The following is a 64,810-nucleotide window of genomic DNA, read 5'->3' as shown; positions in this document are numbered from 1 at the left end:
TGTTTTACCTACAACTTAACCATGAAGACAGGATGTTGAGAAAAAAGATTTGACTACTGTTTGAATGTTTGTCTTTTTTATTTATTTATATATTTTTTTGGTCCCTCTATTTTCCCTCTTCATCGAAATAAAATGTAGAGAATTACTGATCATTCCACGTTAGATGGGCCACTCCATGCATGGTTAGATGCCCTGAGGAGTGTATCTGTACATTATGTGCGTTCTGTCTGCTCTGCCGCATTTACTCTTCCAAGTGAGACTCAGGATGTAAGATATCGGAGCCCTGTCTCCCTGCTTAGCTTTATATATACAGCAGAATCCCCCTCACTCCCTACCCAAGTCAAACTGAGGATTAATATTTAATATTGCTGCTTCAGGGGTGAATACAATAGAAATTAAAAAAGGACTCGATTCTATGAAATATATTTCTATGCTTGAATGTGTGTGTGTGTAGCTGCATACATACAAGCTAAATTATTGACTAATTACCTTTTGTTCAAAACCAGCCTTGTTCTAATACTTTAATCCTCAATTGGAGGAAATACCGAGAATCCAGCATCATGAACACTGATGCAAGGTTCATCTGAATCTGTGTAAGCCATTGTTTGGCAGAAGTGAGGTTGGGTTACCCATAGGTGATCTCTGAACAGACAGCGCCCCTACTGGTCCAGTGCCTTTTTTCTGCCAAGTGGTTACATAGTTACATAGTTACATAGTTAAATTGGGTTGAAAAAAGACAAAGTCCATCAAGTTCAACCCCTCCAAATGAAAACCCAGCATCCATACACACACCCCTCCCTACTTTTAATTAAAATTCTATATACCCATACCTATATTAACTATAGAGTTTAGTATCACAATAGCCTTTAATATTATGTCTGTCCAAAAAATCATCCAAGCCATTCTTAAAGGCATTAACTAAATCAGCCATCACAATATTAAATTCCAAATGCTTTGCAACAAGGATACACACACCTCTTGAAACCGCTTCTTTGGGTTTTGAGGTGTACCCAGGCCATCTGTTAATCTTCCTTTTATTTAGTCCTTTCCTCCATTCAGTGCGGATGGATTACCCCTCAGGAATCTTTTCACTTACCTCCAATGTACAAAGACCACTCATGTGTAATTTTTATTTTACCTGTATATTTGATTTAGAGCATTGCATTGCACTGTAGCTATGGGGGGGAATTTTTTAAGGTTTTTTTTTCTTTTAAAAAATTAAATGTTAGGCTCTTTAAAATTGTTGCTGGAAGTATCTGAAACTGTTGCTAATCTGAATAAATGAAGGACTGTGTTTTTTTTCTGCAAACATTTAAAGGAGAAGGAAAGGCTTGGTGCACTTGGGGTTGCCAAATGTTAGGCATCCCCAACTGATTGTATTGGCTTACCTGAAACCCCTGGTGAGTGCTCCTATCAGCAGAAAACTGCACCGGCCCAGGGTTATACCAGTGAGCACCACAGATCGATCTTCTTCCATCTTCCTCTTTCTTCGTACGGCTGCACATGCGCAGTAGAACGAAAAGCCGGAAAAAAAAGTTGCCTATTTCGTTCAACTGCGCATGTGTTTGCCCCGGAAAATTTTAAGAAAGAAGAAGACGGAAGAAGATTGCTACGTGGTGCTCACTGGTATAACCCCGGCGTCATATATGTTCATATGCATATTTTTTTTTTTTTGCATTATTTTTCTCAAATGGAGAAAAAAGGCCAACTTTATTTTTGATAAATCAGCCCCTATATGGTTACAGTGAGATTGTAAAATTCAAATGACAACACGTAAATCCTCAACATGTGCAGGATCCAAAAGTAATTGAAAACACTAACGAAAAAAAATGCACTTCCCCGGGCACGTTTTAGTTGTCCCTGCAATGCAGTATGACTGCAATAGGGACATAATCATTTATTATTTTGACATTATAATAGTTAGATCAGACTGTAAACTGCAATCCTCTTTTGTATAAGTTTGTTTCAGATGTTTTATAAGTCTTTCTTGTATATGTATGTACAGTGCTGAAGCTATATGATTAGTATCTTACCTTATTCTGCACCATATGTATGGTTCTCTGTCCATAGCTCCAACTGAACTTGCATCTTATGGAACAGAGGATACTGTAAAAGCTGCTGCATTCTCCTGGCACTGTTCAAGAATGAGACTTGTATTGCAATGTCACATCAGCTGGCCAAGTAATGAGTGTCCTTGGGACCCCAGAAAGACTTTCTATAAATGTCACTGCTACTCACAGCTTGAATTATAACAGTTTAATGCTGCACAAAGCAATTGAAAGGTTACTTTAAACCTGCAATGGTGTTCTAAATATTTTTATGTTTTAAATCTGGGACAGGATCGTGCAACTTTTTACATAAAGCGCAATTATTATTTGTTATTCTACATGTTAAGGGGCCACTTTATAATAAAATCCTGATTTTATACAAAGGGCCCTTCAGCCGTCTGTTGGTCATAAAAATACATTCAGTTGCCACATCTGGTCTCTAGGTCTCTGGTTGGACAGCCCTGCTCTATTTACATTGAGTTAAAATTCTTCTTTTTAGCTTTAAGCATTGAAACATGTTTCATATTTTTTCACAGCTGTTTCAATATTATTTTACAAATTTTACTATTCACTCATTTTTGAGATTGAGGGGAAAAAAAGGACTCTAGAATAATAAAAAGTGACAAGACTTAAGCAACTTTTTTTTCCTTGAATGTTAGCTTATTTAACAAAAAATTCTGTTGAACCTTACCAGCTTTTAATTGCCGGGTTTTGTCTTTAATAAATACTGACTATTTCAGGTTCTGAGGAATATTCTTGAGTATCTTGACTAAGTATCAGAAATCTGTGTTGCCAGTGGGAGCTCTTTGGTCCAGCATGCAACAAATTGGTGGAAAATACCTTTATATTTGCAGATATGGGTGACCGGTACATGTACACTTTACATATGGTAAAAAGGAAGCATTTTCACGTGTAATGTGATTTATATGCAGCGATCCCCATACAAAATCTAAATATATTTTCTGCATGCAGCTCCATTTTGTGAAAAAAACGTATCTGGAACAACTCAGGTGCTAATTAATCCATACCTGTTACTTGTACAAATGCACAGCAAAATAAAACCAATATATTTTGAAGTAGTGATGTGTGGGGTCAGGATGTTCCTGGCCTTTTCTGACTTGTGCCAACCTTGTCAGATGTGTCACTGATCCTTAGCCTCCAAAGAAGTAAGGCAGTGCTATCCAATTTCTGTGGTACTGAGGGCTGTTATTTTCTGGCCTACGTATAGGGGGAGGAGGCTGATAATGGGAGCCAGTGTTGACCACGCCCTGTTTTTTTAAACCACCTTAGGAGCCCCCTAGCAACAATTTCCAAATGCTAACAACCCCCCCCCCAAAACAAGATAGGGCAGGCAGTGTATGGCACACACAGGGAGCATAGGGCAGGCAGTGTATGGCACACACAGGGAGCATAGGGCAGGCAGATTATGGCACACACAGAGAGCATAGGGCAACCAGAGTATGGCACACACAGCAAGCATAGGGCAGGCAGATTATGGCACACACAGGGAGCATAGAGCAGGAAACAGAGAAATCTATCAGAACCACTAAATTCATATTGGGCTACATACAGTGACACAATGCTGGTACCCCTCCAGCAGTTTGTATGAGGTGTGAACAATGTGGGTACTGACAGTCTGGGTCTGAGGTGTAAACAGTACAGGATTTTAGTGGTGAGAACAATGGAGGTGTTACAGATGTGAACAATGCAGGGGGGTTACAAATATGAACCATGCAGGATCTGTGCATTTCCAGACACAGTGTTTTTCATTTATTCTGTGTATTGTTAAATCTACACAGGCTGTTAAACAAAATATTGCCGATCCTACAGATGCACACTGTGAAAGCTACATAGGCTGATAATTGACTAAACAGCACAGGCTGTAAGTTACTTTTGCCTTGGGAAATCTAGACAGGAACTCCGTTAAATTGTTGGTTTCACTCTGGGCAATAATAAAAACAATAATAAATAAATAACAGCCAAAACCTGTCCATATAAAAGCATGAGACAAGTATTAGGCTTGTGACACATGGGGAGAGTCGGGGAGATTTAGTTGCCTGGCGACTAATTGCCTCTTCTGCTGGGCGACAATCTCCCCGAACTGGCTTTGTGTCTTCCCGTCCGCTATAATGAAAAGTCGCCTGCACTGAAGGAAACGCAGTGATTCGTTTTCCGAAGTCGTCCGAAGTTTTCTTGTGAGGCGCATGCGATTTTCATTTTAGCAGGAGGTAGGCAGTTCGGGGAGATTGACTCCCCGAAGAAAAGGCAATTTGTCTCTGGGGCCACTAACCTCCCCGAATCTGCTTGTGTGGACTGACCCCAAGGGTCTGGCCACACGGGCAGATTCAGGGAGATTAGTGGCCAGACCCTAAGACACTAGACCGCTGTCACAAAACAAACCGCAGAATTTTATATTTTATTATACCGGCGGCGTGATTTAGTACCCTATTTGTACCCACGTTAAAGGTTTAATAAAGCGAGACGAAAAGTGAAAGTTGAAACAATACATTCGATTTGAGAAAGTTCAGACAACAAAAGGAAACAAGAAGACCCGCCTTCCCACACCATAAATGTTAGTTGGTCACATGACTATGCAGGCACGTGATTCTTCACTAGGCTTCCTTCGATACACCGGACGTAATCACAGGTGTCGCTGATGACGTTCAGCTCGAAGAGGCGTAGCCCCGGTCGGATCAATGGGCGTGTCCCCGGCAGCGCCGGAAGCGTAATTTTATTCTCGGACCAAATAGAACTGTGGTGGCCTGTGCGTACGTTTCAGCCTGACCCTGGAATAATTGTGTCCCTGACAAAGTGTGGGGGAGGGAGTAGGGATGGGTGCTACCCGGGTTCCGGGTGACAGGTTCCCTGGGAGCTCATCGGGATAGTACAAGATGGAGGACACTTGAAGCCGGAGGATGAGATCCCGAGTACTTGGGTAATAATCCTGTTCATATGTATAAGCAATATCTAAGTGTTGCATATGTGTATTCCAGTGTATGTTTTGTTCTGGCTGTGCTGGTTGTTATTTGGGTGTGTGTGTATGATTGTGAATGAGCATTGTTTGGAGGTGTCATTGTGTAGTCTGATACAACACACACACGTTCAATCTGTGCATCTTCCACATCAGATATACACATTTATCCGTTACATAATGTAACGCACTACATACACTGTATCAGCTTTGTTCTTCCTGGGCTCCTTCCGCTGTTGTTGAACTACAGGAGCTTCTGCAGCTGTTGATCTTGGGAGTTGTAGTACAACAATAGATCTGGTGCTGCACCATTGATACCCTACAGTAAATACATTATACACACGCAGTGTGACTAAATACACACGAATATATGTGATGTAAACAATGGATTGCTGTAAGCATTTTTTTCTGATATTGCAGAGAAAGCTAACACTCCATAATTATTTGTAGATCAGGATAGACATTATGAGGGTGACTAGGCCTTTCTGACACCTGTCTAGCCCACTCATATTCCTTGCATGGATACATGATTACAAAGAAGACAGGGAACTTGTCATTTTGCTGATGTTAAGTGCTGCACCCACTCACCAGCGTTATGCCTATCCTGTTTATTTCTTAGGCCTTTAAATAGGCTGCAATTTTGTAGCTGAAACTTTGGTGCTGGTAAATATTTATTAAAGCCCACTCTAGTCTCCTATGTGTACACAGCCTGGTGCTCAGTCCAGGGGATTCGGCACCTTATCAGTTCTACAGACAAAGTACACAACCAGCTCAATAAGGCTTACCAGTGCCTAGAGATTTCCCTGTGTTTATTGTATCAACTGCAGCGGTACCCCAGATACATTGTAAATAATACAATAAACACAGGGAAGTCTCCTGACACTGATTTGCATTGTACCTATCATCTGATTCTGCTATTGGTTGTAGTCCTAAAAAATAAAAATTTACATACTTGCATGAGATATAATCGCCCTTAGGACTTGGCAGGTTATCGAAAGTTCGAACACGTTACATTGAAAACACATGAGAAAACAATAAGCCATGTAAACCTTACTAATAAAATGGTGTATTTTCTCTTGTAAACAATTCTGTTCTAGCATATGCTGGTAAATTATTCATAGGAATATATAATGTATAGCTCTGTAGGACGAGGATGTTTTTATTTTCTTATTTCCATCCTCTTCCTGCTGTGTAATATTGTTTGTGTTTACATCTTCCTTTTCGAGGAAGATTAGTTTTAGGCCTATGTCAAGCAGCACTCCAAATGTCCTTCCCTGCATACTCAGTAGCTCTTAAGCTGGTGCTGTCAAGTCGTGTTTGAAGAGGGGGTGTCTAAATACTTTCTCCAGAGGGGGAAGACCTAAGCCACCTTAGGTTAAGCACTGAGTTCAATTATGATTACAATGAAAATGATTGATTTGTACTACATAAATGTGTTTGTAAAAGCATTTTTTTTTCAAAACCCTACCACTTTTGTAGCACTTTGTAGAACAAGTGAACTTTCCCTTTAATTCTTAAATGGCCACATGCTCTGATAACTTGATGCCTGATGACTTTAGATTGCATATTGCAAAATCCTACAAAACTTGTATATCCGTATATCATGTGATTTCTTTAAAAGGTAACTGTTTACCTTTTGCAAACTGCCTCCCAATCTGTCCGTATTGCCAAAATAATAATTTTAGGACTGCAAATTGAAAGACTTGCAGTTTCCACATGCCTTCAGTATCTCTCTGGAGGAAAGCTTCAATGAACACCTCCTCTGTTGCCTTCACCTAGTTAGTGATCGGTAGCTGGTTAGGAAGTTCCATTATAAGAATAAAAACATAACTAACATTCTGTTGCATGATGATCAAGTAACATGGTATGATTTTTAGGTGGTATTTTTAATCCCTGGCAAATTTATAAAACCCTGCCAATATTTTTGCGGTCACCAATCTTAATTATGTCAATCAAGGTGCGTTTTGAAGAGGAAGTTCACATAACTTTTTTTTTTAGAGACGTATGTATCACTGTAAAAAAAAAAACAAAAAAAACTTTTCACTTCACTGTTTTTTGGGGGTTTTTTCCCTTTAAAAAAAAAAAAATAGACCCTCCTGTTCTGTCATTTTCCAGTATGTAAATGAAAATACTGCATGTTATTGGAGTTAATGACAGACTTTGAGTCTTTAGGTAAGGTCACACTGGAAGATTCAGGGATATTTAGCTGCCCGGCGACTAATCGCCTCTTCTTCTGGGTGACAATCTCCCCGAACTGCCTTCCCCTGCCTTCCCGCCGGCTACAATGAAAAATCGCCAGCGGTATGGCACTTGCAGCATTTCTTTTTCTGAAGTTGCTTCACGAGGGAACTTCGGGCGACTCCAGAAAATGAAGTGCCGCAAGTTCCATCCAGCTGGCGATTTCTCATTATCGCCAACGGCAGGGTAGGGGAAGGCAGATCAGGTAGATTGTCGCACAGAAGAAGACGCGATTAGTCGTTGGGCGACTAAATTTCCCAAAATCTTCCCATTTTCCCTTACCCTTGTTGTTAATTTTATCCTTTCTGTTGGTGTGCTTTGCTATTGTGACATCGTAACTGCTGAGTGGTAGCTCAGGCAATTAGAGCAGTTTCGAGGAACAGTAATATTTAAAAAAAAAAAAAAAGATACATTTAATTAATTAAAATATAATGTAGTATTGTTGCCCTACACTGGCAATACTGGTGTGTTTGATTTAAAAACACTACTATAGTTTATATAAATAAGCTGAATCTAAGGCAATAGAGCATGGGACATTTTCTCTTTACCTGTGCTGCCATGGACAAGTTTCCTTCCCCCACCAGCAGTGGGAGAATGTTTGCAGCTCATAGTAGCCAGAAGATTCCAGGCTACTTCAGAAAGCAACACGTATGTTTTTCCACCTGTGATTCACATACTTCCATTGAGATGGAAACTAGGGACATTTTGTAGCCCTTGGTAGCTCATCTGTATCACAGGTGACAAAATCTCCCATTTACCATTGCTTAACCTATTGTATTCTACAGAGCTGAGCCTTTCTTTTTTCTTAGACTGAATGGCTGCTCCCTGTGGCTACTCAAACAACAGTAGTGTTACTGAAGCGAACACACCAGTTTTACCAGTACAGGGCGACACCACATTATATTTTTATCACTTTAAAGCACTTTCACTTTTTGGTTTTACTGTTGTTTGAAATACCAAGCTTGAGAACTGCAGCAATAAAATACAAATTCAATACCCACAGAAAATGTAACATGGAGCATTGGTACTAAAAGACTTAAACTACTACAGGTACTGTATACGTCCTATTTAAAATAAATTTTAAGGCAAACTTATCTTTTTAAGTTGATCCAGACAAGTGACATTTTTCTATTTATTACTATACTATTTGTAAAACATTGCATTTTTTCTTCTTTAAAAATTAATTTTAGGGCAAACTAATCTTTTTAAGATGAATCAGACAGGGTGACTTTTCAGCATCTTTTTATAACTATACTAATTGTAAAATAATATTTTTTGTTTTTCTCAAAAAATACATATTCTTCATTTTCCATTCTGCCTTCATGCACTTCTTAAAAGTATTAATCTTTCCGAATATTAGATATTTTCCCTTATATAAATTATTGGAGAATATTTGATACTGCTCCTCTCTCTGGAGGATCCTTGATTGAATACATGTCCTGGTGCCCCAGCATATGTAGTCTGTGAAAAGGTGACTTGTAAAGAGACTTGATTTTTGAGAGAAATGGGTTGCATAAAAACCCCTATCTTGTATTATCAAAAAACCCTTTTGTCTGTTCGTATGCTTTAATTGTCAGATTTTGAAGACGTACTGTCCGTTTTATGATTTTCTGGTCCTTTGCATTCAGTTGTGTAACTATGAGAGTGTAGTCTTAAGGTATTAATGCATGCACAGATGATATTGAATGAAACGTTTCGTATGATATTCAATTTGTGTATGGTGAAAGATGAGCCGACCAATATTGGTCTTTGGTATCAATCGGCTTGTCTATCGGCCAGGTCGGAAAATTTTAAACATCGGCCAGTGTTTACTGCTGAATCTAGGAATTCTACCTGAATATCTGACGATTCAGTTCTAAATGTCTATAATGAAAATGAACGTTCGGTTGGAGGAAAGATCAAAGTGTTATGTGTATGGCCACCTTTATACTTTGGCATACATTATTTGACTTTTCAACGATATGTTGATTAAAATAAACTTTAAGGGATTTAAGAGAAGAAAACGTGCTTACTTCGAAAGAACAAGACTGGAGATGTATCCGGTTTTTAAATCAAAGTATCAAAAGGATGAAGAGGTGCAGTTTACCTCAGTACCCACTTGAGTGAAATGAATAGGACTTGGAATGAACATACTTTTTGCCTTTTGTGTTAATCACAAATATCTATGCTTTTGGTTATTTCTTGAGATAACAAGGCAAGCAAAGCAACTAAACCTACTCCATGTGTGGGTCTTGTGAAGTAGATAATTAGATTAACAGAGCACAGATGATCACCCAGCATAAATCTGTGTATTTGTGCTCTGGTAGGTTAAAGGGATACTGTCATGGGGAAATGTTTTTTTTTTCAGAAAGCATCAGTTAAGTATAGATTATAAAGAAGTTTGCCAATGTATAAGCAATGGCACATATTGAATTTTACTACCACAGTTCCCTTGGGAGCTTTGTGGTTGTCTGAACACTGGGGAATGCCGAACCAAGCATTTTAAAAGCCTGACAGCATTTCTCTCTGCCAGTATCTTTCTCATTCAAGCAAATGTGGATATACTCTTGGACGAATCAATGCTTTTAACTACATATGTTCTTTATTGCTGAAAGGATTCCAACCTATTTAGAGCGTCTCTAAGGAATAGCTCATTGTGCTCCCTCTCAGCAAGGAGTGCAATAACTTTATGGCCTGACTAAAAAAAACAAACTGCCATCTCAGTTGATATGTCTTGTCACGTGTTTCATCCTTGGGAAAATACATTTGTTTGAATTTGTTCACATTAAGGGTCAGTCCACACAAGCAGATTCGGGTAGATCTAGTCGCCTGGCAACTTATCGCCTCTTCTCCTGGGCGACAATTTCCCCGAACTGCCTTTGCGTGTCTTCCCGTCCACTATAATGAAAAGTCGCCTGCGCTAAAGCACACGCGCTTCATTTTCCGCAGTCGCCCGAAGTTTTGGGGAAATAGTCGCCCAGGAGAAGAGGTGTGGTCTGACTTTTTTTTTCCAGTTCAGTTGGTTTCAGATAGTTCACCAGTAAACTAAATTGATACATATAGTTGATACGTTTCTTGTCTTTGGTCCTGCTAAACAGAATGCCTGAAGTTCCATAATTTCCATCTCCATTTGGTCTACTAGAAAATTACGTAAACATTGCTGCAGCTTGGTAAGCCTTTATATTCCATTAGACTCACACATTCACAGCCTGTACTTTTTTGAGATGTTAGTTTTTAACTGCACTAAAATATGTTTGTTTAGTCTCAGTGTCAGTGTAGTGCTTGTGTATTGGTAGGAATAAGCAGTACAGGGATTAAGGATTCGGCTTCCACTCTGTCTACTATCAATTGACAGTATTCCTATAAAAAAGGAATACACAGGGGTGGTAGTTTCATTCCCCTCTTGAATGTTGTCCTTTGGTCAAAAACACTTTCTACTATGTGAGGCATAGCAGGCATTTTTTTGGAAAGACTGTATTAGATGGACTATTTTAGATGGATCTGAAAGGTCCTTGAAATCTGAAGCGTTTCTTATGCCATCCCGCTGGCGATTAGTATTTTTACCGGCGTGAGATTAGTCGCCCGAAGTAAAGAAGATTTGTCGCTGGGTAACTAATCTCCCCATCTGCCACCACCCTTAGGGGGCACACAGGCATATTCGGGGAGATTTAGTCACCTTGCGAGAAAAACATCAGCTTTTCTTCAGTTTCTCGCCTGTCCGTTTGATTAGCATTTGGCCATGCCTTTATATGACTAAATCCTAGTGATCGGCCAGTGTGTGTCTGTCTCAAGACTACAGAATAAGCATGATAGAATTATTCCTGTTTGATCATACACAAAACATGTGCTCTGGACTAGAAGAATGGAAAACTGGAGATCTCATCTGCAACGAAAGTGTTAAAAGTGCAGCTTCTTTTCTCATAGAAATGTATGCCTCTCTCGGTTTGTATAGTAAGATGTCCCAAGCTCTAACACTGTGCTGAACTAAATATGACACCTTGGCTGTAAGTGATCATACACACCCACATGCAGAGTAATTGTTTTCCTGATGGTAGGAAGTGGCTACAGAACCTGATACATGATGCTGATGAGTTACAAGTTGTTTTGCACACAGTGACCTGCGCATACAAATTTAAAACATGCACACAAATTAATTTTTTTGCGCACATAGCCGAGATGGAATTAAGTTGGCCATAGACGCAAAGATCCGCTTGTTTGGCGACATCGCCAAACTAGCGGATCTTTCCATGATGTGCCATTAACGAGCATGGCTATATCGGGGGGTAATCTGAATGTTCGGCTGCATGGCCGAACGATCCGATTACGATGCGCAATGGGCTCCGGCGGGATCGGTCGGGTCAAAATCAAACCTGTGTGATGGACCGAACAACCGATCTCCGCCGGACGAAAAATGACGGCGCACTCCACACACGATCCGAAAATCGTACGAATCCTTGATTTGTATGATAGGATCTTTGTGTCTATGCCCACCTTTAGAGGGTACATTGCCTGCAGGGCTGCTGAATGTGCCACACTGCAATATACAATTGTATTATGCAATATGGAATAAGTCATTGTTCAGCAGCTTAATATTACTGTACCATTATGTTATGAACAGACTTCATAAATCCAAACTACAGAACTAGATAACTTGAACAGAGAATAAAAACAAAAACTTAACAAAAATCAACAGTACAGGCTTGTAAAGATATAACAGTCGGTTAAACAATGTATTGTACACTGAGTCAATTGATTCCGATATCATCTGTTGGGGCAACGGTAAATCTAATTGCCCCCATATCACATCATATTTAGATATTGTTCTGTTATGTGGGGCTGAAATATTCCATCAGTTTTGTTCTGTACATCCCTCTCTGTGGGAGTACTCAATTGTTGCCATTTCTGAAAAAGTAGCCTCCTGGTTGTTGGGGTTCACTCTTTTTAGCCACTCATTTTTTCCAGGACCAGCTCAGTAACAGGGGGAGGGGTTTCACTGACAGTCTAAACTGTCATGAGAAAATATGTTTTTTTTTCAAAAAGCATTAGTTAATAGTGCTGCTCTGAAATCTGATTTTCAATAGAGCAAACAAATATTTAAATTTGAAATCTGATGTGGAGCTACAGATATTAGTTTCCCAGGTGTTCTGAGTCATGTGACTTGTGCTCTGATAATTCAGTCACTCTTTACTGCTGCACTGCAAGTTGGAGTGATATTGCCCCCCCACCATTTCCCCCCAAGCAGCCCTTCATCAGAATAAGGTAACAGAATAACAGCTCCCTGACACACCTGACAACAGCTTCCTGGTAGATATGAGAATGGCAATAAATAGTGAAATTCCAAGTCCCTCTACAATTCTTCCAGTTACATTGAGTAGGAGAAACCACGGCTTATCTTAAAGCAGTTCCATTGTGACATCTATCACATAGCCCTGCTCTTAAACACCTGTATCTTGTAACTTTTGGATGTAGACATTGATTCTGAGACAATATGCAATTGGTCTACGTTTTTTTAATGTTTTTTTTCAGTAATTTTGCTTTTGGTTCAACGGCTCTTCATTTGGTATTGTAGCAGCTATCTGTTTGTTATGGTCTTATTTACCCCAGCAGTTGTTTGAACAAGAGATTGGAATATGAATAGAAGAGGGCCTGCATAGAAAGATGGGCAATAAAAAGTAACAACAACATTAAAATGATAGTTGTTGGCTGCCTTGGTCAATGTCCCCTATTTAAAAGCTGAAAATAAGCAGTGGAGAAAGGCAATTCCTTAAAAATAATAAAAAAATAAGGGCAAGACTCTTTATACAGCAATATGGGGGGATGGTCCTCTAGTTTCAAACAGGATTTTCTAGACTGTCAGGATGCAAAAAAACAGCATTTTCTTTGTTTCCTTTTTCTGTTACCCATTACTAACAATCTAATTTAAATCTTCTCTTCTAAGAAACGATCTCTTGGAACAACCAACACACGTCACACACAGTGTTCATTGGAGTTATGTATTCACTGAAGCGGTGTATGGCTTTGAAAATGTAAAAAAAAAAAAATACAATTTATGGAAAAAGGCAGCTATCTGAAGAAAATGCTTGCAGTATTTTTAATTTCTTGATATAATTCAAAGACTGTAAATGGAATTCAGAATCTCAGATTGGATAACACTGAATAATTTCGCGATCCACAACTTGAAAATGTGTGAAACTGACATACAGGAGAAATATGAAGCTTCTGTTTGAGCAGCATTATCTTTATAGTTCTTAGTCCATAAAGTGATACTGACACTAAAAAACTACTATTTAAAATATGAATGTACATCAAGGGGGTTGTTTATCAAAGTCCGAATTTATCACAATATTTTCGTCTACAAACTCCGATCAAATCCGCTCAGGTTTTTTACACTTATTTATTATTACTTTTTCCCAAAAATTTGCTTTGTGGGAAAAAATCAGATTTTCACCATTTTTTTCTGACTTTTTTTCATCCGATTTTCACCATTTTTTTATAATATTCACCCGGAAATTCCGCACATCAAAAAATTATTGGGAATTCTCCCATTGACTTGTATGCAACCTCGATAGGTCTGAGATGCCGGATTTTCAGATTCAAACTTTTCCATCCTTGGAGTTTAAAAAGTACGATTTTAGAAAAACAAAATCACAAATTTTTCATGATATTTGCATTCAGAGATTACTAAATAACCGCCCAAAAGTTACCTATAGGTCATGCTGATCGTTTTTTTGCGGGGAGGTTTGTTTTTGTACATAATTGTTATTTGAAGTTTCTAAACCTGACTGTTTGCCAACCTGAGTGTCCGATCTCAGCCTGTCAGTTAGAGTTTCTAATGCTAACTGACTCCTGCTGCACAAATATGGCAGCCCCCTCATACAGGAACATGGGGCATCATACAGGTAATGTAAACGCATTGTGCAAATACTAAATGGCAAAGTTAGAAGTAGCTTTCAAAGGCAATATTATGATACATGTAAAAAAGTTTACATCTTGGTGTCAGTATCTCTTAAACAATTTCACTGCTGAATGGATGAGATCAAGGAATTCTAGGATTAGATAGGATTGCGTGGTTCTGTGTATTCCTCCAAAAAAGCCATATGGAGGGGGAACACCTGCTTGTTCTAATAAATGACCAATATAATCAGTGCTGCATTTTATGCTGTTTTCCTGCAGTCCCTCCTATTCTAGTGCATTTTAATGGGTGCATTTCTTGGATTCTTGAAGTTGTTTCCCCTCATTTTGCACCATAAATTGGACCGTTTTCTATAAAAACTATTGTATGTCCATTGGAAGGTAAACATTTTTTTGGACTGATACCATTTATATATATTTGCATGCATTTTAAAGAACCTATTCTAATTATATTCGGTTTGGTGGAAACTGTTGGCTATATCAGCAAGGTTGTTTAGTTTGACTTTGTCAAGCCTCAATTTTTTTCTACGGATAACATTATTTTTAAAAACAGAAGGAAAGTAAGTCATAGAGGCGATCTTAGACTACCACATATAAAGGCTGCTGCAAAAATGCATATTCCCTGTCAATAGTACTTGTCTACTATAATGAGATAACATTTATCAGAAAACAGGTGACAAGCTTATCCTCTGACAGGGATCCCTGCTAAGGAGATGATGTGTTTCATAGGGCTGGATAATATCTTGGCAGTGTGCATTTCTACTAAGACTTAACAGATCAAAATTAAATCTTGATTAGAAGGGGGAAAATGGAGCATCTATGTTGTTAATATTTCTTATGACTTAGTGCCCCTGAGGCACGAAACACCCTCTGAGATGTTCCTTTTTGCGTGATAAAACTTTTTATTTCACAATGTCACAAATAAACACTCATTTTGACTCGCTATAATTATGCTGTATATCTTAAAAAAATATTTGCAAAACAATGTTGCTATCTATAAATAATTTTAATTTATAACATGTTACAATGTTATATGTTTACATACACACACTTCCCCTGTGAAAATGTATTTGTTTATCCACAGTTTCATACTTTTTAATTGGCAGCAATGCAGCTGATACATACAGCATTCCATCCAAATGAACAAATTATTATTGTGCAAACACTTTGTACCAAAATGCCCCAAATCACCTTCATTTGCCCTCTATGACAATCACCTTAAAGCAGTGATCCCCAACCAGTAGCTCGCGAGCAACATGTTGCTCCCCAACCCCTTGGATGTTGCTCTCAGTGGCCTCAAAGCAGGTGCCTATTTTTTAATTCCTGGCTTGGAAGCAAGTTTTGGTTGCATGAAAACCAGATGTACAGCCATCCAGAACCTCCTGTAGGCTGCCAGTCCACATAGGGGCTACCAATAGCCAATCACAGCCCTTATTTGGCACCACCCAGGAAAATTTTTCATGCTTATGTTGCTCCCCAACACTTTTTACATCTGAATGTTGCTCACGGGTGAAAAAGGTTGGGGACCCCTGCCTTAAAGTATTAGTTCATGCCCTTTTTTAGGCTTATGGCTGCTTGAACTAAAATGTCAGCAGTCAAAACATCCAAACACCCTCTGTTCCATTGGCCTAAAGAGAAATATTCCTTTCCCTTTTTGGGGTTATGATTGGAACGTTTATGTATAGTAGAGACCAGGCAGTTGCTGTGTTTTGCTTTATAAAACATATAAAATTGTTTGATTCTCTGAGTAATCTTGTATATGGAGATTTGCTTTACTATGCAACCTAGTATAGCAGTGTTCATGGAGTGGATACAATGCTTAAAAATATTTTTTCAATACTACAAATGTGTTCCACAGACGTTGTAAAGCATCATCATTTATTTTGTCCCCTTTAATTATTTGGTTTGTTGCATATCTGACCCACTTCGTGGAAAATATTGTGCTAGTAGGCTTGTTCGCTGTAACCCCTTATTTTATTGTATAAGGCTATGGGACATAAGTTGTTATTGTTTTCATAAACCGTACCAGCTGTAGGTTAGAAAATAGAATTTGAATAGGGCAGAATCTTTAATTGCCATCACATGTATCAATATCTATTATACTGTATGCTTAGGACCTGGGGTTTTCTAAATAAGGAATCTTTCTATTATTTAGATCATAAAACCTTATATCTTGCGAAAAATCATTTAATCAATCTCATTAAATAAACCCAATGGGATTGTTTTGCCGCCAGTATGGATTCAAGTAGTTTAGTTGGGATCAAGTACAAGGTACTGTTTTATTATTACAGAGGAAAAAGGAAATCATACTTGCTTTGGGTCTTTTAGCTACTTGGCCCGGCACCATGAAGTGCTGGTTCTAAAAACAATTTACTGGAATTGTAACGTCTTTTGTCTTTTTCCCCCCTTAGGTTTGGCTTAATTTTTTTCCCATCAGAAATGAGGAGACTTCATGCAATTGCTGTGAAATGGTCTTGTGAGAGCCCTGTATGGTGACTTGAAGCAATCCTTGGGCCTCTGGGTCGCTCAGCTGAAAAGAGTTTTTTTTGTTGTTATAATTTTTGATATTACTTTGGTGACTGCTTGAGATCGGAGCCCCTGAACATTTCAGGGGCCCCCTGTGCCAGGCTCTTATGGTATAGGAACATGGACCATAACAATAGGGAGAAGGATGACAGGCCTCGGCCAGCAAAGGCCTTACCTGTGCGGACTGGCCATAGCTCCCGGCCATCTAGCTCAACCACCTCCTCAGGGGTCCTCATGGTGGGACCCAACTTCAGAGTTGGGAAGAAGATTGGCTGTGGAAACTTTGGGGAGTTACGGCTAGGTGAGTGACAAAGGCACACTTTGCTCTTTTATTGTTCAGACCATTACAAACATTACAAATGGTGGAATGCAATTGTAATTTTAGATGTAAAATGCGGAATTGGCGGAATTTTTTTAATAGAGTATCCATTTTCCATTTGTGTGTTGTTGATAATATAATACATTATGCAGGTATCTTTTCTAGAATGCTTGGGACCTGGGGTTTTATGGATAAGGGATCTTTTCCTAATTTGTGTCACCATGCATTCATGAGCTTGTTCACCTTTTTAATCTCTGAGACAATTTGTGTTTTTTTAAATTATGTTGCTTTGTGTTCAGCAGCTCCAGATTTGCATTTCAGCAGCTCGCTGGTTACTAGGGTCCAAATTACCTTAGCAAACAGGCTGCGGTTTGAATCATAGACTGCACTAGGAATAGACTACTCTGAATAGTAACAATAACATTAAAACTGTAACCTCACAAAGCAATGCTGGGGTCAGTGATCCCTATTTAAAAACCTGGAAAAATCAGAAGAGGAAAGCGAATACTTAAAAAACTAGATAAATGAAGGCCATTTGAAATGTTTCTTAAAAAAAATAAATATATATATATATATATATATATATATATATATATATATATATATATATATATATATATATATATATATATATATATAATTTTTTTTTTTTTTATAGATATATAGCGATAAGGAAGATAAGCACTCCAATATTACTGATCAACAATCATTTATTCCACTGTGCAAACCAGTGGAATAAATGATTGTTGATCAGTAATATTGGAGTGCTTATCTTCCTATATATATATATATAAAAACTATTTTTTGGTTAGCACCCAGCAAGTGACCATGTGAATGGTGAGTGCCGGTAATTGTTTAAAAAAATCCTTTAAATATTAAATAAACCGAATAGGATTGTTTTTTCGTCAATATGAATTCACGCATCTTAGTTGCTATCAAGTACAGAGTACTGTTTTATTATTACAAAGAAAAAGGAATTTATTTTCAAAATAAGAATTATTTTTTAAAAAACAGAATCTTCCCGTAAAGCTGCTGCTTTCTGGATAAAAAGTTTCTGCATAAAGGATCCGATACCTGTAATTAATTCTGTGCATTCAAAGCTTTAATGATAATGTTTTATAATTATTCTTACATTTTTATTAAATCTCTGTTGCCCTAACTGTTTCCCTTAAAATTGCTCACTCGCTTACTGTATGTCAGTTAGGTTATGACCTGTGCTACATACTTTAATTTTTAGCAATTTGTCTTAAATTATACCAACAGTCTCAACACCAATGAGGTGGGGTGCTTTTAGTACTCATTCCAAGTATGGCCTAACATAAGTGTACACCACAAACAAATGATCAAGTTATCACTTTTGAGAGTTACTGCTGCTTTACAATTTTATTATCCTAAGAAGTAAACACTGACTGGCATCTCTACCTAAATTCCACTTAATACCATCACTTAGAAAAAGATCATATAACTTTCCACTTTAACGATATATATTATCAATATTCAATAGCAAACACCAGTGACTTATACCTGGGGGTGTCCCCAAGTTGCTAAATCCATGCTGAGGACTCGGCACTTATACCAGCCTTTGTTCCCGTCTATGTTCTCAGCACTCGATATACTGTAACTCAGCAGTCACATCAGCTTATGCACATTTTGCACATCTTGCCCTTCTCCTCACCTTAATACAGTCTGTATGTACTCCACAGTGGAAAGCACAAGCACACTAACTGCTTCTATTATTTTTAAAGGAGAACTGAACCCCCGCAGTGACACGTTTACTATGCATTTTTAGCACTCATGGACTAAAATTAATTAATGAGCACAATACAGTTGAACCCTCATTTTGTGTTTTTCAGTGGACCAGAAAAAAATGGTGTAAAACTCAGGAAATTGTAAATCAGAGAAATGCATTATATGAAAACAAATTTGTAAAATGAGGGTAAACTTTATTTATGTATTGTGTATGATTTTGTGAATATTGGTATAATTAGGATAATAAAATTGTAACACAGCTTTAAGTTCTATTACTGATAATTTGTTTGTGGTCTGCATACTTAAAGGACATGTAAACCCCACACACAAAGATTTCATCAGTGGACAGCTTTTTTTAAATTATTTAAATACCTGCCACTCTGGTTTTTTTAAAAGGTTATTAGTAAGTCTGCAGCATCCATGTAATAACTTAGGATTCCTTCTTTCTCTAACCAACTCAGCCCCTCCCTCCAGAATTGGCCTTTTCTGTTGGCTATTGCGCATGCTCAGGTCTTCTCAAATCATATCACTAAACTCACCATCCAGTTTAATAGCCAATGAAAAGCTGGCAATGCTGAAAACTCAGAAACTCTGCTCTAGCTGTCTGCTCCTATGTTTTCTCTTAACCTCCTCTCCTGAGCTCAGCTTAAGCATTACAGGGCTCATTCCTAGCAGAACTGTTCAGCAAAGTAAGTTCTGTCTGTGTAAGCCTGCATTCTTGATTACATCAACCCTACAGTACAAATGTGCTCTTTGCAGATGTAAATGTCACTGATGATGTGTCAGAGGAAAAATGACTGCCGGTTGAAAGATGCTGTTTGTTTTAGGAAAATGTGATGACGTGGCAGATGAAGGGGATATATGCAGTACAAGCAATGCCATTTAGGTGGGGAAGAGGTGCCCAACTTATATACATGGTAGGAAAATGTAGGCTTTACATGTCCTCTAAGTATTTTATGTTTCAGTATAAGCCTCAGTCTGTGACTCTGACCTTCCCTATAAATGAGAACTATAACCAACGACTGAATTTATCCATATTTTGTATTGCAGCTTCACTACAGTAAATTAGGGCCGCCCGAGACACTGGAAATATAGTTTTCTTGCCCAGTGATGGCATTTAAACTGTTAGCAACAATAAACCTATTTGGAATCCATAAGATTACCCCAGTCTACAGAAGATTTGATTTTGGACTGATAATTTGTTTTGATAACTACTTTTTCTTCAACAGTGACTTGGCAGAAACAAGATGTTTGTAAGGGAAAGTGATGTCAATATTTTGTTTGTACAAAAAAAAGATCCAACATAAATGCAGTATTTATTGAGCACATGTTAAAAATGGTGTTATACTGCACTTTTAAAGACTCTGTATCCTTATAACGAAAGTTATAATCATAGGCAACAGAGAGAAGGAAACAGACAGAGGACTTTGAAGATTTGCCACACAGATTTTTTTTCTGCTGTAAAATTGTGTTCTCCCCCCTACCCCCAAGAATAAGTTAACTTGTCGATGTGTTATAGTTTACAACTGCAGCTTTGAAGTTGTTTCATTTCTTCTGCTCTTCTATAAAATTCAGAATTTAAAGGAGAAGGCAAGTAATACTCACTGGGGGACCAAATGTTAGACACACCCAAGTGAATCATTTACCTGAAATCCCAGAAAACTGCACCAGGCCAGGGTACTTCCATGCAAGCACAACAGGACAATCTTCGTCTCTTCTTCATTTGTGCTGGGTGCACATGCATAGTTAAAGGAGAATTAAAGCTAAGGAGGCATTTTATTGCCAATAGATTAGCTGCAATAATGCAAGATAGAATACTATATTTATTCTGTAGAATGTTTTACCATACCTGAGTAAAAAGCTCTAGAAGCACTCTGTTTAGGATAGCAGCTACAGTATTAGCTTGGTGTGATATCACATCCTGCCTAAGTCTCGCCCTGCTCACTTATAGCTCTGGGCTCAGATTACAGCAGAGAAGGGGGGGAGAAGCAAACTGAGCATGCTCACGCCCGGGGCAAGGAGGTTTAAGTTGAAGGCAGAAAGTTTGATACAGAAGCCCATGTGTACACAATAGAAGGAAAGAAATGCAGTGTTTCTTTTGACAGGGGACTTCGAGAAGCACTACTTTGAGGGTTTACTGGTATATTTAGGTGGACCTTTCTGGTAAGGCTTACTTAGTTTTAACCTTTCCTTCTCCTTTAAGTGAAAAGCCAAATTTTAAGCAAAAAAAATAAAAATAAAAAAAAGCAGCCTTTTTACTTTACTGCACATGCTCCACTCAAGGCCTTTGAAAACTGAGGATGAAGAAGAAGATGGTCGCTCATAGTGGTTCTCATACAGAAGTACCTGGTGCAGTTTTCTGTTAACAATAACAGCTTGGGGTAGTAGCCTTACATTTATTTTTATTTATATTACTGCATAAATGTAACAAAGTTATATGAGGGCTTTTACACATGGGTGGTCATGTGCAGTAGTATTTTGTGCATTCCACCGCACAGGAACAGAGGAGCTACATGCAGCCTTTCATCTGTGTTTGGCATTTCAGTGCACCCTCCTGTGTATTGTACCTGTATATTACAATGGGATAAGTTAACTCCAGCATTTACACACACCCACATGGGATTGCAGTTTCAAAGTTCTGTGTGTGGAAAAAGAACTTTCCCCTTAGCTAACTCAATCTTCTAACCAAACTGGCATTCATGAGAAAGTAGAGATCGGAAACTAATGCTAACCAAGTTTCTAGAGTGACATCAGTGCTTGTCTCATTTGCAAGAAAAAAAAAGTAAGAAAACAAACACCTGGACAAACCCCAAGCATTTTCAGATAATGTTCTAGGACAGACAAGTCAAAAGTGGAAACATCATTTAGTCTGGTGTAACGCAAATACAACATTCCCAAGTAAGAACATTACTACAACAACAGTCAAACATGGCAATAGTGTGATGGAATGGCTGTGGTTTGCTTTGACCAGGCCTGGACAGCTTGCCTTTATCAAAGGAGCCATGGATTCTGCACTGTACCAAAATATACTTTTAAAGGAATTGTTCAGTATAAAAATAAAAACTGGGTAAATAGATAGACTGTGCAAAATAAAAAAAATGTTTTCAATATAGTTGGCCAAAATGTCTATAGAGGCTGGAGTTGATTGGAGGTCTAACATAATAGCCAGAACACTACTACTCTCTTGCTTTACACTGATTGGTTACCAGGCAGTGACTAATTGGAGACTTCAGTTGAGGCCACATGGGTCATAGTTGTTTGACCTGCATGCCAATGATCAATTGGAAACTCACTGAACATTTATGTCCCATCACAATCACTGACTAAATCTGAGCTGAGCTGTAAACAGAAAGTTCTGTTCTTTTATGTTAGACATCCGCTCACTCCTGCCTTTATCGATTACATTTTGGCTAACTATATTAGAAACATTTTTTATTTTGCACAGCCTTTTTATCCAGTTTTTAAAAGGCTATCAAAACAGCCTTTTTATCCAGTTTTTATGCTGAACTATTCCTTTAAGTAGAATGTCCAGTGATCTGTCCATGAGCTGAATCATAGTTGGGTTATGCAGCAAGAAAATGGTCCAAAAAGCACTAAAGCAAGTCAACATCTGATGGCTAAGGAAAAACAAAATGTAAATTTTGGACTGGTTAAGACAAGGTCCTAACAAACCAAATAGCAGGATCTGAAAGAAGCAGTTGATGCAAAAACCTAATTATGTGTCCGAGTTAAACCAGATCTGCAAAGAAGAGTAGGCTAAAATACCTCAACAGTCATAGAAGATACATACTGTATTTAAAGTATTTGGTTGCAATCTTTGATGCTAAAGCTAGTGTAACCAGTTGTTAAGTTTAATTGCGCGCCTATTCACATGGGTCATATGGGTGTGGGATAACAGTACAGTAATAGTTTTAAATGTGGTATGTATTTACTCAGATTTATATAATATGTGACAAATATGCAATCCCAGGGGAAATCAGAAAGGGGCATGATATTGCAGCCATTGTTGGACAGTATGAATGCTTTGAAACAGTCTATACACTTTCTAGTGTACTTGATTCTTGTGATAGTTACTGTATCTATTTTTACTGTGTCTGACAGCTGCTCCGTACAGTTAGAGATTGCAGTGCAGATCTCACAGGTGTTTTGCCTACTAGTGCCAGATGGGGCTGTTTCTCAGCCATTATATAGCGCTGGCCAAAAATCAGCACCTCTGCTCAAATCTGATTTCTGTTGTGTCACTGTGTTGGCCTGGGTGGAGACACACTGAGAAGATTTTGGAACTATAACAGCTTTGTCTGGCTTTTCAAGAGATTGTTGCACTTTAATCTATTTTGTGATTTAACATACAGGTAGCATGCCTGTAAGTGTCTAACCATACACAGTCTGCAGTTTGTGTTCTATAGTGGTTAATACTGTGGAGATAAAATGTATTCTGATGTCTAAATAAAGCCCTACTTGTCTCTTGTGTTCAGTGCAGCCTCATAAAATAGATATTCATACCGGAAATATCACTGGTGTGATGATGATAAATTGAGGAACAAAGGGTACATTTACTGAGCTGTGCTAAAGTGAAATTAGAATATAGCGCGCGTCACTTTAGCTCCATGCTGCACTGTGTAAAATCACTTGTATATATGATGAATGTATAATTCCTTCGATCTAACAATTAAATCCTTCGAATGGAACGATTCGAAGGATTTAAATCCAACGATCGAAGGAATATCCTTCGATCAAAAAAAGTTAGCCAAGCCTATGGGGACCTTCCCCATAGGCTAGCATTGACTTCGGTATCTTTTAGATGGCGAACTAGGGGGTCGAAATTTTTTAAAGAGACAGTACTTCGACTATCGAATGGTCGAATAGTCAAACGATTTTTACTTCGAATCCTTCGATTCGAAGTCGAAGGTCGAAGTAGCCCATTCGATGGTCGAAGTCGCCCAAAAAAACCTTTGAAATTCGAAGTTTTTTAACTTCGAATCCTTCACTCGAAGTTAGTGAATCGGCCCCGAAATGTAGCTGTCCTTACAAGGTTTCTACAGAGTTGTCTTAGACATAATGACATAAGTACCTTTCATTCTTTCAGCAAGAAGAGTGTCAGACAATCAATACCGTCTGCAGCACTGTCCAGTAATTTAGTGTAATTTTCTATAGAAACACCCTCAATGTATTTAAAGGGACGGTAACGCCAAAAAAATGTAAGTGTTTTAAAGTAACAAAAACATAATGTACTGTTGCTCTGCACTGGTAAAACTGGTGTGTTTTGCTTCATAAAGACTACTATAGTTCATATAAACAAGCTGCTGTGTAGCCATGGGGGCAGCCATTCAAGCTGGAAAAAAGGAGAAGAGGCAAAGAATACACAGCAGATAACAGATAAGCTATTTAGTGTATAATGAGATTCTTCTACTTATCTGTTATCTACTCTGTCCTGTGCTTGAATGGCTGCCCCCATGGCTACACAGCAGCTTGTTTATATAAACAATTGTAGTCTTTCTGAAGAAAACACACCAGTTTTACCAGTGTAGAGCAACAGTACATATATTTTCATTCCTTTTAAACAATAACATTTTTTGGTGCTACTGTTCCTTTAAGGATTTTTTTTGGTGTTTTTCTGCTTTGTCTCCTTTAAAGACCTGGCCTAAAACTTTGAACTGACTACACAACTCATGACCAAACTGTACACTGTTGCTTGTATTGAGCTCCATGCAAACCGTTTAAGTCAAACGTTATTGATCATATTTAAAGCTAGGCTGATCAGTGACCTGATGTGGTGCATGGCATGTACCAAGAACTGCAATCACTATTATATATGCTATTCTAGTACTATCTTCTGATCATTAGGATTAGTGCATTTTGGCCATTATGATGTGTGTGGGCAGCTTGTCCTAATATCTAGCCGGAAGAAAATGAAGAAATAGGATGTGTTGTCAGCATTAGTACAAGCAAACTGACTTTTTCACATGCTCACAAGTGTGTGGTTTCTTTTTATAGTGTCTCCTTAGCAGCAGTGTTTGTTGATGCCCATGTCTAGTTTGGTAACAATTTGTGCATATTCTCTGGGTGTCTTTCAATTATTATTATCCTTTATATAGGGCTGACGTATTCCACAGTGCTTTACAGGGAATATACATCATTTACATCTGTCCCTGCCCCAGTGGAGCTTGCGATCTAAGGGCTCGCTCATATTCGCACACACTGTTGTCAGTTTCATCAGGAATTAATTAGACTGGCCCAAACCTTGTAGAATTATATTACTGTATAAAATATATACACTGCAGTGTTTCTTTTGTGTGTACAACTGAAAACAAGATAATTTTTTTTTGTTTTTCCCCAGTTTGTTTTCCTAAAATATTTTTTTGCAGTCTATGGAAAATTTATTTGTAGCCAACACAATTTTTTTCCCATGTAATACAGGTGTTTAACGGATTCCAAATATTATTGTGGGTCTTGGGTGACCATGCTTAATCCCCAGTGTTTGGCAATGCAAAAAAATGCTTCAGAAGCACATTTAGTTTCATATTTGAATTTAAGAAGTTGCATTTTCAATGGGAGGAACAACACTCTTGTTATTAAAGAAAATGACAATTATTATGTATTTTTGTGTAAAGAGCTATTTATTGGTGATTTAAAGCAAGGTGTTAATGGCAGTGGCTGTAAAAAAGGGCATAAGGCTAATGCCACATTGGACTGATTCTCATTCTGCAGAAAAACGCATGCCAAGAATCAGCTTCTACAGTGGCATCCGCATTCTTCCTTGCTTGCACCCGGAAACACTGTATTGGCCCGGATGCAGGCACACTCTGAGCATTTTAACTGAAAGTCCACTATAGGCAAGGCATAGATATAGTATAGGTCAGAACTCCTCTATCAGTGGAACCATTCCTGACAGCCTCCTCCCCTTTACAAAGTTTTGTATTCGAGTTATTTGTAGTTTTTACACTTAATAAATCTCACATTTTTAGAGTTTTAGAGAAACAAAAACACTTTTTTGAGAAAAATATGATTTGTAAGGGGAAAAAAAAAGAAATGGTGGGATCCTAGGCAAACCTGTCTGCAGAGGACCATATCAAAGTGGCAATGTAGTTCTTACCTGACTGCATTTCCTAACATGCTTTGGTAACTGTTTTTGGTTAGACATTGGTCTGGAGGGACCAATACACATGCCAATAATTTATCTGCCCATGTATAACCAGCTTAACATTAACCAACCATAAGGACATTTTGCAGTAACCAGGCCTGCCTTTAATCTGAACTGTGATGTTTTCTGAGTATAAAAATATTTGATAAATCTTGGAAGGGTGTGTAACATAATGTTTGTATGATATGTAAAGACATTGTATCTAATATTGTTTCATTGTTTTCTTTTTCAGGCAAAAATCTTTATACCAATGAATATGTGGCAATTAAACTGGTAAGTTTAAAGGGTTAATTCCCCTAGGTTATATATTTCCCCCACTGTCTTCCTCTTCCGCAGTATCCTTTGTTCAGAGCTCAGAACTTTGCTCAGTGTCTAAAAATAACTATAGATTTGTTTTTACTGTATCAGAAAGACACTGGCTTAAATGTTATTCTGCAATATATTGAAGTGGCCCACCTTCCATGTGCTACATGTAGTCTCTAGACACAGTGCTTTGCAGACCCTTCTCCAATTATCATTTTGCTTAAATAATGCAAAATGAAATAATTTTGGCCATACGTAACAATTACGATCTTTCTTGGAAAAGACCTTTCAATACACATGTGTAGAGCTGAATCGTCAGATAGAATAGAATTCTACCTGTATCTGATGATTCAGCGATAACAATGGGGTACCTTCAAAGGCACAGATCAACATTTTCCGTTCAGCCTGATCGATGAGCAGACCGATATCCAAGTCTTCTGCCAATATCGGTCAGCTCATTTCCCACCATACACACACCCAACGTCTATGGCCACCTTAAAGCAACTGGACCAGGTGGGCAATCTCTGGCTGATCCAATTGTTTGATCGAATCACAGCATTGGGGGGAAAAAAGGCTCTTGGAGGGAGGACTGCCCTACAAGGTTTCCAAACCTGCCTAATTTATATCTGCCTGATTTTCAGACAGATATTGGTTGAGTAGTCCTGTTGTACTGCCCATAGATGAGCAGATATGCTGCCAACTCGGTCTGATGAAGCCAAATTGGCAGATAAAATCTGCCCATGTATGGCCACCTTTTACTATGTAAACTTTAGTGGATAAAGATGTCGCTTGCATAGATGATTTTTAGCATAGTGGTCCAGTAGCCAAATAGTATAGACTTTTTACAAACTGGCTGTGGTCAGATATCGGTTGTGTAGGCCATTCGTAGTATCCCATACTCTGACTGAAGGAGCCCAATTGGCAGCTGAAATCTGTCCATGTTTGACCACCATTAATTATGTACCTATTTAAATTGGCTATAATGCTATGCAAGTGAATATAAAGACACCTGTGTAAAGAAAACGGCCAAATATTAGCATGTCCTATTTTTGAATATTTTAAGAAAGCTTGTACAGTTCGTATTATTTCCCCTTAACAACCCCTATTGAAATAACTGTGTTTTCAAATGATACGGATTTTAATCTGTTTAAAAATATAATGTTCTTTGCAGGAACCCATCAAGTCTCGCGCACCACAACTTCATTTGGAATATCGATTTTACAAGCAGCTTGGCAATATAGGTACTGTCCCCAACCATTCTTAGCATCCAGGTTTTTTATTACACAATGTGTCTTGAAATTAAATTTTCTTCTATTAATATAGTAAATAAAGTACCCCTATTGTAAAATATAAGTATATTATAAGTTACTGAGGAGTTCCATGACCATATAAAAACACAAGGGCAAATATTTTTATTCAGGTCATGGAACTCCTAGGTGACTTCTAATATTCTTATATTTTGCAACAGGGGGTACTTCATTATAATACACAAGTTTGAGTGAGTCATGTGACAGAAATTACATCGCTAAGCTCCGATTATAACTGGTGACATCACTAAGCACTGTTTATAAGGATATAATTTACAGGATATTCATGGTTCTTGTTAGGGATGCACAGAATCCAGGATTCGTTTCGGGATTCGGCCTTTTTCAGTAGGATTCTGTTCGGCCAAATCCTTCTGCCTGGCCGAACTGAATCCTAATTAGCATATGCAAATTAAGGGCGAGAGGGAAATCGTGTGACTTTTTGTCACAAAAAAGGAAGAAAAAGTTTTCCTCTTCACATCCCTAATTTGCATATGCAAATTAGAATTTGGTTCGGTATTCGGCCGAATCTTTCGTGAAGGATTCGGGGGTTTGGCCGAATCCAAAATAGTGGATTCGGTGCATCCCTAGTTCTTGTGTATTATATTTTATACAGCATTGTATATATAGAATTATAAGTTGTGTGTGCATCTTAGAATAGAATCTATAATACTAGTAGCAGTAAATGGGAATGTGGCTACGTATGTTGGTACCAGATACTTGTGTCTTTAGGACATGTAGTAAATATGTCTGGTATTTTTAAAATGTAACTTTTAAACATGTTCAACATAACTTCAATGGATAGTACTCAGTATTCATTTTGCCTTTTATTTTAATTATGAAAATTCTATGGTGTTTGTTGTTTCTAAAGATAAATAGGGCAACAAGGAGAAATTTGAACTGTTCTATGATCCTTACAGAGAGATTTACTTGTTTGGCAATGTCGCCAAACGAGCAGATCTCTCCCCTATATGCCCACCTAGGGCCCAACAATTGGATCATAACGGACAGTCGAATTGTGGGACTGCATCAGTGAACAGATGCTGTGCGCGATCTGACAGGATTTTTACCCTTGCCCAATCAACATCTGACCTGACTCTCAGACAGATATTGATCGGGGAATCCCATCGAAGGGCCCCACACACAGGCCAATAAGCTGCCGACGTGGTCTGTCTGGGCAGCTTTTATCGGCTCGTGTATGGCCACCTTTACTTCCCAGGTCTTGTGGCATACATAGATTACCAATCCACAAGCAATCTTGCTCTGCTTATCCCTAACCTGACGCTACTCCATGTTTGATTCTTGCAAAGCATTTAATTATCTTACTAGTGCACAGATAAACAGAAGTTACAGTATGCAGGGGAATTATCTGTGCATTAATTATCTAATTATCTACCTGGGACGAATAGCTTGAATTTCCCTATTTAGCTAAAAAAAAATTGCAAAACCCATGATTTTTTTAATTACAATAATAGGAAAAAAGTATGTTCTGCACAAACCCTCTCCATTAAACTAATGTTGTACAAGATGGTTATACTGCCCTTTTAAATACACCATAGCTATTTGAAAATGTTAGAGAATGTTCTGTTGCCTTTACTGTAAAATGATGGAGTGTTTTTTCTACCTTTTCAGACATATTTATCTTCATAATTTTATAGTACCTGATATATTTGGAGAATATATACTATTTTTAACTCCATTTTTAACTTTATGATTGGGAACAATATATTTTTGCAATTTTGTAGTTTACTGCATTATCCTTACAGTAGAGACAGGGAGCTTCTGCACTCTCCTATTTATATACCTGCACCTGCCCCACTGTGGCATCATGGAAGGGGATGGGGCACGGTGTCGCCAGTAAATACAAAAGGAGCACATCTAGGTGGAAGTTGCCCACTAGAAGGTCGCACACTTTGTGCGGAAGTCGGGCTGAACCTGCCCAACCCACTGGCTTCGGGTCAGCCCGCACATCGCTACTTTTACAGAGTTTCTAGAGAACAGTAGAGAAAGTGTTTGCTCAAAGTACATTATTCTCCTAATCGGTTACAATTTTTATATTAAGTTTTGTTCATTCACAAATTGTACTCTAAGGTAGTCACAATATTCATTTGAAATTCATTTGCCTCCTTGACCTTTTTAGGGGGGACTTTCTTCAGGCAATTTTGACCATCAAATTCAAATGCTCACCAGGGGACACTGTTAAAAAAAAGATTATTGAAGTGGTTTTTGCATATGAAAGATGTCATGGATAATCCATATCCATATGAAAAATACATCAATAAGCAAAACTAAAGTTAGAATTATGAGCACAAGTTCATCTATATCTTCCATGTTAGGAGTCGGGCCTGCATATATTTAAGATATGAAAATGCACACAAATTAATCTGTTAATTGAATCCTCTGTGTAAACAAAATATAGGATTTCTATATTTGGGGTAGAGGGAGTTATAATTGGAACCTAATGAGGCACATTATATTTCCCCTCTGTAATTGTACTCTAGCTGAAGGGCTTCCTCAAGTATTTTACTTTGGACCTTGCGGAAAGTACAACGCCATGGTACTGGAACTGTTAGGCCCAAGTTTGGAAGATTTGTTTGACCTGTGCGACCGGACATTCACGTTGAAGACTGTGCTGATGATTGCAATCCAACTGGTAATTAAGACCTCTATCATTTGTTAGCTCTTGTGCATTAAGAATTAGTTGTTAATGCAAAAGTGCTTCTGTAACCTGTATAATAATATATTTTGTAGTGATGCAGCTTCTAGTTTACATGGTTGAAAAACACACGTTATGCCATATTTAAGTATGCTATTAGTCAGCATTCACCAATCTTCTTCTTTTAGAGTAATCAGTTACCCGTTACAAGTTTTCCACTCATCAACTGGCTTCAGTAGTAATGGTTGAGGTAGCCCACCGGCTAGAATGTAAATCACCGGCGGGATGGCACTCGGAGCGATTTGTTTTCCGAAGTTGCCTCACGAGGAAACTTCAGCGACTTTGGAAAACAAGGTGCTCTGACTGCCATCCCGCCGGTGATTTACATTCTAGCCTGGGGAGGCAGTCTTTATTGGTATCATGTGGCTCAGATCTTCAACAAAAAACGATGTTTCAGGCCTGAGCACGCCCATTTTTCAAGCAAACAAATCATTAAAAAGGAACTGTCATTGACCTAAGTATGTTCCAAACTGTACTGGATGCTTAATCAATCTTTTTCACAAATAGTTTTCTTTTCTTACCATTTTTCATGGACAAATTTATAAATGCATTTTCTCTCATGTCTAGGGGGACACTGGGGTTAAAAGGGTCCCGCCCATCAGGAGGAGGACACTGATGACATCAGAGCTGACAGCCCTCCTACTCTCCCTTTATCCCATGTCATTCCCAGAGGGCGTCCGTTTTTTTCAGTCCTCTTTCAGGAGGTTGGACCTGACCTAGGAAGGCCCAACGATAGGACTCGTCGGCTGATGATTAGCATCAGCACCAGGGGTGATGCCGTGTCAGGCCCAGCCTGTTCATTTGTGCTAGCCCCCAACGCGGACCGGTAACGTTCAGCCCGAATGCACGGCAAGATCCTATGGCGGCAGGCGCACTGGCAACAAGTTTCCCAGGGAGGGCCGAATGCACGGCATCAGCGCTCTCTCTACCGGACAGGTGAGACACACCCCAGAGCTCCCACCTGCCTCTGTGAAGATGAACCGCTGTTTTTCTTTTGTTCCGGCGCGCTTCCCCTTTCAAAAAAAAGGAGGCTCAGACTGCAGCCCTACCTCTCACCCTTCAGCCTCTTAGGCTTCAGGTACCTGGAGATAACGTGCGTTTCTCTGAACAGTCTCTCCGCATGGCAGAAGGCAGGGGGGAACTCTTTTCTAGGGGGGGGCGTCTCTCTAACCAGTCAGTCATGTTTTTTGCCTGCTCAAAATGCCTCACAAAGTTCCGGGAGGGCCAAGTAGATCCACTATGCTCTGCTTGCAGCCCCCTCCAGGCACAGGCTTCTAATTTTACAGCCTCTGACCTCACAGTCCCAGCGACCTCTGAACCTGGGCCTTCGCATAGAGGGGACTCTGCTCCCCTAGGCACCTCTGATGCACCAGGATGGACTGTCTCACTATCTCAATCACTCTCCAGCCTGCAATGCATACCCCAACTAGCCACCTCTATTGACAAGATGCTGGCACAAATGACGGCCAAACCAACGGGCGCTACCAAGCGCAAGCGATCACACAACCTGAAGGATACACTTAAGGGATCCACTACACTCCCTTCCTCTGACGAGGAGGTCAATGAGGGGGAAATAGTTACCTCTTGTGATGCGTCTGACTTCGGAGATGAGGATGTGGCTGAAGCAGCCCCTGGGGTCGAGGGCTTCATAAGGGCAGTACTAGAGACCATAGATATCCAAGAAGAGGATACAGCTCAGAAAAAATATACTCTGTTTAAAAGAAAACACAAGACCTCAGTGTGTTTTCCTGCACACGAACAGCTACAGGCCATAGTCCAGGAAGAGTGGCAAAACCCGGACAGAAAGTTCCAGGTAACCAAACACTTCACCAAACAGTACCCCTTTCCCAAGAAATGTTCCCGAGAAGTGGAGCACACCACCGGTGGTGGATGCGCATGTCTCGCGCCTTTCCAAGCCCACTACCCTGGCTGTGCCGGATGCCTCTGCCTTTTAGGACCCCGCTGAAAAGAAACTGGAGGGCATACTCAAGGCCAGTTTCATTTCAGTGGGTTTGGCACTACGACCTGTCCTAGCTTCCGCCTGGGTGAGCCGAGCGGTCGAGACCTGGTCCAATTCCCTGCTTCAGATAGCACAGGAAGGGGAGTCGGGGGACCAGATTGTGCAACTTGCCTCCTACATCCAAGATGCCAACCAATTCCTAGCGGACGCCTCGCTTGATGCAGCATGAGTCATCGCAAGAGCATCAGCTCTCTCAGTAGCGTCCCGCAGAGCGCTATGGCTGGTTTGAGGACCTCAGTTCCAAAAAGTCACTAATATCAATCCCCTTTCAGGGTTCCAAGTTGTTTGGGGATGAGTTGGACTAATTAATATCTCAAGCAACTGGGGGCAAAAGCACACTCCTGCCTCAACAAAGAGCCAAGTCAGCTTTCTCCTTCAGGAAGGGACAGTCCTTTCGGAACCAAAGTTTTCGCCACAACAAGGCCTATCCACCGTCAAACACCCACTCATCCTTCAAGAGTTTGTTTCCCAGCAAGGGGAAGTCATCATGGCAACATTGTAAGCCTCAGCCCAAGATGTCAGTAAACAAGAATTCTTCATCCTGACTATGCCCCCACAAATCCTCCAGACGTAGGAAGAATAGAGGGAAGACTTCAGTTTTTTCAGATATCTGGGTTCAACTAATAGATAACCCCTGGGTCACGCAGGCAGTCTCCACTTGTTACCGATTGGAGTTTCACCAGGTTCCCCCATGCCATTTTTTCATGTCCAGAGTGCCAGTGCAAGGCACAAAAAGGCGAGCCTTCCTATCCATCGTAGACTCACTAACCAAAACCGGGGTCATAGTCCCAGTTCCTCCTCATTAAAGATTTCAAGGTTTTTATTCAAACCTCTTTATTGTACCAACGAAAGATGGCTCCTTTCGACCCATCCTCGACCTCAAACAGCTGAACAAGTGGGTAGTATATCACAGATTCAAGATGGAATCAGTTTGCACCGTCATCAGGGCACTGGAGCAAGGAGACTTCCTAGCATCCCTGGACATCCGAGATGCCTACCTGCATGTTCCGATATTCCCCCAACATCAAAAGTTCCTGAGGTTCGCCTACAGAAACCTTCACTTTCAGTTTGTGGCCCTGCCCTTTGGACTGTCCTCTGCACCCAGGATATTCACAAAGATAATGGCTGCCATGGCTGCATTTCTACGGGTGAGGGGGGTGTTCATAATGCCCTACTTGGACGACCTTCTACTCAAGGCCAGATCCAAGGAAATAGCGGAACACAACGTTCAATTGACCATACAGAGTCTGCAGATGTTCGGATGGACAACTTCGAAAAGTCCTCACCAATGCCCAGCCAGACCTTGCTCTTCCTGGCTCTGCAATTCAACACAGCCCGGCAACAGATTTTCCTGCCACCAGACAACAGACCAAGATTCAGGAAGCTGTCAGATCTCTGAGGTCCTCCACGTTTCCGGTGGTCCGGGCATGCATGAGAGTCTTAGGACTGATGGTTTCTTCCATGGAAGCGGTGCCATTTGCACAATTTCGACTCCGGCCACTTCAGACAGCTGTACTGAAGCTGTGGAACAAGACATCGCTCCACCAGAGGATAACCCTCCCATCTGTAATGAGGAAATCCTTGAACTGGTGGTTAGTCCCAAGTCGTCTCAGCCGAGGAAGCAACTTCCAGGAACCTTCTTGGCAGATAGAAACCACAGACGCAAGCCTCACAGGCTGGGGGGCAACGTTCCAAGGCCTATCCTCCCAGGGTCGATGGTCGCCAAGCAAGACAAGTTTACCGATAAACATTCTGGAACTGCGAGCCATCCTCAAAGCACTTCTTGTATGGGATCACATGTTGAGAAATCAAGCTGTCCGGATTCAGTCCGACAATGCCACGGTGGTTGCACATATCAACCGTCAGGGAGGCACAAGAATCACTCTAGCAAATCAAGAGGTGGCTCTCATTCTGGAGTGGGCAGAAAGAACGACCACTCAGATATCCGCAATCCACATTCCAGGAGTGGACAACGTGGAAGCCCACTTTCTGAGCTGTCACCAGCTAGACCCAGGAGAATGGGAACTGCACCAGGATGCATTTCAGATGCTAGTAGACAGGTGGGGACAGCCACAGATCGACCTAATGGCAACCATGGAAAAACAAAAGGTGCCCACATTCTTCGCACGGAGCAGAGACCCTCTGGCCGTGGACATAGATGCCATTACAATGCCCTGGCACTTTCGACTGGTGTATGTGTTCCCTCCACTTCCCATGCTACCTCGGGTGTTAAGAAAAATCGCCAGAGAACCAGTCACATCGATTCTCGTTACACCACTGTGGCCCAGGAGGTCATGGTACTCCGCTCTCCTTGATCTGTCTTTGGAACCTCCAATAACTCTTCCTTGGTCACCTCAGCTATTATGTCAAGGATTAGTTTTTCACCACAACCCTCAGCTCTTTGCCTTAACGGGATGGCTCTTGAGGTGGCAGTACTGAGACAGAAAGGGTTTTCAGAGGACGCCATACAAACCATGATCAAACCGGTCACTTCCAAGGTTTACCACAGAGTGTGGGAAACATACCGCTCCTGGTGTAGCTCGCAGGAGGTTACCTTTGCGGAATTCAGACTTCCCTGCATTCTAAAGTTCCTTCAAGCAGGGCTAGAAAAAGGCCTCAGCCTCGGCTCCCTAAAAGCTCAGGTATCTATCCGTCCTTTTCCAGCAGAGGATAGCTCTAGAGGAAGATGTTCGGACATTCCTTCAAGGCATAGCTCGTGTCTCGCTTCCGTTCAGATACCCAATACCACCATGGGACCTGAATTTAGTATTGTCGGCTCTTCTAGATCCTCCATTCGAACCACTTAGCGATGTGGGTTTGGAAATACTGACATGGAAAACAGCATTCCTAGTGGCAATCTCGTCAGCCAGACGAGTATGGGAGCTGGGGGCACTATCCTGTGTGGAACCGTTCCTGATTTTTCACGAAGATAAGGCAGTACTTCGCACTGTCCCAAGTTTTCTTCCCAAGGTGGTCTCTGCCTTCCACATCAACTCAGAGATCATTCTGCCTTCATTCAGTAACAAACCAGCCAATTACAAGGAAGCAAACCTGCATTGCTTGGATGTGGTCAGAGCTCTCAAGTCGAACGTCTCCCGCACAAGGGCCATCCAGAAGACAGACTCTCTCTTCATTGTACCTTCAGGGGCTCGAAAAGGCCTTTCGGCCTCCAAAACCACCATTGCACGTTGGATTAAAGAGACAGTGAGACGATCTTACCTGGCGAGGAAGAGGACGCCTCCCATTAAACTTAGAGCTCACTCCACCAGAGCCCTCTGAAACCTCTTGGGCTTACAGAAATTCTGCTTCAGCTGAGCAGGTGTGTAGGGCAGCTACATGGTCCTCCCTACATACATTCACAAAATTTTATCAATTCAATACCTACATGTCTGCAGCGGCAGCCTTCGGAAGGAAGGTTCTCCAGGCAGTAGTTTCCTAGACTGTCGGAGTTCTCCCTCCCTTCTTTGGGGGTGCTTTGGTACGTCCCCACGGTCTCTGTGTCTCCCTAGACATGAGTGAAAAGGAAATTTATGTACTTAAATTTCCTTTTCCTGATTTAACAACCTATTTTTCTACTGTAAAACTGTGTGTCAGTAGCACAGAGCAAGTGAGCAAGTTGCTGATTCAGGCTGGAATCAGTGAGCAGGTTAAAACTGTAAGGAACATACAGCATAAATATGTTTGCCCTAAAAACCAAGATAAAATGCTCCCCAAAAGTTACGGTCCTGAATCATGGAATGCAAAATGGTCTTCTTATTTGGGAGGACCTGCAACTCCTGCCAGCCAAAAATTATGGAGTCCCCTGATTTCTGTTTGCGGCCCTGTAAAAAACAAAAAAAACAGTAAAGACTATTTGTGAAACAGACTAATTAAACATTTTTTTAGTCATTTATATAATGACAGCTCCCAAGTAATGGGAATCTCCACCCAAAATGTTTTCTGGCATATTGAAAGAAAATCTGATATTTCTCATTGCTGCTATTCGTAATTCCTGACCAAGAAACTGTTCTCTCTTTTAACATGCAGATTTCAAGGATGGAATATGTACACTCCAAGAACCTCATATACAGAGATGTTAAGCCAGAAAACTTTCTCATAGGGCGCCAGGGAAATAAGAAGGAGCACATAATCCACATCATAGACTTTGGACTAGCCAAGGAGTATATTGACCCGGAAACCAAAAAGCACATACCTTACCGGGAACACAAGAGCCTGACGGGAACAGCTAGATATATGTCCATAAATACTCATCTGGGAAAAGGTTTGTAAATGTTCTTAGTATAGATACTTGAGATAACCAGAGCAAGCTAATGACGTGCTACTGCAAACACAATGATATCTCAAACAGAGGTAATACAGAACAGTAATATAGATGACGTAGAACACGTTTTAATTGATCTTTATAAGAGTTTTATTTTTTTCAATTCCAGAAAATGATAAGACTCTTAAAGGAACAGTTACACTAAAATAATTGTTTTTTTTAAAGGAATGACCATTTCATGTACTTTTGCCCTACACTGGTAAAACTGGTGTATTTGCTTCAGAAACACTACTATAGTTTATATGAATAAGCTGCTGTGTATCCATAGGGGCAGCCATTCAAAGCTGAAAAAGAAGAAAAGAAACAGGATACACCATAGATAACAGATAAACTCTGTAGTATACAATGGGATCCTTCTGAATTTATTTATCTACTGTGTATCCTGTGCTTGAATGGTTGCCCCCAGCTTGTTTGTATAAACTATAGTAGTGTTTCTGAAGTAATCACACCAGTTTTACCAGTACAGGGCAACAGTACATTTTATTGACATTCCTTCAAAACATATTTTTTGCTGTTACTGTTCTTTTAAAAGGTTGTTTGTGGGGATGGCGTTGTCAGATGAAATGTGTTGCTTAGGGCATGAAACAAGACTGCTGATTTAGAAAATATTAAAACGTGATGATCTGGAAATCCTTTCAGATTAGTCTTGGTATGAAGCAGCAGTAGTGTTATCTTCTGACCGTCTATATTCAAAGGGACATTATCGGTTAACAAAACTCCTGGAGCTATACTGTATGGGATTTTGGGGGTAAGACATTTGTTAAATAGCAGTGTATAAATTACTACAGCGTTTTTTCTTCTATACTTGCAGAATTGAAATCACTATCTTTTTATTTTTTCAGAACAAAGTCGAAGAGATGACTTGGAGGCTCTGGGGCACATGTTTATGTATTTTCTGCGAGGAAGCTTGCCATGGCAAGGTTTAAAGGTAAATATATATATATTTAAAACTAAATAGTTGGTGCTTACTGCAGGAATATCACTCGTGAAAAAGTTTATGAAGTCATATTAAAGGAACAGTAACACCAAAAAATGAAAGTGTTTTAAAGTAATGAAAATATAATGTATTGTTACTATGCACTGGTAAAATTGTTCTCTGTTAAAATAGCTGTCTCAGGTTAAATAGTGGACAACAGATAACGCCATTATTTTCTACAGAGCTTATCTGCTGTGTAACCTGAGCCTTTTCGCCTTTGAATAGTTGCTGCCATTTAAATAAACAGAAGTAGTGTTTCTGAAGCAAACACACCAGTTTTACCATTACAGGGCAACACTGCATTATAGTTTTTTACTTTAAAATACTTTAATTTTTTGTTGTTACTGTTCCTTTAAGACATAGCCTAAGAATTTTTATCAGCACAAAGTTCAAAAGCCAGCATCCGGAATGGTATGGGGGTGCAATCTCTTGCACATGGCTTGCAGATCTAGCAATAACTTATTATGCAAGTATTATAACAACGTGGCTCCATATTACAAGAGTCCGGGCTCTAAACTGGCCTGACTGCAGTTCAGACCTGTCACCCATTTGGTCCTTTCTGAAATGAAAAATACAACAAAGGCGACCTGAACTGTTGAGCAGCTGAAATCTTAAGGCAAAAATGGTGCAGCATTTCACTTTAAAATTCAAAACGAACATATATTTTTCATAAAACAATAACATTTCTCGGTTTTAACTTATTATATATTCTATTGTTACTATTGAATTAATTATAGTGTTTATATTTGCCATTCTGTTCGTAATTCATTTATTACACAGTGTCTCAAATACCTTTGGCTTATCATTAGTTATATAATGAATAACTACTGTATGCATTGAAAGCAACACAGGCAAGTTTTGGTTCAGAATGTTAATATCGTTTTAGCTTTATTTTACTTAAAGGATACATGTGAAAATAACCATGTAACCTTGAATCTCAGATGTTCTCATTTTCAAAATCTTTTCTATCTTTCAAAGGCAGACACACTGAAGGAACGTTATCAAAAAATTGGAGATACAAAACGGAACACCCCTGTTGAGGTGCTTTGTGAGAACTGCCCAGGTAATGAAACTTTACCCTTGTGGGCTATCATTTATTTGGCTACTTTTATTGATAACTATATCTTGTATTAATATCTGTGTTGGAGAATATGAATGTTTGAAGATGTCTAACCAATAAAGCAGAGGGAGAATACACATTAGCCAGAATGGCACTGGTGTTTATATTTTTTGATTTCTTTATTTTCTTTTGAAACCATTTGACTATGAGGAGCACTTTTTATAGAATGAAAATCATTAGGTAAAACTGGTAATCATTTAAGGGCACTGTCACTTCAAGATGCAGTTCTTTAAAAAGTTACTGAGTTACCAATGTTTTATTTAATATAATACACAAAGCATTTGGCACAAATAATAGCAGTAAGCACCGTGAAGAAATTAAACATGGAAATGTTTTATGGGTTATTCATGGCTATTATAAATTAACATTTTTGATGTCTAAACTATATTTCATATAATGATTTGTTCTAAATATTTGTAAACTCACAATGTAAAAGAAGTTTTACAGTTGATCTTGGGTATCAGTAGTGATATTTTCTTACTGATTTAGGATTTATCATATGTATCAACAAAGTGTGCCAAATATGTTTGCTTTATAGGCTCTTTTTTTCTGACCAAGTCAAAAGTAGAAACTTAATACAGGGCCCTTTGCTTGTTGCATCCCAATCTCCACTATACTTTAAGGTTCTGTTTGTAGGTACAGCAATACTGACAGAAATGATCGTTTAGTGTCAAGAATATTTAAAAATGTTACATTAAAGAAAAACCAGGAATATATTAGCGCAGTTGTTGCAAGTCAAACTCCACAAAACACATCAAAATAATACAGTATTTAGGTCAAGATTACACAAATGTTTCACTTTTCCGTTCTTTATTCTTCAGAGGAGATGGCTACTTACTTGCGATATGTGAGACGGCTAGACTTCTTTGAGAAACCGGATTACGATTACCTACGGACACTTTTCTCAGAGCTGTTCGAAAGAAAAGGATATACCTTTGATTATGTTTACGACTGGGTTGGCAGGCCAATTGTGAGTAGGGATAAACTCTGGATAAGAGATACTACTTTTATATTTCTTATTCTTCTAGAATATGTTCCTTGTTTTTTTATATTGTGAGGAGATAAGATAAAGCTGCATTGTAATAGCAAAGAAATATATTGGATGGTTATTGGTGCATCAGCTTGAATTCTGCACTGGTATGCCTTTTTAAGGGATATAAATGGAATTTAAGGTGAAATTAGCTTTCTCTGTTGACATGCAAAACCGAGAACATAGAGATGTTGACAGCCTTGCAAAGGCATTAAATAGTTTGTTTCCAAAGCATAACATATTGTCAATGAATACTATTTGAAAGACCTTGTCACCAGCCTGCTCTATGCAACTGAGCACAGGATGAAGACAACTTCTAACCTCACACAAAATCTGTATGCCAAAAAGATCTGTAGATCTCCAGGAATGTACTGCTGAAATCAAAAGTAAATTTTGGTGTTTGCTCATAATTTAACTCCATAATGTTATTGACAGGCTCACTAATTTGGGAATTTCAAATCCTATATCTACTGGATCTACTCATCATTTCATGTGGTTTTTGGTGAAAGAAAACACTTATTGAGTATAACATTAACAAAATATTTTGTTTGTACCAGGTTGGCAACAGGGTCTCTTTAAAAGATCAATTATTACTTAGAGTTTCTAATGCTAACAGACGGCTGCTTAAGTATGGCAGCCCCCTCATATAGAAACATGGGGATCATTTCGGTAATGTAAAAGCGTTGGGCAAACTTTTCATGGAAAAATTATAAATAAATTGCAAAGGCAATGTTATGATAGATATAAAAAAGGTTTAGTGTCAGTATCTCTTTAAGGCAAGCTTTGAATCATCCCAATATTTTGCATATGTTCCAGATAGAAGGACCTGATACACATGTCCATGCACAGGCTATGCAATTATAGACCGTGAGGAATGTAATGTGAAAGTGATTGCTATGAGGCAAAGAGTAAACGAAAAAAACAATATGGTATTAACAGCTGAGATTTAAAAAAAGTTTATAACTGGTATGGATGTTTTACTAAGAAAATGTTTTTCATGTTTATTTGAAAAAGACTTTATACAGATTTATATTTCTGGGTGACGTATGCCCTTTAGGTTTATCTTTTTGATTTGACTTGTTCTTTTCTGTTCTTGTTTCATTTTCTAATACATTTTCTAATTTATAAGGTGGGAGATAATTCTCTTGCATCTTCTAGCCTACCCCAGGTGGATCTGTGCATATAGATTCCGGGACCTCTGCAATAACCAGGGAGAGTCATGGGCACAGGGAGCGGCCATCACAAACACAGCCATTGAGAAACCAGGTCAGTGCCTTTGTAGTTATACAGAGAATAGCATCTTCCTTAAATCTCTCCAATCCTTATATCTAGCACATAGTCAGCACATCTTTCTGCTGCTTTGCCTGTCATTAACCTCATTCACTGCTAAGAGGTTTTACTATAAGTCTATTTTAAAGCAATAAACATTAGGTGGGAAATATGTGAAATACATTGACTAGTACATTAGTCATCCATTCTCCTCTTCATTTTGAATTTGTACCTTAACACTCTGTCCTAAATGTCTCGACAGCATCAGTCCGTTGGTAACACTGTCCTTGCAACTGGAAGGCTAAAGAGAAATGAATTCAAACTAATATTCTTATTATGAATGCAAAAGAAAATACTATTTTGTGTGTACAAAGGTATAGAGGTATATGTGTGGGCAAATTATATCTGTATTTGCATGTGCTTGTAATTGGTGCTTCAGAGAGAGAGAGAGAGAGAGAGAGAGAGAGAGAGAGAGAGAGAGAGAGAGAGAGAGAGATAGAAGACCGCTTACCGGCACTCAAGATAGTTCAGTATATTCTGCCTGGGTGCCGACCACAAAATAGTAAAGTAATATTTGTAAATAGAAGTCGCACTCACAGGTCTTTGCAGGAACAAAGAAATTTTATTAACAATGCCCTCAAAGGCACAACTAACGTGTGTATGTATATATATATATATGTATGTATATATATGTATGAGTCATGTTGGGTATCGGCACTCACCCAAATGTCCATCAAGTCCCGGGTGCAGCTCCCAGTATATATTCAATAAATGACGACGGTTCTAAGGGAACCGAAACACGTTGATGTGGGGGAATATGTGATGATCCGATAAACTCTTTAAGTACGAATACCTGTGAGTGCCTCCACTTTCTACATTTATTGCAAATATATATGTATACAAAATCTTACCTAAAATTTACCATTTAGTATAATGTGAGCACAGGTAATGTAAGCCTTTTTTTTTGTTAATTTTCCCCTTTTATTGTCTTCAAATTAGTATTTTAAACTTGTTGCTAGAATCCATAGCCAAAGCAACCATAAATAGATTCCCTCCCCTATTTATCTTCTAGTAAGCCAGCCAAAACAATAAGTTGATCCTAAAATCAGCCAGTATAAGTTTTCTGTTCTTGTTGTCAATAAGCAGAGAATAAAAATTTGCTAGAGGGCACTGCTTTTTCCCATTCTGCAGCAACTGCACTGCCAAATGTTAAACAGATATAATTTTCATATGAAAAGGGCTCTGTGTCTGAAAACAACATGGAGTGGTCAATTGGTAGTAATGGGGAGATATTGATTTACTTTTGAGAATCACATTTCTGGCCATGTGATTAGCTATTTTAAAGAAGAACTGCCCTATTAGTGTATGTGCCAGCAACTATTGAAAGTATCTTGAAAGTAATGATCTGAAAGTATTCTATTTTTGTTTCCATTTAGATTTGTATGCACTTTTCTAAGATTGGTCTCAATTTAGTTGGATTGCCTGGATTTGGATTAAACTAAAAAGATTGCATTTCAAACCTCACTTTAGGCATGACAGTGTGATTCTGAACTATTATTAGAACTCACATCTGCCTGTGGTTTGTCAGTGGGGATGTCCTGACATGCAATCATGTTACTGGCTAGTTCAATAATGCCACATATAACTCTGCCAGGAGGATCCTGTTCTTGTGAAATGGGAACATGCTTCTTTATGATGCATTAGTTTCTCAGCAATTCGGCAGTATGGAAGTCTTTTAGAATATCACATTCTACATCATATTGTGTTTATTTTAAGGTGAATTTAAACTTCATATAATATATACAAAGTATATATAAACCAGGTTAATTTAAATCAGGGTAGTTACTGAGTTAAACATATAATATATAATTATATAAGTAGAACTTTTTGCTAACGTGTACTTGAAAAGCCTGCAACAAGTCTGTAAGGCAAAACACTGCTACAGATTCTCCAAAAGTAACAAGTCATTTAAGAAAAGTCTGCAAAAAAAGATCAATCTTATGTATGGAATTTAACATGCAAGACAAACCAAACAGCTCCAATATCTAAAGCTTTCAGCCCACACTTAGGGTCAGGGCGCCAGCGGGATGACACTCGGAGCTCTTCGTTTTCAGAAGTTGCATCATGAGGAAACTTCGGGCAACTTCAGAAAACTAAGAGCTCCGAGTGCCATCCCGCCGACAATTTACATTCTAGCCAGCGCGAGGCATTTCAGGGAGATTAGTCTCCCTGAAGAAGAGGAGATTTGTCGCAGGGCAACTAATCTCTCCGAATGTGAGCGTGTGTCCTGGCCCTTAATGGCAAGGTTATGTTAAACTGTTTAGACAATACTTTATTCTCCCCTCGTTCCATCCCTTTGAGCTGTCAAAAGATGACTTTTTGTGTTTTAACACAAAAAAAATCATTTTGTTCTTTCCGAAAATATAATATTTCTGTTTTGTGTTTTTCTTCTTTGTGACTGCTCCCATCTTGTGTCTATATTGTTCCGTTCCAACGACTTCAGGGTTGTTCAGCATCCTTTCTTATACCATCAGACGAGGTTTTCTTGTTTTCTTTCTCCAGTGATGAGTCAGGAGGAAGTGAATGGAGCTAGAACAGGGACCCAACCATATACTCGTCACCACTATTTGCATTTGTTTTAAACAAATTTATCTCATAGGCCTAGTTGTTTGTGAGTAATTAAATGGGTTCTTTAGCTAACTTAGTCATCTTAATTTTACCTCTCTTTAAACAACCCATTCATGCTATTCGGTAATGTCTAGTTTGATTCGCTTGTGCTGTAATTCATTAAAAAGGAAGTTGATCCAAAATATCTATGCGTAAGTTGTGTATTACATATGTGTTCGGTTTTAAAGGAGTGAAGTTGCAACCCTAACCCTGGTGCATCTAAATTTAGAGTAGAGAAAAGTATAAACAAATACTGCATTCAGTAGCGCATTTTCAAATAACTTTACCGTTCTAAAATTTAATGAATATGTATTGGAAAGTTAGTTTGAATGTTTTTCAGTATTAGGCAGAAGTTTTGGGGGGAGGGGGTTACGTTGCCTTTAATTAAATCAGCAAGATCACAGACACCTGGAGCAGCTTGTTGCTCCTATTATCAGTAGGTCCCAGTGAGAGTAAGCTCATGGAGTTTACTAATAAAACCATAAATCATCACAAAATGTTTTAATTAATGTATAGTGTTTTACTTTTCAAAGATTGTATTTCATAAAAATAGCTTCAATCGCAGATAGATCTGTTGACTTTTAAGATTTAGTAGGTTAGGTTAATTGATGTAAGATTTAGAATGTTTACTAAATATTCTGTGGATCTGTGGTATTCCGCATATTAATAGAACATAAAATGAAAAGTTGTAACTCCACAAAACCCATTATTTACATCCTGTGGTAAAAAAACACAATTTTGCCACTTTTGAGAAACTGCACATTTAAGTTTTCCTAAAAATATTATCATTTGTTAGACAGAGGTTTTTAAAGAAAATTTTCAGTTGGTTTTTATAATTGTATTTTTTGTTGTGTGACTTGCTGCCATGCAACCTGAAGCTTGAGCTGCAATTTAGATTCTAGTCAGTGAGCACACAAACTAAAAGAAAAACTGGGGAACTTCTATAAGGATGTGTTAAATATCTTGTAACCATATTCTGTATAATATTGCGCATATTATTTTGTATACTCAGGTAGAGTAACTGATTTTAATAAACAAGACATTCCAAATTTATTTTATTAAAATCAGTTAGTGCTGTACTTTTTTGTTGATACATATATATAAAAAAGGACAAAAAATTCTGCACACTCCAATTTATGGTTAAAACATATAAAAAAGGGCAATGTTACAGAGCTTCATGCTCTTTTGTTCAAACCTCAGTTGTTAGAAAGTTTACCCACAATTTAAAAGTCCCATCTCCACCCTCGGCACCACCCCTTAAGTAGAAACAGTATTAACTCCTACCCCACCATACTGAATCACACTGTCAGCTTTTTACAAATTGTAATATACACTGATCACAAATGATCCTCACCATCACTGTTTACATCCCATCACTATAATATATTCAAACAAATGCTGTTAGATCATATTCCCGGTTCATACTTAGGTTCAAGTTTCTGCAGTGCGTGGATTAAAATTTTTCACGCTTCTCTAAATATAAAAGAATATTCTCTTCTCAGAAGAGGAATGGGTGCTGGGGGGATTACACTAGATCCCAAATCTGCCCTCACTAGGCCATCCTGCAAATTACAGGGTCGTCCATTCAATTAAAGAGGGGGAGGGGTGTGTTTAACTACAAGGCACAGAAATGGGATCCAATACAATGGGAAGCCTCGTTGTATCATTTGTACTTCATAACAATTGTGGTAAATTATTTAACTTGTTAACCACATACCCCCTATAGCAAGACACTTGTTGGGACAACCTGTGGCTATGGGTCAGCTTTGGACTAGACTAGAATAGTCATTTTTTCAGCATCTTCTAGTGGTTTAATATCTGTATAAAGATCAGCTTTCAGTGTAGGATCATCACTTTGAAAAAGTATGTAGTTTTAGATTTTCAGTAGTACCCAGTAGAAAGAGACTGGATGAGCATATGTTTTGAAGAGCAAGTGATTTAATCATTCCCCAGAATCTTTGTATCATAGGTCATCCCAAAAACATGTTGTACCTACATCGTTTCCACATATAGGACATAAATTACAGATGTGTGTAGCTTATCAAGGTGATATACTGAAAAATAAACTGTATTCAATCATTTAATTTCAACATATCTGAGTTTGTTAAAACATAGTCCAGAATGAGTGCATCCCTCCACATTTCAGCTGTTAGCCCTGGAATATATCTTTGCCAGCTCAGTCAGGGCCACTTATATTTCCTGCTGTTGCATTATAAAATATAATATCTGTTGAATGAGCAAGTACTGAATGTGCTTCTCTTTTACCAAATATTGATTATGTGTACAGTTCCTGTCCACTTTACCAAATCTGTGCAGGCATCAAGTCATTACTTCCTATGTGTTAATGCAGCAGAGCATTAAAAATTGCATGTTGTCTAGAGCTGCTCAAAAGTAACTTTTGAGCAAATTGCCCTCATTTATGTCTTAATGAACCAGTCACATTAAATACTTGTTTATGTACAGATCGAGAATTGATTCCCATTCACTAATTAATATAAATGCTGTGTGTTCCATATGCGCACGGACAAGCAAATTCAAGTTCTACCAATGCTGGAAAAAAGATCCTGAATCTGCGTGTGCCATAGTCTTCATGCAGTAGCTTTGTCTGTGCATTAGTAATCTGATTAACTATCATCTAGGAACTTGGAAGCATGAAGTAGATTCTCTGTTTTATTTCCGTTTAGTTCAATAGCTAAAATATTTTTCTTAAAAGAATAGACAAAAATAAGTTTTGCACAGCCAACTCATGATGATCACAGGGGTTTACTGAACCTGTAAATCAAGACTTTTCAAAAGCAAGTAGCCCGTATGCCTTACCAATTCATAAACACAACTTTAGGATTTCCATTATTTTTCTTTCCTCTATCTGCTTGTGTATGTGTGATTATTATGTGAAGCCTTTGGGGAAGATTTTTGCATCTGGTCCCCTTGTTTACCTGATACTTCAAAGATGTTGCATGGAATCCTTCCAGTTGCACTTTGAGAACTAGATGTTACTGTACTCGGACTGGTTCTTCAGAGCTTTGTAAAAACAATGACCCTTGTTGACAGTTTTGTTACTCTGTATTGTTATATTTTGCTTACATTACCATGCTAAGCCTCTCTTGATCATAAAAGTTGAACTAAATATCCTTTTGTGGCAAAGAGAGGGCTAAATACTTTGCTATGCTTTCTGCACATGATCACAGCTGTGCTTTCTACTCACCTTCACTAACACAGTGATATGTTTCCATTGCTTTGGCCTGGCTGATACCCCTTTTCCCAAATCCAATCCCTCGCCTCCACATGTCGCAATCGCATGCTTCCTAACACTTCTGAGCAGACGGGCGTACCAGACCGCAGAGGAGCTTGGGACTTGCAGGTCGGCCGACAGGCTCATCCAGCTTACCTGGTACCTCACCTGGCATCAGACCGCCATGGGGGATCCGTGCAGGTATTCGACAATGAGCAATGAGACTGTTGAGTTGTGATTTTAGGCAGCTGCAGGGTAGGAAACCGCTTTAATGCTTTATGTTTAAGATGCCTTCTTTGAATAAACCTTGCACTAATAAAATGTTCCCTGTGCTGCTGGTACTACCTTCATATGTATTTTGACCCCCGTGGCAGGCATGCGACTCCTAGTAAAGCATCTGGTACCACAAACAGTATTTTTTAAGGGGTTTAAAAAGTTCACTTTCTCGGTCTGCTTTATATAGTAACAAAAAAAAACAAAAAACAGGGTTCTCCATTGTTTTGTGTCAGAAATGTCATTCATATCTGGCAATAAAGTTATTATTATGATTTAATTTATAAAGTCCCCACTGGTTGGGTTCTTGCTGCTGAGATTTCTGATGATTCTATATTACAAATAAAGAAATCTGTCAGTATGTTCTTCCGGTTCAGTCTAAGTAAAATTTGGCAACAGTAAGTAGTTGAAACGGAGTGTCTTTTCATCCATATTTTTTATACCAATGGCTTTAAAGGGGAACCCCACAAAAACATAACTTAAGTAAACATAATTTCAAGCAACTTTTCAATATAAATAATTTAAAAAATATGCAGAATTTTCATGATTTTTAATGGTTTCTGACAGCTTCTGATACTTAAAGTAAGAATAAGACCCATTCCTACAGTTTAGGAAGTTGTATTACTCATGTTCTAATTATGATTTTATTTTGATGTAGGTAATGAGTTCAACTAATGGGCAGCTTAATGCCGATGACCAAATGGCAGGTCACTCCAATGCACCGATCACTGCGCAGGCCGAGGTGGAGGTTATGGAGGAAGCAAAGTATGTAATCATTCCTTCTACTTACCTGTGCTTACTTCTGTGCTTGCATGTTTCACATAATTTGCTTCTCATGTGTCCTTCACACTTCCATTTTTTCCCTTAAGCATCTACATCCATACAGCCATATTTTAATTCAGCTGCTTCTGCATGTGGTCCCTCAAAGCCCTTTATAATAATACACGGTCTAGCCACAAAAACACAATGTTGGAGCTGCTTTTATTAATCCTTATGGTTATGTTGGCTTGAGAGTACATTTGAAAGGTCACTCTTCCATTCATGAATTGATGTATACAATGTCCTTTCTCTGCACCTCTGTAAAGGTCATCTTTTAATTACTAGTTTTTTTTAAACTGCACAAAATGTATTTAGCTACTCATGAAATGACCAGTGTAACTGCGATCTTGTGTTGTCTGTCACAAGCACAGTATTATGTTTGGTGTTGCTGTCGTTGTATATATGTATTTTTAGAAAAGAAGCTACGTTTTTAGGTAATTGTAGCATTTTAAATGTGATGGTGTCTAGCAGAGTGCAGCTAGTGAGAATAAATCCACAAGAATTTTTAGTAAATTCAAAGTTAGTGTAAATAACTTACTGGGCTGTCTTATCTTTGCTCATCCAGGTGTTCTACTACTGTTGGTATTCTCGTTGTGATTAAAGTTTTAGTACTGCTACCGCTGGAAAAGCTCAAATTGAATATAGTGGGCTAGGTCTGTAAAAGGAACAGTCTCTTAATTCTCCTGGTTAAAGGGACATTCCCAAATATATACAGTATGTAAGCGTTTCCATATTTTTACAGTTTTAAAAACTGGAGCTTTATTCGTACCTCACATCCAGTAACTGGATTTGCAATGTGATCCCATCAAAAGAGTTTCACAAAAGTGTCAACCTGATAATTTACAGTATGTGATTATAAAATGTGTTAGTCTGGTCATGAACGATTTTATAGTAGTACTAGTTAGGAGTAGTAAAATAATCATTACCCAAAACAACAGTCATGCTTACAATAACGCATTAATTCCTGAGAAAATGGAAGTCTGTTTTTTAATTATAGTCCGGGTCGGCCTGGGCTGGCGGGACACCGGGAAAAATCCTGGTGGACCCACCAACCCAGACCCGTTGCCTGCTTGAAGTGTTTGACGAAGCTTCCGACCTCCCTCCTTGACCCCCAGCATGGCTGCAAGAGGAAGAAGGTAGACGCAGGGGTGGTGGTGGAAGGTGCTTTGCGTCTGCAGTGGGAGTGGCTGTGGCGCAGGGAACAATGAAATGCAACATTTTATTTGTGAAATTTAAGAATAGCCTCACCAGTAGAAAAGATTGTATGAGAATAAATATATATATATATAAAATATATAATAAAATAAATATAAGAATATATTTGCACATTGTTTGGGCTAGTGTTCAGAGAATGAATATATATTGATTACTGGGCTTTGGTCCCCAAATTACCCCATGTAGAAATTGCACATTGTCAATATCACTGGTGTATGTGTCTAAAGGATTTCTATATTCATAGAACTTTATTGTATGTGCTGATTGTCCTGATTTTCAGAGAGTGGAGAAGTAATGTTCTTTTCTATAATTCACTCCTGGGGCAGGAAAACAAACCTGTTCCCAGAACCATCAGGAAATAAGGACTGCAGAGGAAATTACTTCCTTCATCCAGCCAAACCAAGCACATGCCACATTGTGTATATATTCATATTTGTGGATATATGGAAACATTTATGTATGAAACAGTGAATGTTCCAAATGCTTCTGTTCCTTGAAAGGGGATAATAAAGGCTTCTCAGTAAGTTTAATGGATTGGGTTGGACTGTCTTAGAACAAGCAACATTCTAATATATATGTATTATTTGTAGGAGTTGTAAGATATAGATTTGTCAGCCATGTCTGAGAGCACATTGTCTGATCATGTTCAAAAAATTGCAGCATTGAAGAAATAATACATATATTTTAGAAGGCTGTTTAATAAATTCTAACTGTATCCCTAAACTTAGTAAGAAACCTTTACTTCCCCCTAAGAGTAATAGTGAGTATTATTCCTAGAAATAAACTAGATTATATTGTTATAGTCCCAGGCTCTCTTCACCCAATTACAATCTACCACTATTTTTACTACCTGCAAGGCATGTTGTCTGCATGGCTGCATCCCCCATTCTATACCATTTGTCTCTTAGGTGTATTAATATTTCTCTCTTTCTCTCTGTCTTTTACCAAACTTTAGCTGCGTGAAAATGCTCAATTTGTGGTGAGTCTCTCTCTCTGCAGAGCACACACTATTGAAAAGGCCCGTTTTAGTAACATTATAGTTGTTCAATGATTCTTTATCCAAAATAAGCCATAATTTGTCTAAAGCTAAAACATGTTAAATTATAACATAAATAAATCTGAAATATACAACTGGTGTTAGGAGATGTGCATAAATATATAAATATTGATAAATATAGCTGTGAAGGCATGTTTAATCAGAACACTTATTGCTAGGTAAGTGAAATAGATTTGTGAGAGACATCTATTTAGTCTTTGTATAGCTATTACTGCCTAAAAGCATATACTGTTGACATGATCCAAAGATCATGTGTGAGGGGGCTGTATATATTTCTGTAGATTCATGGGGTTCTCCCCCCAAATACAAAAATATTAGGGATTTGAGAAATGATGCAAATAAGAAAGGAAGCTAAATTCACCTTGCTTTAGTTATTAATGCAAATAGGCAAAGTAGACTTGGTTTCCAAAAAAGGTGAGTATATAATTTATGCTGTTCACTAGCGATACATCATTTGCCCCCACACCAGTTAGCCCTTTGTTTTCTGGGTATCTCTGACACCCACAGTTACATACATACATACAATGTATGTGTGCCCTAGCTGTGCTTTCATATACCTCTGAGTAGATCCACAGTAACCATTCATTTATTTTCTCATTTGCTAGAAATGCGCCCAGTTCTTTTTTAAAACTGTTTTAGCTACTAGTTCAGCATCTTTAAAGAGGAACTATTTCAAAAACGAAAATTTAATATAAGCTTCATCATACTGAAATAAGAAATTTTCTAAATGCAGTCCGTTCAAAATTTTCTGCCATTTATGAAATAATCAAGTTTATCTTCACAATTCCTTATATGTTTCTCCTTTATTCTTTCTTTGTGCAGGAGTTGGTTGTCCGATATTCATTGACAGTTAGATTCAATATATCTTATAGGGGGCTCCTTTTGCCTAGAAGATGTATTTGTGATAGTTCCCCTTGCAATGTATTTGTTGTCACTGTATATAAGCTTAACCCACCCAAAAATCTCCTTTATTCTACCGTTGTTGTTTGCAGGCTGCAGCCATTCATTTTATCAAAGTTATGGCTATATAAAAGCATTGTTTAAACTGCTATGTATTCACAGTGGGGGATTACCCCTGCTCTAATCTCAAGGCATTCATATGTATTATAGTTTCTCCCCAATACCTTTTCTCCAATCTTCACTTTACTACCTGGATTCATTAGTGTGTGTTTTCTATTCAGCATCAAAAACTATGTGTCATGGACATTATATTCTCAGCCAACAAATATTGATGTTTAGTTCTCACTTCTAAGCCATTAATGAACTGTTAATTTAAAATGACTCTAGTGCAGAACCTAGTGTTTACTATTAAAAGCCGACTTACAGTTTGTGTTGGGCCATCCTTCATGTTTAGTTTTCATAGTTTTGATGACATTTCTGAAAATTGCCTTAAAACTTCCACTGTGCATCATGTGATCTCCCAAGTCATTACATACCAAGATAAACACCCTAAACATGAAGACCAGGATTTTACTGAACAGTGTGATGCCCGATGTGCATAGGGCTCCCACAATTAACATATCCCTATTTGAATTATCATTTCTGGAATTTCAGCTACTGAAAAATCGTCACATGCAATGTCTTTTATGTGGGGTAAAGCTGCAAAAGTTCGCCCAGAAAGTCGCATATAGATTTTTGTAAATGAAACCTTCTCACAACTCCAAAATGGGTAAATATGTATTTCTACTCCAAACTACCAAACCTCAAAACTTTTTGGGTTCATTTTCTCATGTGCCATAAAAGCTGCAAAAATGATGCTGACCCCAGAAAATCATATATTTTTGAAGTTAACATTCTCCTAAATCTAAATTGGATACAGTTTTTTTTCTCTGCTTCAAACTATTAATCTGCAAAGCTTTGCCAAAGTTAGCAGTCCTTGAAGTTTCTAAAAACTACCTGAACCCATCCATTTTATATCATCTCTCACATGATACCAAGATTAGACAGCCTAAACATGAATGCCAGTGATCTACTGACTAGTTTGAAGCCCAATGTACATAAGTTTACCCGAGTACAGTTATAGCATCCATTATCTGGAAACCTGTTATCCGGAACGCTCTGAATTACTGAAGGACCAACTCCCATGGACTCCATTACAATTAAATAATTCTAATGATTAAAACTGACTTTCTTTTCCTTGTAGTAATAAAACAGTACCTTGTACTTGATCCCAACTAAAATATAATAAATCCTTATTAAATGCAAAACAATCCTATTGGTTTTCATTAATGTTTACATAATTTTTTTTAGGAGAATTAAGGTATGGAGATCCAAATTATTGATCCAGAGCATTCTTGGTAACAGGTCCCATACCTGTAAATGGAAATTTTTCATAGCTGACACAGCGGCTGCTTCCAAATGAGCACACTGTAGGCAATTTATGCACCATAAGTAGGCGGACCCCTGAACTATATACGGAAAGTACACATTCTGATAAATCCAAAGTGTGTAAATTTATCTTTCTGCTCCAAACTACCAAACTGCAAAGCTTTCCAAAATGTTGTGGCTTTTATGACATTTCTGAAAACTGCCTTAAAAAAATTGATATTTTCCACATTTAACGGACACTGGGGCTCATTTATAAAGACTGGGCAAATTTGCACCTGGGAAGTAACCCTTAGCAACCAATCAGTGATTAGTTTTTTCATCCAGCTGCAGGTTGAACAGTGAAAGCAATCATCTGATTGGTTGTCATGGGTTACTGCCAAGGTGCAAATTTGCCCAATCTTTATAAATGACCCCCACTGTTTCTTACATACAAACATTAATCTCCCTCAGTATGAATGTTAGGTGTCTACTGAATGGTAAATCCATGCATATTGGGCATTAAACCAAAGTATGTGGCATATAGGGGCTATATAAATAAATAAATGATGATGATGATGATATAGGGGCACCAGAATGAAAATTGTGCATTGAACAGTAAACCACATTTTTTTAAAGTATACCTTCTGACAAATTTGTCATGAGTAAAAATGTTTTTCTATAACAGACTACCAAACTGCAAAGCAATACTAACACAATATGTAACAAACAATAATGCAGGGATAAAATTGCAATAAAATCAAATTAAATTATACAAGTCAATGATATAATTGATCTGATGTTGTGCTTAATCCAAAACCTAATCCAATTGTCACGCTGCCAGAAAAAAAGGAAAACAACTTTAGTAAGATGTGTGTAAAAAAAGAAAGAAGGGCTGCTGGTGATACAGGGTGCTTGGCTGAGATCGTCCCGGCTCTTCTGCTGAGCCTTTCACAGCAGGAAGGGAGCGGGTGGCACTGGGAAGTAGAAGGAGCAGCCCAAACTGTAGGCACTTGATCAAATTGGGCCTGAGGTTTGTGGGTTGCTCTTGCTGACTTTTACCATCAATGCAGAGAGAAATTCTTAACTGCCAAACAATGTAGCTACTCTGTGCTTGGCAATTAACATCTTTGCCTTCCATAACGTTGTAGTTCATGTTCTTGGCAGGCGAAAGGTTTAAAGAAGACTAGGTACAAGTAGCAGGTTATGACCTACCATGATGCATTGGCTGGAGCTTCATAGCCTATCCCTAATTCAGCCTGTCACATCTTTTGAACAGTTGCTTAAATCTTCAGCCAGACGAATTCCCTGAGGAAACATCAGAGGAAAGATTTTCTTTTAGTATAGTGCACAAAGGGGAAAGGCACACTAAAGGGGTTATTTACTAAACCTCAATTTAGTAAATAAAAACTTGAATTTTTAGTGGGAAAAAAAATTAGAATTTTTTGAGATTTATTATATGCTGCAAAAAGCCTGAAACCCCAACATCTCAAACCTGTCAAGGCCATTTATAAGTCAATGGCAGATGACCCTATGCCATTTTGAAGATATTGTGGTCTGCGCTGGGTTTAGCCCGCTAATCTGAAACATTCAGGGTTTTCTGGCTTTTTTTATAACCTTAAAAAAAACAAACTGGTGTAAAATCCTAAAAATTTGTACGATTCAAGTTTTTGCTCGATTTTATTCGAGTTTTTTTCATGACCCAACTTTTTCGAGATAAATTCAACTTTTAGTAAATAACCCCTCTAAGTGTGTGCCCCGCTTTTGTCCGCCTGTGTTTTGGAGGCAGGCAAAGAGAACCAGATGCTTTCCAATAGACTTTTAACCATACTAACAGCCACAGCGTCAGCCTGAGTGCAGCTACACAGAGCGAAGTGGACGTCTGCCTGAAAACCGCATGTAGTTTTGTATTTCCACGTATGAAAAGGGACAAGTTTTTTTGCAGGTTACTTAGAGTATAATGGCTTGTCCAGGAAACTCCGAAACCCTTGAGTTTAGTAAGATATGGTTGGTATTTTAAATCATACTTCTTTGTGATCCTTTCTAGTGTTTTTTTGTGTGCCAAAGTGTTGTCTGCCCACTGCTTACACACTCTCTCTCTCACTGCATAATGTCTGCATGTACAAAAATTCTCTCTTATCTACTCATGGCAGGTGTTTTGAGGTCTGCATCACACATTTCAGTCTCCATATCTGTGTTTCAGTGATTAAGAGGGCCTGAGATATACTGGTGGACATTGTTTTGCTTTTTTTGAGGACAAACATAAATTTGTTCATGTTTACATAAGGCACATTTTTATAATGCCTCCTTTACCCCACCTAATGGGGTTACCCATAGGTGATCTCACTAACACTGAACTTTTTACACTTTTCCTTATGTATTTATTTTTGTTGCAATTCTGAAATATTTGCATAGGTTTCATTGATCCTGTACCATTCACTTAATCATTATACGGTATCAGACAATACTATGAAAATATTTACATGCATAAATATTGCCTATTGAAATAGATGTAGATCTGTTAGTATTGTGCACATTTCCTAGTTTTTACCTGAATGCCTTTTGAGTCAAATGGACTTCATCAGCTATATAAAAGTGAGTTGGCAAACTAGTCATAGTAAACTGTACCAGTGGAAGCTATCTAACCTTATCTGTTATCTTCCTTTGGTAGGTGCTGCTGTTTTTTTAAGAGGAAAAGGAAGAACCACTCTCAGCGAAACCACAAGTGAGCTGCCAGGATTTTCTGGAAGAGATTATTGAACTTGACATGCAGAGCTGCTCTGTAAACTACTCAAGGGCATTTGGGGAAAGAGTATTCAGGTTCTTTGTGGCTTATCATTCAAGGGAAACAAAAAAGGCAAACAAATTAAAACAAAGATGTCTGCATTAATCTGTGGCCAGCTTGCAAACGGTTCCTGAGAAAAGGTGCAATAAGGTTTAGCCCTCTGAGAGTGATGAGATGGAGGGTTGCGCCTAAAATTCTGATGAGGGACTGGCAAGGACTATCCCCTCACAATACTTTGTATTACCTGCACTCCTGAATTGCCTGTTAGAACCCTAATGATTTATACTCATTTCTGAGGGCTGCACCTCAACTCCCTGTTTTACCTCCAACTTAACCATGAAGACAGGATGTTGGGATAAGAAATTTGACTACTTATTGAAGTTTGTCCTTTTTTAGTTTTATTTTGTTCTTTTTTTTTTTTTGTCCCTTCTTTCATGTTTCATTTTCTTTTCTCTTCATCGAAATAAAATGTAGAGAATTACTGATCATTCCACGTTAGATGGATCGCTCCATGCATGGTTAGATGCCCTGAGGAGTGTCTCTTGCACTACTGGCTTTAAAGTAAATATACATTTTATAAGAAATATGTGCGTTCTGTTTGCTCTGCCGCACGTACTCTTCCAAGTGAGACTCAGGATGTAAGATATCGGAGCCCTGTCTCCCTGCTTAGCTTTATATATACAGCAGAATCCCCCTCACCCCCTACCCAAGTCAAACTGAGGATTAATATTTAATATTGCTGCTTCAGGGGTGAATCCAATAGAAATCACAAAAGGACTTGATTCTATGAAATACATTTCTATGCTTGAATTTCTGCTTTTGTTTCCACAACGATATTCTTTTATTAGGAGCCTACAAACTTTGTTTTCTGTCATTTTTAGCATGGTATTGTAGACAATGTCTTTCCTTAAAACACAATATACTGTTTGATTTCTTTGAAATTATTGTGGAGGGTAAGGCTTGTTTTTCCTTGTGTTATAAGATACACTGAGTTTTGATGCAGAAAACTGTGAATCTGTTTTCTTTGCTTTTATTTATCACTTTTTTTAAAGTAAGTAAACTCCTGCTAATGCCTTCTCACCTGACAGGGCTGGTTCTTACAACTCTAAATATCCCCTATCCATTTTAGCTTATAGGGATTGCTGGAGTTGTAGTTAAACTGCAGTTGGAGTGCCAAGGATCTTCTCTCCCTGTTCTAGATGTTTACACAATGAACAAAAGGTAAATCTAAAATAATCTAAATCTGGTAATGCCTTGATTATATGTAAAGTCGCATACATACAAGATAACAAATTGACTAACAACCTTTTGTTTAGAGCCAGCCTTGTTCTAATACTTTAATCCTCAATTGTTGGAGGAAATACTGAGAATCCAGCATTATGTACACTGATGCAATGTTCATCTGACTCTGTGTAAGCCATTGTTTGGCAGAAGTGAGGTTGGGTTACCCATAGGTGATCTCTGAACAGACAGCGTCCCTACTGGTCCAGTGCCTTTTTTTCTGCCAAGTGGTTGAATACTAAAGTCCAACGCTTTGCAACAAGGATACACACACCTCTTGAGGTGAACCCAGGCCTTCCGTTAATCTTTCTTTTCTTTAGTCCTCTCCTCCATTCAGTGCGGATGGATTACCCCTCAGGAATCTTTTCACTTACCTGCAATGTACAAAGACCACCCTTTCATTTGTAATTTTTATTTTACCTGTATATTTAATTTAGAGTATCGCATTGCACTGTAACTATAAGGGGGATTTTTTAAGCTTTTTTTCCTTTTAAAAACTTAAATAAATGTTTGGCTGTTTAAAATTGTTGCTGAAAGTATCTGAAACTGTTGCTAACCTGAATAAATGAAGGACTGTTTTTTCTGCAAACATTTAAGCACTTCTTGAAGTGTGTAAACGAAGGAAGCAAATGTTTATGTTCTTCCCCTGTGCTGCGCCTCTACATTTGTGTGTGTTAGGTAGGGGCTATAGGATGGTGTATTCAAAATAACTACTTTGAATAAATAAGTAGGGAAAGAATAAAGAGAAAATCTATTCAGAATCAAGCTAGAGGTGAGTACATGAATAGCATTTTATTGCAAAGGGTTCTCTACCCAAAAACAAATTCTTAATTTTCAAACACAATAAACTTTATTTAGTTTTAAAGTTATTTAAAAAATGTAATTGCTATTAAAAGCAGTAGCTGTCTGTTTATATTCTCTGCACTTCTGTTTCTAACATTAACTCTGTCTGAAACAATATTGTAAGGCAGCTGATTAAATGTCCTGGAAGAGAACAAACTCCTGTTAAATTGTTTTGAAGAGTCAGACCCAAAGAACCAAAAAGTGCTGCTCTCAATTGCAATTCCATTTACAATAAATGTAAAGCTTTATATAAATGGGTTATACAAGAGGACAGCTCACAACCATAAGTAAATTCGAAATATGGTAAGTACGCTATCCACAGGTAATTTTACCTAGTTAACAAAACAGTAGGATTCTTATTTACAATGAAAAGTGACATTTGTATACATTTTTAACTCTCCCCATAATTAAAATAAATATAGCATGTTAGGCAGGTTTATAATGTGCTTTTACAATTTAAAACAGTAATCAAAATAAGATAAAGGCATCCACACAGGCTAACTACCGCATGGTATATTTGCTAGTCGGCCGAACAGACAGATACCAGGTGCTATACAAAATATGGTCCCCTTTTTATCTGTCTGCTTATTCAGGCCAACAGGCAACTTGTGGAAGTGAAACGGTGCTGCGGCTAGGTCTAGGTATCCTAAACAATTCTTAATAGGTAGAGCTTGCATAAGTATTTTATAGTAAATTGGAAGCACTAATGAAAAACAATGTACTTCCCAGGGCACATTTTCATTGCCCCTGCAATGCAGTATGACCTCAATAGAGACGGTATCATTTATATAATAAATTATATAGAATAGATCCGTAAACTGCAATCCTCTTTTGTATCAGTTTCAGTTGTTTTATAAGTCTTTCTTGTATATGTATGTACAGTGCTGAAGCTATATGATTAGTATCTTACCTTGTTCTGCACCATATCTATAGTTCTCTGTCCATAGCTCCAACTGAACGTGCATTGTAAAAGCTGCTGCATTTTCCTGGCACTGTTCAAGAATGAGACTTGTATTGCAATGTCACATCAGCTGGCCAAGTAATGAGTGTCCTTGGGACCCCAGAAAGACTTTCCATAAATGTCACTGCTACTCACAGCTTGAATTATAACCGTTTAATGCTGCACAAAGCAATTGAAAGGTTACTTTAAACCTGCAATGGTGTTCTAAATAATTTATATTCATTCTTTTTTTAAATCTGGAACAGCATTGTGCAACTTTTTACATAAAGCGTGAAGATTATTTTTCATTCTATATGTTAAAGGGCCACTTTATTAGCAACTTTTCAATTGCACCCATTACATGACAGTTTCTATATAAGTAAATAGAGATATGGAATTTTTCTCTGGCAACCTGTAGGGCTCAATAATAATTAAATGTTACATTTCAAACTCCTTCAATTATGTGCAATATTGAACTCTTGTAGGCACAAAACACAAAGGGAGCCTGTATGTCCTTATATATTTTATTATGGTAGCATGAGAGGGCTTTTCTGTTTAGTCCAATCATATATGCATGTCCTTTGCAAGTCTGTGTGACATGAGTTTTTAGGAATAATTTTGAATCCTTTCAGATTGGCTTAGCAGGTACATCCACTTGTGAAAATGGTCATTTTTAAAAGCACAATTGTCTTATCATATGCTGGGTGGTTGCATTAATCAATGCATGTGGTGAACTACCTATGTTTTGAAGAAACAAAAAACACATCTCTCATGCTAGCTCATGATTACAGATGGCCTCAATATAATGAATATGTTCAGAATAATATAGTTACATAGTTAATTTGGGTTGAAAAAAGTCCAAGTTCGGGTTGAAAAAAAGACCAAAGCCCATCAATAGTTCCAAATGAACCCAGTGCACATGCCTACTTATAAAGACCTATCTACACACTCACATAATAACTATATATACACAAATACATATATTAACTAGTTATAGATCTTAAAAGTACAATAGCCTTGGATATTATGCTTGATCATGAAATCATCCAAGTCATTAATAAAATCCACCATCATAACATCACTCAGCAGGGCATTCCACAGCTTTACTGCCCTCTCTGTGAAAAACCAATTACTGTGGTTTAAATGAAAGATCTGTCCCTTTAGTCTCTGGTGTGTTGATTTTTTCTATGAGGAAAAAGATGCCCTGCTCTTTGTCTATGATATCCTGTAATGTACTTGTAATTATGTCCCCTCCAAAGCGCTTTTTCTCCAGAGAAAACAACCCCAACCATGACCGTCTACCCAGAGAGTTTAAATCTTCCATCCCTTTTACCTTTAATGGTCTTTTGAAGGACTGGAGCCCAAAATCTGTACTCAAGGTGAGGCCTTACAAGGGAGCTATAAAAAAGCAAAACTATGTTTGCATCCCTTGAGTTTATGGTAGACAGTACTTAATTTTCTTATAAGTAGCCACTAAATGACACACAGCTTGTTACTCACAAAAATCTCCAGATCCTTCTCAATTAGCACAATACCATTTGGGTCCCAATAAAGAATGCTTGAGCCTTCGGCTAGTACAAACACTCACACGTTTCTAAACTCTTGTGTGGTGTCCTCATTTGACTACTTTGGTTTCCCGGCAATTGCTTATTTTTTTCCCCAAGTGGGTTTTTCAAAAATTAAAAAGCTCGGCACCACAGGGGAAAAAAATTATCAGCAAGAAGCTGAACTATTCGATTGATGAAATCACACAAGTTTAGGAACTCTCGAGCCCCATGGCTCGAGTAATCTTAAAGGGGGTCCTTAGTATATAACTCTCATGTTCAAGCATAAATCACAGGTTACTGAGGAAGAGCCAAGGAGCAAAACTTGCTGCAAAAACACTGCCTTATTCACACAACATGTTTCAGGCTAAAAGCCCTTTATCAAGGTGGGCTCACATGTTATTTTTACCAAAGTGCATAACTTTGTACTTATCAACACTCAACATCATTTGTCAGCCCAGCTTTCTTAATTCATCGAATCACATTGCAAAATGAATGAATCCTGAAAAATTGAGTAAAGTGGTTTGGCAATCACACAGCTAAGCTTGTTTCCTACTTTGGGATGAATAACATCTGGTCCTGGACCTTTGTTTACCTTTACAAGTTTTAGACCTCCTATATCACCCATGCATCAATAGCTATATTGTTAGTATTGGGTCTAATAAAAAAAGAAAGCTTCATCGGCTGTTTCAGACAAACAGTTCAGAATCTCTGCTTTTTCCCTGTTCTCAAGTTTCAACCAACTGACCTCCCACTGATAAGGGTCCCACCCTTTCAGCTTTATTTTTATTGTAATTACTTATGTGGGATTCATTTTACTCCTCGCTGCAATACCTTTTTTTTTTGTGGTAAAGGACAGTTAATGAAACAATATAGGGAAGAATGTGTATTTGTATTAATATTACTTGGCCATTAATTTTTAGCTTAATGGCTGGCAATATAAAGTGGTTTAGAAGGCATGGTGATCCAGTTATTGGAGATACAAATACTTCAGAAGAAACATGTGAGGTGCCACAGAGATACGGTATATGTTCTCCCAGAACTATTTGCAAACTACAGAGATACACTAGGTAGCTGTACTGCCAACATTCAGCTATACAGGCCCCTTTTAGAATGTTTCAAGGACCCTATGATTGCCATAATATGTATAAATGGCCTGCTGCAAATGATGAGTTAACTCCAGAAACCGCAGGCTTTGTATGGTGAGTGATTGAAGCAGGAGGTCCATAAATAAGTACAGAATAAGGTCGACTATCTAAACCAATCGTGGTGTTATGTTTAACTGTGAACTCATGCTGAAGCATTAAGAAATATCAGAGAGTAAGGCAGTGAGTTTTCATTTTAAGGATGATGAATGATAAAAATCTAGTGCCGCCAAAAGGTTTACCCTTAATGATATGATATGATATATGCCAATACATTTGGAGTATTAACTGCTCAGCACCCATACATGCCATATGGCACCTGTTCTCTGTTTGCTGTTCAACTCCATGTAAAATAATGCCTTGACTGTATAGCTATAAGTGACAGTGATTTAGGAGACTTGCTTACACATACCTTCTGGACCATCATACCACTGATCCTAAATACTTTAGATTTTCCGCATTAGTTATATGGAATTTACTCGGTGTCCTATCATAGAAGCACCTTTACTTTCTGCATTCCTTCAAGAACAGAAACATTCATATTACTATTAATTATTCATTGTAATACTATGCCAGTGTGTTAATTTGGGGAGTTCTTTATACGTAACATCTTTATTATCACTTTTATAATTACAGCTCCATAACAAATATAAAAACAACCAAAAAAATGCTGTTTATTTGCTTAACTAATGCCTAGAATCAAAAGAAATTTTCCAGGGAATGATGAAGTAAATAATTTTGGAGAAAGAGTCTTGGAATTACTGCAGTGCTAAAAGGCCTTTTCACTAACATAAATATCTGCAAATAACACCTACTTGCAAATATATGGGTTATGGTAAACAGGAGAGAGAGCAGAGAAAATACAGTATATCAGTGGCTCTTAATCCTTTTTACCAATGTTCTCTATATTTGTCAAATGTATTACCTGCAATATTACAACCAAAATTACAGGTGTCTGCAAACATTACAGTTGTGCTCCTTGTCACCCATTACAAGAACAAGTTTTATGCAATATTTTGGCATCTTAAAGCGATACTGACACTAAGAGGGTTATTTATCAAAGGTTTAGTTTGTGAGGTTTTTTCTACCTTAAATAAACTCACAACTCAAATGTTTGATTATTTATGAAAAAAAACACAGAATGTAACAAAACTCAATGCAATCGGGGGGGGGGGGGGAACTTGAATACTTGAAATGATCGAGTTATAGGCTAAAAAAAAAAAACCTTGAATACCTCGAATTGATTGAGTTTTCAAGCAAAAATCACCTTTAAAAAAATCAGAAAATCACGAAGGCAAAAAAAAATCTTCAAAGGGACCTCTGCCATTGACTTCTACATGACCTCGACAGGTTTTAGCTGGAGTATTTTCAGATTTGGCTTTTAGCAGCTTTGGGGCATAATAAATCGAGAAAAACGCAGGGTTTTTTTATCCTGAAAAAATCGAGTTTTTACTGAAACTAACCTTGCAAAAATTTTCTGGAAAAACACAACTCGACCTTTAATATTTAAATTGTGATTTTATTTGCAGTAGAAAAAAAATTACAAACCTCACAAACTCGACTTTTAATAAATAATCCCCTAAAACCTACCTAGAGGTCATGTTAATTGTTTTTTTATGATAGGTCTGCTTTTGTAAGTAATTGTTACTTGAAGTTCCTAAACCTGACTGTTTTGCCAACCTGACTGATTTTGCCTTATTTATTATTAAATTAACCTGATTTAATCAGATCGGTAAAAAAATGGAAAAAATCAAGTGAAAACAAATTATTGTGGCTTTTCTCCTGAAAAGCTTGATTTGTTTTGGAGTTTTTGCCAAACTCAGCACAGATCCAAATGAGCAATTCAGGTGGCACTCCGGATAATTTTGAAGAGGTTTATTGCAACATTAGGGTAAGAACATCGCCTTACGCATTTCAGGAAACATTCCCTTAATCATAGGCATACAGAGAGATATTCATCACTTACACAAATAGTTGATCTCACAGTGACACTCTATATGGTGTGTGGAAATCACACGGCCCTAACAAATTAAAACCGAAAATTATGAGACGATTATATAAACCTGCATAAAGCAGAAATGCAAAAGGATCGAAACTTGACTCAAAAGACTTATATGCACATGCAAAACCATGGCTCATGTTTGTATAGATATGTAAGATGGTGCCTAGTGTTAAGGCCCCTGGGAACCCTGGTATCTAACTTAAAAATCCAGAAGGCTTCTCTTAAACTGAGGGGACGTAAAATATCCCCACCTTGCTCAATCACCTTTAATCCCAGATCATAGGTGCTCTTATGGGAACAGGGTGCAATATGCTTTCCTATAGGGGATTTGTCATCCTTCTTTTCGATTGTCCTTATATTTTCTCGTATTCTGTCTTTCAGTGAATCGATCTACGGACATATATATGTTTAGTACAGCGCAGACCCGATAACGTAAATTTGAGATAGGCTTGATTTATACAGGACCTCAACAGGTCTGAGATGGTGAATTTTTGGATTCTGACTTTGTTATTATAGATGTAAAAAAGGTTTAACTTCTGGTGTCCATATCTCTTTAAGGGGATTTATGAAAAAGTAACAGCAGCTACTCCCATGTAGGAACAATGAGTCCATCTGCAGATTTGCAGCTTAGCCTTGTTTGGACACACAAAAACACACAAAAGCCACTGATAACTGATGTAGATAGAGCCGCACCAGTAGAAGATTGGCAGAAGTGCCACAGTTCAACTGTCAAAAGTTCAGGAACTGGCAATATCTATGTAAACCTGAGCACAGAAGTCTCGACAAGAACAGGCAACACAATTTTGAATGGAGAAAGTCAGTCAAATGACTAGCAAAATATCTTCAAGGAAATACAGCAAATCCAGTTGACTATATCAGAACCTGGATGAAAGAGAACCTTCACAGACATCCTGCTGATCCTTAATTTGTTCAAATAATCTCCAAATCTATCATCTCCTCAAATGAAAATATCAGTGATCAATGAGTCCTCACCCAATCAGGGCCGGATTTACTTAGCAGAAACCCCTAGGCCTGCTGCAGTTCGTCGCCCCCGTTCCCTCCCCTCACGCAAATTTTTGGAGCTATGAGGACTGGCGAACGCGATGTTTAAAAAACTATCATATCTCCTGAGCATCGCCAGTGTTTCTGAACCAATGTGGGTGTGTTTGGGCAGCATGCCACCCCCTAAAATACTGCTGCCCTAGGCCCAGGCCTTGGTGGTCTTTCCACAAATCCGGGCCTGCACCCAATACAACCTACCTTTGCATGTGTACCATGAGAGCCATTTTAATACTACAGTACAGGCACCAGGGAAGATTACTGCAGGGGTGGTTGGTGGTATGTTTTGCACAACACACATAACTTTTCTTTCCTGCCCACATGCATCAACCAGAGGTTTGAATTCTCGGAGGGCCATGCTCCCTCCCCCCAGTTCCGATGTGCATACTACAGGGAGCAGTATTTCACAACAGAAAACTATATATCACAGTGTATAAAGTGTCTTTATTGGATGCAATCAAGGGAAAGTTGTGCTCACTACTAATTTTTAAAAACATTAAGCTAGGGTGCAAGTGACCGATTTCACATAGACAAATACAAGAAGTCCTCTGCACTCAGCCCATTATAAATATATATAGGACACTGAAACTTTTGTGCCTAAAGCTACAAAAAATTACTTACCCTGTAAAAAAAAACAGGCATTGTTTTCCATATATTGCAATATATTTAATCTGGCCAACTACGTCAGAGTCATCCCCAGTG

The 64,810-nt window shown here is 38.3% G+C and overlaps 1 protein-coding gene across 5 annotated transcripts; it reads left to right on the top strand.

Annotated features, from left to right (window-relative positions):
* The first annotated feature begins 4,709 nt into the window (after nucleotides 1-4,709).
* csnk1g1.L (casein kinase 1 gamma 1 L homeolog) lies at nucleotides 4,710-56,338 on the top strand. Of its 5 annotated transcripts, XM_041586701.1 has the most exons (14): nucleotides 4,712-4,983; nucleotides 16,560-16,975; nucleotides 26,116-26,156; nucleotides 27,358-27,427; nucleotides 29,992-30,143; nucleotides 36,253-36,487; nucleotides 37,390-37,475; nucleotides 38,502-38,586; nucleotides 39,465-39,613; nucleotides 40,832-40,939; nucleotides 46,932-47,042; nucleotides 47,773-47,879; nucleotides 50,104-50,127; nucleotides 55,181-56,338. In XM_041586701.1, the coding sequence occupies exons 2-14, from the start codon at nucleotides 16,795-16,797 to the stop codon at nucleotides 55,236-55,238; spliced, it is 1,407 nt and encodes a 468-aa protein (XP_041442635.1). In that variant the 5' UTR covers nucleotides 4,712-4,983; nucleotides 16,560-16,794; the 3' UTR covers nucleotides 55,239-56,338. The 5 variants fall into 5 exon arrangements, with proteins under 5 accessions (XP_041442636.1, XP_041442635.1, XP_018108443.1 ...); XM_041586702.1 differs by lacking the exon at nucleotides 46,932-47,042 and having other exon boundaries at nucleotides 4,710-4,983; XM_041586703.1 differs by lacking the exon at nucleotides 16,560-16,975 and having other exon boundaries at nucleotides 4,714-4,983.
* Nucleotides 56,339-64,810: the final 8,472 nt, after the last annotated feature.

Source organism: Xenopus laevis, chromosome 3L (assembly GCF_017654675.1).
Source record: "Xenopus laevis strain J_2021 chromosome 3L, Xenopus_laevis_v10.1, whole genome shotgun sequence".
Taxonomy (NCBI): domain Eukaryota; kingdom Metazoa; phylum Chordata; class Amphibia; order Anura; family Pipidae; genus Xenopus; species Xenopus laevis.
The sequence above is the reverse complement of the archived record's forward strand: the minus strand, read 5'-3'. Positions and strand labels throughout refer to the sequence as shown.

Excerpts from the sequence above, each read along its gene's own strand:
- csnk1g1.L (XM_041586701.1), top strand. The coding sequence starts at position 16,795 with ATGGACCATAACAATAGGGAGAAGGATGACAGGCCTCGGCCAGCAAAG. Across the intron at positions 38,587-39,464 it reads GCTTTGTGAGAACTGCCCAG|AGGAGATGGCTACTTACTTG; the intron begins GTAATGAAACTT and ends TTTATTCTTCAG. Across the intron at positions 39,614-40,831 it reads ACTGGGTTGGCAGGCCAATT|CCTACCCCAGGTGGATCTGT; the intron begins GTGAGTAGGGAT and ends TGCATCTTCTAG.